This window comes from Leucoraja erinacea, chromosome 2 (assembly GCF_028641065.1).
Source record: "Leucoraja erinacea ecotype New England chromosome 2, Leri_hhj_1, whole genome shotgun sequence".
Lineage (NCBI taxonomy): Eukaryota > Metazoa > Chordata > Chondrichthyes > Rajiformes > Rajidae > Leucoraja > Leucoraja erinaceus.
In genome coordinates this window covers 458,710-519,657 of record NC_073378.1, presented here as the reverse complement: position 1 = coordinate 519,657, position 60,948 = coordinate 458,710, and the positions used below count along the sequence as shown (strand labels likewise).

The 60,948-nt window shown below is 43.7% G+C and overlaps 2 protein-coding genes across 2 annotated transcripts; one reads left to right on the top strand and one right to left on the bottom strand.

Moving 5' to 3' along the window:
* Window positions 1–1,728: 1,728 nt before the first annotated feature.
* LOC129706440 (proteasome subunit alpha type-2) lies at window positions 1,729–20,670 on the bottom strand. Its single transcript, XM_055650751.1, has 8 exons — window positions 20,518–20,670; window positions 15,602–15,678; window positions 14,418–14,550; window positions 11,679–11,801; window positions 8,731–8,812; window positions 7,541–7,614; window positions 3,849–3,906; window positions 1,729–3,735 (listed from the first exon to the last, which is right to left on the bottom strand). The coding sequence occupies exons 1-8, from the start codon at window positions 20,556–20,558 to the stop codon at window positions 3,619–3,621; spliced, it is 705 nt and encodes a 234-aa protein (XP_055506726.1). The 5' UTR covers window positions 20,559–20,670; the 3' UTR covers window positions 1,729–3,618.
* Window positions 20,671–20,751: 81 nt separating this feature from the next.
* Window positions 20,752–52,058, top strand: mrpl32 (mitochondrial ribosomal protein L32). The gene is made up of 3 exons (XM_055650761.1): window positions 20,752–20,909; window positions 48,557–48,744; window positions 51,333–52,058. The coding sequence occupies exons 1-3, from the start codon at window positions 20,804–20,806 to the stop codon at window positions 51,588–51,590; spliced, it is 552 nt and encodes a 183-aa protein (XP_055506736.1). The 5' UTR covers window positions 20,752–20,803; the 3' UTR covers window positions 51,591–52,058.
* Window positions 52,059–60,948: the final 8,890 nt, after the last annotated feature.

Genomic DNA, 60,948 nt, shown 5'->3' with positions numbered 1-60,948 from the left:
TCCTTGAAATATTTACAAAGTAATTATCTGCAATTCCTTACCTCTAACAATATTTTCTCAGAGAATTAACCATAGAGAAATGTTTGAAAGGTTCTGATGGAAATAGAATACTACAAATACAAATTCATACTTCCAAAAAAGAGTAGAGATTTACTAGAATGTTGCCTGGGTTTCAGCAACTAAGTTAGAGAAAGGTTGAACAAGTTAGGTCTTTATTCTTTGGAGCACAGACAGTTAAGAGGGGGGGGGGGGGGAACGGGACTTGATAGAGGTCTTTAAAATGATGAGAAGGATAGACAGAGTTGACGTGGATAAGCTTTTTCCATTGAGAGTAGGGAAGATTCAAACAAGAGGACATGATTTGAGAATTAAGGGACAGAAGTTTAGGGGTAACATGAGGGGGAACTTCTTTACTCAGAGAGTGGTAGCTGTGTGGAATGAGCTTCCAGTGGAAGAGGCAGGTTCGATTTTACCATTTAAAAATAAATTGGATAGGTATATGGATGGGAAAGGAATGGAGGGTTATGGCCTGAGTGCAGGTAGATGGGACTAGGGGAGAATAAGTGTTCGGCGTGGACCAGAAGGGCCGAGATGGCCTGTTTCCGTGCTGTAATTGTTATATGGTTAACATTTACTGCTGGCTCCAATCGCAAATCTGAGTTTGAATGATCTGTGCAACGCATTCATTGATGCTGGAATTCCACTGGAAATTGACAAACAAATCTCAGAGGTTTTTTAGGGAAATACACAGAGGAACGTATACCAAGTGAGTCATCATTACAGAAAAAATATGTTGACAGCAACTTCAACATTGTTGTGCAGAAAATTAGAGACGAAGTTGCATGCACCAAAATATGGATCTCAATAGACAAGATAACTGATGCTGTGAGGAGATCCGTTGCCAATGTGGTCATTGGTACACTGGAGGCAGGTCATCCATCAAAGGAGTATTTCTTGACATCGTATTGGAGAAATCAAAGAGCTGAACTATTGATCAGTTGTTTACATCTTCACTTGGTGTACTTTGTACTTAAAAGTTCCTGGCGATGTAGGTGAAGACATACAAGGAAAGTTTGAGAGGGTGATTTTAGCTAACAAAGATCTTGAAGAAATACAAAACATAGCTAAAGTTCTCAAAGGTAGTTGCAATGCACAAGATATCGACATAAATGTAGAGTTTGTAGCTTGTTTCAGGTATTCACCAGTGACCTCAGCTGGGATAGAAAGACGTTTTTCACAACTGTAGGATATTCTGTCTGACAGACGGCATAGTTTAACACCAGATAATTTGAAAAAAATGTAGGTAGTTATGTGCAACCAGGCAACTTTGGTCATTTAATGTAGTATACCTTTATAAGTATCATTATTAACCATATTTTGGTGGTGGAAATAAATGCCTTTCATGCCTTTTTTGTCAATAAATGTCTTTTTTGTGCCTTTTTTGTAATTTTACTATGCCTTTTTGCCTGCCTATTTCAGAGATTTTTCGCGCCTAAACATCCTGGCTCTAGTAATCATGTATAGTCTTTTCCTTGACTGGACAGCATGCAACAAAAGGTTATCAGGGCAATAAATTAAACAAAAGTTTGGGAAAATACTAAATCATGGATATTGAGGGGCTATCAACATTTTCTAACAAGATACATTTGGGAGATTAAGAGAGTATAAATACATTAATAAAATGAACAAAAATATTTCACATAAACAAGAATGTTTGCATCAACTAAATTTAGTTTGCTTAATTTTCAAACCTTTTAATGGAGAGTTGAGAAGACATGAGTGGTAGAAAATTTAAAGTTTGTATATCAGAATTTTCAAATGACTTCTCACAAAAGCTTACATGAAAACGCAAATAATGTTGGAGAAATTACTTTAAATACATTGCCATCACAAATTGCAGAAATAAGTTGATTTAAGACGTGCCATTATTGAGCATCAAATGCAAGGGCAGAGACGCAAGACTTGAACTTTAGAACAGATAAGATCAGCTGTACCTGAAGCTCTTTGCGTAGTTTTGTCCACTGCGTGATCGGATATGATTGCATGAGATAGGGTGCAGAGCCAGGTTTGGAGAATTTTTAATTCAGAGAAATTGGCTAGACTCTTGGTGTTTTCTTTGGAACTGAGGCCAAGGGAAAAATATAAAATGGAAATTATTTCCCTTAGCAGCAGGATCAATAACCATGGAACACACATTAGGTTGAGAATTTTTGTGCCCACCCATCACTTGGAGGCAGAAACACTGATGATATTTAAAGATAAAACCGGGATCTGAACATGAAGTGCAAAACGTATAAGCAGCAGATTTGCAAATTGGAAAGATGGATTAACCTAATAATTATTTTTGGCTTGCATGTGCCAAACAGCTATAAATTGCCTTGATTCTATGAAATAAGCTGTACAAAAATAATTGCAGAATAACATAACCCCTCTTCTTTATTGTAAAGTTAATTTCTGCAGTCATTACTGAAGTGATACAAATGAACCAAGAAGTTAAACCTTAAATGGTGGCCTAAAAAAACTCAATATAATATATAATTGGTCTGCTGGAATGGAGAGTGAAGAGTTGAGTTTTGACTATGGTTCTTTGAAATCTATATTATTCATGGATGGAGTTTAGCATCATATCAGCGCATAAAATTTACGTTTTTCTTAAAATGTCTTCCTGTTAACTACCCCTTTTGCTTTCGGCATGTTTATCTTAAACCGTTCACCTCGTGTTTCCACTCGTATGAAGTGGGCCTTGCTCATTGTAAATTTCACAAATTAAGTTATAGTATAGGAAAACTCGACATCCAGGATCAAAACAGTAGTCAATGTGATGTAAAGACACATCTCAAAGATGGTATTGTCAATCGTACAGTAGATCATTTATATTACATTGGAATGCTAGTTTGGATTAAATTGTACAGTGCATCAACCAACAAATAAAAATGATCTGTTTCAAGAATGCTACCAGCAAGCAACAGGTGATGCTGTATGCAATAATGACAACTGCACAGAAAATTCAGAAGTCAGGACAGAATTAGACCAAATATTATAATTCAGATGTCAATATATACTGAAGAGGAAATTTACATGGTCATTGTTCAACATGAATGCAAAATGATATAGGTGATTACTGACCATTCCCAAACACTCCCATGGATCAAAACAGTTAAAGCTATTTCAGTGCAAGAATATACTATGAAGTCAAGTGATTAATCCACAGACCCCTTTGATCTTGCACAACCATGTGGGTTCATTAACAATTTCTCATATTTAAAAAAACGTGCTACAAAAAATGGTGTTAATGAAACCCTACAAAAGATAAATCTAATACCAGAACGTGCCCGATTGAAAGCCGCGGCCTTCCTAAGAAAAATTCTGCATTGTGAAATTGTGGAAATATAGACAATAAAATGTATAAATTGTTTTGTTTATACACATAACAAAAAAAAATGAACAGACCATGGCAAATCTGCTTTCATTTCTAAAATGAGATCTATCAGTTGCCCATGCTACAGCTTTACACGGCACCGACTTTGACCATTGTCAAATCAGATGAATTGAATAAAAAGTTAAATTGTAATTAGTGGCTGACCAAATTTTTTCCAAATTAAAAAAAATTATTGTTTGTTAAACTATTGTGGCTAGATAGTCTTTGACTTCTGCTGGAGCGAGCCTGCGAAATCCTGCCTCATCGCAAATTCCAACTTCTATATTATCTTCCGTCATCTGGCCTTCAAAGCTCTCCTGTTCATGAAAGAAATATTTCAGGCTGTAAGTGCATTGTACTGCATGCTCAATAAAAATAATTTCAGTTAAAACTTTTATTAACATTGACAGTAAATGTCAAGATGTCTGACCTTTAGCGTTAAGATTGCTGTATGAATGGCATCTTCAAGTTCAAGATCTTCATTGTACCTACAGTCACAAAGTCCATTAAATTATTTTTCTCCTTGAAGAATATTATCCATTTAACAATTTGTAAAGTTTAGAAAAACTTATAATTGCTTAAAAAAAATTTGTTCCAAGCTCAAATCCACAATATATTGTGGACCATTTTAAGAAAAAACACATAAATAATCACCACCTAATATTGACATCTCAGAGACCAGAAATTTGTCAACCACCAGAGTTATAATATTTTATTAGCAAAGTTCCAAAAATGCATAATGACCTTTTCTGAAAAAAGCTGTAAATACGCAAGTGAAAGTGCATTGACATGGCAATGGGCATGGTTCAATTATAATAACTGGCATGGCAATGGGCGTGGTTCAATTATAATAACTCAGCTTTAAGGAAAATCCCAAAACATTTTATACACGTTAAAAATAAGAGGGAGACCAGGGAGATAGGACTGCTAAAGGCGGGAATTTATGCTTGTAGTCAGAGAATGTACGCAAGGTACTAAATAAAGCACTTTGCATCTGTACGCACCAAGGAGGACAGCAAGGTCAGTAAGTACAAATATGCTAAGGCAGTTTGTGATCGATGGGGAGGGGGTGTTGAGGCTCTTGAAGAACATTAAGTCTCCAGGGCCCCTTGGGATCTGTCCCAGGTTATTGAGAGAGGCAAGAGATGAGATTGCAGGAACCTTGATGAGGATCTTTGTTTCTTCTCTAGCCATAACACAAGATCCCGGATGACTGGAGAGTGGCCAATGTTATTTATTTGTTTTTGAAAGGAAGCAGAGAGAATCCAGGGAACTATATGCTTCGCCTCAGTGGCAGGGAAGCTAGTGGATAAAATTCTTTGAGTTAAGATGTAGTCCCATTTGGAAGAGAATGGGCTAATTAGGGATAGCCAGCACTGCTTTGTACGCAGCAGGTCGAGACCCTTCTTCAGACGTAAATATAGATGGGTTGATGAGTAAGTTTGCTGGCTACACCAAAATTGGAAGAGTTACAGACAGTGAGGAATGTTGTCAGAAGATACAGATAGATCAGCTGCAGAAATGAGTGGAGAAACGGCAAATGGAGTTTAACCTGAGCAAGTGCAATGTGTTGCACTTTAGGAGATTGAATGTAAAGAGATACAAAGGTAATGGCATGACCCTTAATAGCATTAATGTGCAGTGGGTCATCCTGGTCTCACTCTCTCATTTCATGGATCAAAGTTCATAGCTCAGTAAAGGTGGCAACACAAGTAGATAGGGCGGTAAAGAAGGCATATAGTAAGATTGCTTTCATTGCGAGATAGATAGATACAATAGTTGTGTTTAAGAGGCTTTAGGATAGGCACATGGAAATACAGGGAACATTAATCATGTATTGTCTTTCCACTGACTGGATAGCACGCAACAAAAGCTTTTCAGGGTACCTCAGTAACTTATTCGGCACAAACATTGTGGGCCGAAGGGTCCGTTCGTGTGCTGTACTATTCTGTGTTCAGTCTCCACATCCAGTGCATCACCCTTCATCATTTCCATCAACAACCATTCACAGAAAGGTTGTTTCATCAAACTCACTCAGCTCCTAACAGCCTTGGGCAAAGATGGACAAAAGAGCTGAACTCCAGATTTGAAGCAAGAATATATGCCCTTGACATCAAGTCTGACATTAAGGAGCTTTGACTAAACTGGAGTCAATAGGTATCAGGGGGAAAATGCTCTGCTGGCTGGAATCCTAGCACAAAGGAAGATTGTTGTGGTGATTGGTGGTCAATAATCTGCAGGAGTTCTTTGTGGCAGTATCCCAAGTCAAACTATCTTCAGCTGCTTCATCATTACCTTCTTTCAATCGTAAGGTCAACAAAGTGGAGATGCTTGCTAATTGTACAATGTTCAGCATCATTTGCAACTCCTTAGATAATGAACCAATCCACAAGTAAATGCTGCAAGACCGGAACAGTATCCAGGACTGGGATGTTTGGAGAAAGTACCATTCAAGCATGAGATGTGCCAAGCAATGGCGATATCCAGCAGCTGTCACCCCTTGCCAATCAACAGCATTACCATCATTCAACCCCCACTATCAATATCCAATGGGCCATTATTGACTGTAAACTGGACGAGCCATGTTTACTATGTGGCTCTGAGGTGATAAATCCCGCAGTGGGTAACTCATACCCTAACTCCCTAAAGCTTGTACATCATCTAAACAGCACAAGTGTAGACTGTGATGGAATACTCTCTCTCCACTTGCCTGAATAAGTACAGCTTCAACACTCAAGAAGCTTCTCACCACATAGTAGTTTGCTTGATACGCAACCCATCCGCAACCATTTACTTACTCCACCACTGATGGACCGTACTAGTAGATTATGCACCTACAAAATGCACTGCAACAACTTTAACAGGGTACTGATTTTAGATGATCAGCTATGATCATATTGAATGGTGGTGCTGGCTCGAAGGGCTGAAATTGTGGACAAGCTTTTCCCTTTGAGAATAGGGAAGATTCAAACAAGAGGACATGACTTCAGAATTAAGGGACAGAAGTTTAGGGGTAATATGAGGGGGAACGTCTTTACTCAGAGAGTGGTAGCGGTGTGGAATGAGCTTCCAGTGGAAGTGGTGGAGGCAGGTTCATTGGTATCATTTAAAAATAAATTGGATAGGCATATGGATGAGAAGGGAATGGAGGGTTATGGTATGAGTGCAGGCAGGTGGGACTAAGGGGAAAAAAAAATTTGTTCGACACGGACTTGTAGGGCCGAGATGGCCTGTTTCCGTGCTGTAATTGTTATATGGTTATATGAATAGCCTACATCTGCACCTATTTTTCCATGTTTCTAACTCACCAAGACTTCATAAACAGCACCTTCCAAACACACAACCTCCACCCTTGAAGTTGTCCTGCAAGCCATATACATATATTCTAAATGAATATATATATATATATATATATATATATTGGTACTTTTAAAACATCGGTACTTTCTCCCCAATAATATTGTTGGCATTGATACACATTAATGACGGCAAAGGTTCAAAGCAGTAGCCTACACCAATTAAATGCTGGCTCTGCTCATAGCCCCTGAGATTTTTTATTTTTTATTTTTTTTAAATCACCCCTCTTATCTGGTTCCATTTATCACCTGCAGAGTCCAGATTCCTGCATTTGCAGCCTTGGGTATCTCCACATTACATTTCAGCCACTGTCTTTAGCTCCATCCACCCACCACCTGGCTCCATTTGCTCCCCATGTTTCCTTTCCTTACAAATTTCTACATATCACCCACTAACCACATCTTCCAACTCCATGCTGTCCTCTCCCAATCTGGCTCCATCAACTCAACATCCATCCTCGTCACCACCTGCCAGCCCGCTTTAATTCTCCCTTCGTCTCACCTCTTTATGAGTACCGTCCCTCGCCACTCAGTGCTGATGAAGAGACCAGACCCGAAATGTTGACCATCCCGCTGCCTCTAGATACTGCATCTCACTGCTACTCCAACAGTTTGTAACATCTGCTGTCTCTTGTGCCTCCAGAAAAACTGTCAACTTGAATCTTGAGGTATTTTTCCAGTTTGCCTGGCCCCAATTTCTCCACCTCCCCACCCACTCTCATTTCACAATGTGGACATTCAAAATGAAATGAAATTGCTATTTTACCTCTTTTCAAGGAAGGTTTTTCCATTGACATAATTCTTTCCCATGGCTGTTGCCTTCCATGCAAAGTAAGCACCCTTTTGGGAAAATAGAAAGCAGAAACTTTAAAAAACAGAGAAAAACAGTTAATGTAACAAGTTGATAGCCTTTCATCAGAAGTGGCCACGTGATCAATCTGTTTTTCCTCTCTCCACAAACGCTGCTTGACCTATTAGTATTTTCAGCTTTGGCAAACTTTATATTTGCATTAACTACAACACTCTACATCTCAGTTCCATGATTGTTTACCTTTTCACTCTCCTTTTCTCACCAGCTACAATTAACTTGCCCTCACCACCCCTCTTCATTGGCAGGATCACCATTTTGGTCCTTTGGATTCTCTTGGTAATTAGACATGCTTTTCAGTATCACCAACTCTCCCCTTCTCATGTTTGATTTTTAACTTTATCACAGAATGTCCCAAAACATTCTTACTCTAATTGGAATTTTGAACAAATATTTACTTTAATAATGCTGGTATGAACTATTATGGACTATATAGACTACATATTTGTAGCTGAGATTTTATTTTAAGCTTTGCAAAAAAATCAAGCTCTTAGATTTGCTTTGACATTATTTAATTTGCAGAAATATGAACACCGTTTCTCTCTGTACAAATGCTGTCTGACCTGATGAACATTTCTAAGACACTTTTTAGTTTCAGGTTTCCAACATCTGCAGTTCTTTTGCAATGGATGATGCGTCTGGTTTCTCCCCGAGATAATGAGCCAATTATGAGTTTGGTACCGAAGTTTAAAAGGAAATGAGACTAAACTTGTTTTCATATGGTATTGTGGCAATTATGGATACCAAGCTTTCATTACATCAGCGTGGGATGAAACTGCAAGATAAAAGAGACCCTAGTCTAATGGCTTAACCATCCTCTATCATCTCACTTCTAGCAGAATGTTGAAGGTTTGTGCTAGTCTTATTCTGCACTAAAGATCCAAAATCAAAAGTCTGCAGTAGAATCTACACTATTCCAGAAAACCAATGTTTAAATGTTGAATTCTTACTAAATATACAATAATTTCTAGGGGAAGTTGTTGTAAAATACATTTGCTATTTATACAAATAATGCAGCTTTAATAAAGACTGGTTGTAATGGAAATTATAGTTTATTAAAAGCATCAGATTGAAAACAAAATACTTACAGATGGATCCGACTGAAACAAATATGGCCTTTTCTCATCCCAACCAGCAATTAATAGTGACACTCCAAATGGACGGACTCCACTAAAAGTAAACAAATGAGCATTAATGCTCAGGAGACAGGCCTTGCAATCAATACAAAGGAGGACATTTTGAGTACTTGGTGACAATTCACAGGTCAATCTCACCAATAAGCCAATATTCTCTCAATGTCTCAAAACATTAGAAATAAGGAATTGCAGATGCTAGCTTACAAAATCACTGGAGAGTGTTGGAGAACAAAGAGATCTTAGAGTGCAGTTGCACAATTCCATAGAAATGGTAAATCAGGTGGGCAGTGTGGTGAAGGTAACATCTGGCACACTTGCCTTCACTTTGATGAGTATTTGGCACAAAAATTGGGACATCATAATGCAGCTGTATGTTTTTGATCATCTAAGATAACTCGGTAGCAACATTTTCACTCAGTGTAGGCATATTTGGAATGAGCCACCAGAGAGGCAGATACAATTACAACTTTCAAAAGACATTTGGATATGAAGGGGTAAGAAGGCCATGGGCCAAATGCAAGTAAATAGAATGGCAACTTGGTCTGCATGGACAAGGTGGTTCAAATGGTCTATTTTTGTGCTGTGCAGCTCTTGACTCTATACAGTTTGAAGGAATGAGAAGCAATCTCATTGAAACATGAAAACTTCTTACATATAGCTTCAGTGTAGATGCAGAATTGATGTTGCCCTACTAGAATCAGGGGGCACAGCCTCAAAAAAGATTAGCGATACTGAAAAGTATTAAGTTGCAATTTTTTCCAATCAGAATTTTTTTTTAAACCGTATTTCCTGGCAATGAAGACGCTATTTTTCCACCCAAAAATAAAGCACGAAAATTTACCTGAGGCTTGGGGGCCGAAGGTTAGGTTGTTAGCCAAGAAAGATAGACTTGGTTATCCATCAGTACAGTAACATCAAGAATGACGTTGCTGTACTGAGGGATAGCCAAGTCTATCCCTCATTGCTGGCAGCTGATGGGAAGCTGTTGTAAAGTGGGAAGCGGCTGTAAACGGACTGACTGTGCTGGGGGGGGGGGGGGGGGGGGGGGGGGGGGGGGGGGAGAAGAAGAAGAGTTCCTTTCACAGTACGTGGGGAGTCTGGCCCGGGTCAGTACGGCCTGGGCAGCACAAATTGGCTGATGTTGCGGGGAGGGGCAGGAGCGTTGAGAAGGAGGGGGTCAGGGATCATGCCAGCAGCTCACACACTCATCACTGCCATGGAGCTCCAGGCATGGAGCCACCACATTGTGTCCGGGACCGGACAGCTGAACCAGCAGCCACCGCAGTGCCTTCTGCAGACCCGCCAGCCAAGGTGTCCTTCAGCACAGGCGCAACTGGTGGAGGTAGTGGTTGGCGGGTACTCCCTGGGCAGTCGACCTGGGCGCTACAGCCAGTCCCGGGGCAGGCGACCTGGGTGTTACAGCCAGTCCTGGGGCTCATAGGTGACCTGGGACCTGCAGCTAGTCCCAGGGACTCCAGTGATCTGGGAACTGTAGCCAGTTCCGTGGACGCAAGGGATCTGGGAACTGCAGACAGTCCCGGGGCACACAGGCGATGTTGCCGACCCCTGGACTAAACCAAACCCTTGATCCTGTCATGCAATCCTTTTTTCAAAATTTAGCAACTTAAATTGGGGTGCGTCTTCATTGCCGGGAAATACAGTAAATTATGTTCCCATGGCAGCCTTCGAGCCTCACTCGGTATATGCAGAAGAGTGGCACTAGGATAAAAGGTCATCCATTTTACTGAAAGATAGTACACCTTAAATGGGCTACTGCTGCTTTCATCTCATTGGCAACGGTCAGAGCACATTGAGTCCTTAGAAGGCTGCAGATTTTGAATGTATTTCTCCGAGCATCAAGCACAGATTCCATCAGGGAAGTTAGTAAACCCAGTGGGGACTCAGAGCCATCTTGGGGAACGGCTGCTAACCAGCAGCCGTCCGTTTAATTCACTTTTTTTTTTTGCAGTTTTAGTTAGTCCTGTGCCCTGTTTGTGGGAGAGATAATGTGGGGGGTAGGGGGTAATAATATTTCTAGGTCCCTACCTGGTCGGTGAGGCAACTTTTTCTCCGGGCTACCCCGTCGACCCGTCCTCGTGGCCTACCAGCGGGCGTGGAGCACCGTTTCCTGGCGGGGACCGCCCAGCACCTCGGCTTCGGTGGCGGCACAGTGCTGGAGCGCTATCGCGAAGCGGGCGATGCCTTGCCTGGGTTGCCGCGCTGGAGCTCCGGTGAGCTGTGATCAACACCTCCGGGCTGCCGGTCTGCGGAGCGGGCGGCGCCGACTTGAACATCGGGAGCCTGGGAGTTCCAAACCTGCACGGCCTTGTCGGCTTCGGAAGCCGCGGTCCCCAGTTAGGAAGCGGCCGTTCCAGCCGTCCCAGCCGCTGAAAGGACTCTCCCGACGCCGGGGCAACAGCACCCGGCCAGAACGGCCAGGAACATCGGGCCTCCGTAGAGGCAATAGCGGAGGCCTCAATAGGCCCGACTTTGGGAGAACTGGGGATGGGGACTGGACATTGTGCCTCCCCCCATAGTGGCATCCATTGTGGGGGGATGATTTTTTGTGTGTAATGTGAATATGTTAGTTTGTGTCCAAGATGGCTGTCGGAAGGGAGAGTGGACGCTGGCGCGCTTTAGCTGCCGCTGCTCTCTCTTCACATTGTGTTTTTGATTTTTTGTCTTTGGAGCGAATTATGTCTTTAATTTGTGTATTGGTGATGTCCTTATTATTTATTTTACTCCGACTATGTTTTTTCTCTCTTGTTAACTTTCTGTAAGGTGTCCTTGAGACTTAGAAAGGCGCCCGCAAATAAAATATATTATTATTATTATTCATGCTTCTAGTGACCAATTGTAATCTGCTTTGAGCATATGGATAGCCATAATCACTGACTTACCCAGACTGTGTGTATTCCTGCATAACAGAAGCCACCCTCTGTACTAACTGAGCCGTGGGGATGGGCTCTTGATATATCAGGTAGTACTGTTGTGCCAACTTACGAGCCCGGCGAATCAATACCCTGTAGGGAATGTAAACTCAGAGTTAGCAAATTAAAATAGCTTGTATGGATCTACAGCTGTTCCTCGCATATAATCCATTATCCTTAGATAATAATTAGGAAGTCCCAGTAAGGACATTGTACAAGCAATCATATTTCCTAACTTAGGCTTCTCTGAATCTTTATCTCAGGTAACTTAGTAAATTATTTTACTGTTCTAGGAAGCCATGTAAATATTATTATTATATGGTCTTCCATTAAAGCTATATTGCAAGAATCAAGGGATTATTGTCCAAAGAAGACACTGAAAAACTTGTTCATGCATATATTTTTAGTAGGTTAGATTATTGTAATGGCATCTTTACAGGTCTCAATAAAAAATCAATTAAACAACTACAGCTTATCCAAAATGCCGCTGCCAGAGTCTTGACCAACACCAAGAAAATGGACCACATTACACCCGTCCTAAATCTTTGCACTGGCTCCCTGTGTGTTAGAGGATAGATTTTAAAATTCTGTTACTGACCTACAAGGCACTGAATGATCTAGGTCTAAAATACATCTCTGACCTACTTGTTGTATATGAGACGCCTAGACTCCTCAGGTCTTCAGGGACAGGTTTACTCTGTGTTCCCAGGGTCAGAATTAAAAAGGCTGAAGCAGCATTCGGTTTTTATGCTCCACACCTGTGGAACAAGCTCCTTGAACACCTGAGGTGTGCACAGACTGTAAGCGTATTTAAATCAGGCCTAAAAACACTGTTGTTTTCTATAGATTGTCCATAACTCGACATGCAGGTAATCTTAACCGTCTAATTTTAACCCTTTTATGTGCTTTTTAAAGTCGTTTTATTGTTTCATTGACGTTGTTTTATTATTCATACATTTGTCGTATTGCTTGTCTTGCAATTTTTAATTATTGACTATTTTGGTTTTTCTTTCCTGTAAAGCACCTTGAATTGCTGTTTGCACGAATGGTGCTATACAAATAAACTTGCCTTGTCTTGCCTAAAGCTATGGATTGCTTATTTTCCATAAAAATATTAATTTATACAAAAAATATATAAATTTACATTTCCCAATTCTCAGTATAATGCACACCATTCCATTTACACATCAGCCTGCATCAACTGTCCTCCACACAGTCCAGGAGTAACCAGTCCAAGGGATTTTACTTCCGTTTCAGGACCTGTGTGCAACAGTTGCAAGACCTTAATCATGAAAAAGAGCAGGAATAGATCACTCTGCCCTTTGTGTTTTCTCCTTCATTTAATACAGACTGTGATCCTTATTACTGACCAACCATAACACGACCTAAGTAACTCAATGTTATCAAGAGTTCTTCCTGCAAGGATACGACAACTGAATCATCATTCCCAAGAACCTGGGACCCGAGAGAAGAATTTAACCAAAACTGATTGGGGAACGCCAACAGATGCTGTACACACTAGACATCTGCCAACACTGCTTCAGAGAAAAAAATCCAGTTATTGCCTTGATCCAGATATTTCTGTGCATATCCATTCAATAAATAGCCTCTATTTCAAATGTTGTGCAAATACCTCTCAGCAAATACTTTTAATAAAATAAAACATTTGTAGTCACATATTTAGTCCAGTCTTTTAACTACAACAATTCGGTGATTGAACCTGCAAATTCTACAGATATCAGTTATTTGCTCCAAAAACATAAATGTCTCAGGATAGCACTAGCTTGTACACTACATTTTAATGATATTGAAATGAGCTGTCTGCTTGCTACATCGTATCACCATGCAACTGCTGGTGACAGCACTTTTCTTTGGTCAGTGTAATGGAAATATCCAAAACCATGGAATCCAAAACTACTGTTCTAGAATCCATCAAGAGGACCAGAACATTCTTATTCTTTATCTCAGATAACTTAGTAAATTATTTTACTGTTCTAGGAAGCCATGTAAATATTATTATTATATGGTCTTCCATTAAAGCTATGGATTGCTTATTTTCCATAAAAATAAGCAATTTCTTGCAACTGCAAGAAATGCAACACCTGTCCCTTTACCTCCCCCCTCTACTCCATTCAAGGACCCAAGCAGTCGTTCCAGGTGCGACAAAGGTTCACCTGTATCTCCTCCAACCTCATCTACTGCATCTGCTGCTCTAGATGCCAGCTGATTTACTTCGGTGAGACAAAGCGGAGGTTGGGCGATCGTTTCTCCGAACACCTCCGCTCAGTCCGCAAGAACCTACCTGAACTCCCGGTGGCTCAGCACTTCAACTCCCCCTCCCATTCCCAATCCGACCTCTCTGTCCTGGGTCTCCTCCATTGCCAGAGTGAGCAACACCGGAAATTGGAGGAACAACACCTCATATTCCGCCTGGGTAGCCTGCGTCCGGGGGGCATGAACATTGAATTCTCCCAATTTTGCTAGCCCTTGCTGTCTCCTCCCCTTCCTTAACCCTCGAGCTGTCTCCTCCCATCCCTCCGCCGTCGGCTCCTCCTCCTCCCTTTTTCCTTCCTTCTCCCCCCATCAGTCTGAAGAAGGGTTTCGCCCCGAAACGGCACCTATTTCCTTCACTCCATAGATGCTGTTGCACCCGCTGAGTTTCTTCAGCATTTTTGTGTACATTCTTATTTACTGATATGTGTCACCTACCTGTAGTCAGGGCCCATGCCACTATACACCATTCCTATGTGCTTTGTGATCGGCTCCACTTTGTGCACACTCTGTTCATCATAAAGAATAGATTTCTGTTTCTTCTCTGTTGCCAAAACTACACCATTGGATGCTAAGAATTTGAAAAAAAATTGGAGAGAATTGTAGAAATAAATGCTAAGAAGTCTTAGACATACACACTTGATATGCCAATACTGTGAGCATGTCGGTAGATGGTTGCATTTCAATAGAACAAATCCATTTGCATTTAGCACCATTCATGCCCGCTGAACATCTCAGCAAATTAATTTTTAAATGCAAGCCAAGGCAAGGCAAGTTTATTTGTATAGCACCTTGAGGACCTACTCTAATGTTTTTTGGACAATAGTTTCAACACTATACAACTCAAACCAGTTGATGCAAAATTCTCACGGCATTGGATTTGAAAGAACAACTGCAACACAGGATAGTGCAACCAGAGAATCAGCCGTTTTAAAACTCAGCATCTAAAATGCTTCAACAGTGGAGTGACGTGGGTGTGCCTCAATTACAGGGTATCAGCTATAAAGATAGCATAGTGCCTGAATTAGGGGGTATGAGCTATAAGGAGATGTTTGACAACCTTGGATTGTTTTCTCTAGAGTGTCGGAGGCTGAGGGGAGATCTGATAGAACTATATAAAATTAGGAAAGATAGGGTAGAACTTCAGAATTATTTTCAAAAGGAGGAAATGGTAACCAGAGGATATGACTTTAAAATAAACGCTTCAAAGTTTAAAGATGTGCGGGCACATTTTTTCTTACACAGCGGGTGGGTACGTGCCTGGAACGCGCTGTCAGGGGGGGTGGTGGAGGCAGATACTAGTGATGTTTAAGAGGCATTTAGATAGGTACACGGTTGTGCCTATCCATGGGTGAATGGCTCCTAATGCTTCTCACTAATAGTCCCCACGTGGAGAATGGAGGATAAATGGGTCATGTGCAACTTTATGAGACCAGTTAAGCTTGGCATCATGTTCAACACTAACAATGTGGGCCAAAGAACCTGTTCCGGTGCTGTACATTAGTATGTTCTATCAGATTAATGCCCTGTTTCCCAGTTAAGAATAAAAAATAAGAAAACAAAATTCATTTACAGTTGGTGTAAACCTGAAGTTGTTAAAACGGTCATATTACTGCCCATACCTTTAATTCCAACCGCTGGAGCTCCTGCGGCTACAGCTGCCAAAGCATACTCAATCTGGACAAGTTTGCCTGAAGGACTACAAGATAAAGTATAAATTAGTATAGGTGAATCCAAAATTGATTTATTTCCCCAAGTTTCCTTGCAAATTTCCCTTTTCAAGTCCGATATAAACTATAATCCAGCACACTTGGGACTTGGGTGGTGCTGGACTGGCAAATATTCTGGACCTTTAGATGTTATCTCTATTAACACCCCACCAATTAAATTAATTTTTCTTCAGTGTTACACAGTATGATAAATATTCCAGAGAACTTGGTGTCCGGGGCAAAGTGAGCATGGGAAACATTGCCTGGTGGATCAGATGCTGAGCCATCACAAGATACAAGATACATTTATTTGTCACATGTGCCAGTTGGCACAGTGAAATGTGATCACCATAAAGCCATACAATAAAAATAAAGAACACAACACACGATAGAGTTCAACATAAAACATTCCCACACAGCAGAATCAAAGTTTCCCACTGTGAGGGATGTTTCCCCTGTAGGAAAGGCCGCTCCGATCCAGTGGTAGGCCGCGAGGATGGGGGTGAGGATGCGACTTGGATAAAGTCGCATCCTCGCCAGAAAGTTATTGCTCCCTTAGTGTCAGCAAAAAAGGAGCTGGTCATCAATTTTTGGAAACGGGGTTTAGTACACATCAGTGGTGCTGAAATGGTCAGCCTCAAGTTCCTTTTGTAAACATCACCAATTTAACCAACAAAGCACATCAATACCTCTAATTCCTCAGCATATCTCAAATTATTCTTAGCAAATGCCACAGCTTGGCGAGGCAATTGCTCTGCCCAAGACCACAAGAAATTGCAGAATTGTGACTGATGCCAATACACCATACATGCCAGCCTCCCACCCACCCCCCACACACTATCTACAGTTCGCTCTGCCTCAAAAAAAAGCTAAAAATCAAGGACCCCAGCCTGCAGTACATTCTTCTCCCTTTTCCTGTTGGGCAGAAGGTCAAAAAGCTTTCATATGCAAGCTATGTATTCCCACCATACTTCATTGTGACTTTTTATTTATTGTGCACTTTCACTATAATGCGTACTTTTCCCCCTTTGCACCAACTCTAGCACGCACGTATAGTATGATTCTACACTTGTGATATTTGTCTGGATGGTACACAAACCAACCTTTAACCACTATTTCAATAGGGAGGTTGCACGGCAGTCAAGGCCATGACCCGTGACCCGTACTGTTGCCACGCAATGCCTTCTGGAGAACAAGCGGTGAACGTCAGGTAAGCACTCACTATGGCTGCCAGTGCAGCGGGCCAGCTTACTATGGCTGCCAGTGCTTCTGTCCCAGCAACCGGACTCCACACTGACTGGTTCCACACTCGCAGACCACGGGCCATCTGTTCCCCTACGTGAGGGTCGAATCACCCCGTGTGTTGTGTGTGGCTCGGGGTCTGGGGGGGTGAATCACCCCATGTGTGGGTTGGGGGGTTGAATCACCCCATGTGGTGGTGGTGGATGTCGGGGTGAGTTGCCCCGTGTCGTGTGTGGGTCGGGGTTGGGGTCTGGTGCTGGTGCAGCGTGGTCATTGACTCTGGGTGGGCGGAGGGACCAAACTGTCCCCAATTCTGCTGCAGCTGATGGGGACATTGCCAGGTTTATGGTCCCGTTTGTCCACTGCCCAGAGCTGCACCCCACTCCGCCCGGCCCCATATGTGTGGGCGCTGCCAATCCCCAGCCTGTGACAGTGCGGCTGCACAGGGGGAGAGAGGGCGAAGGGCGGCCGTAGTTTAATAATAAACTAATAGCAATACATTCGTAGACCTGGAATTACCAAAGACATGTACATTTTCCTTCAGTAAATGACATTAGTGAATCAAAAATGTTCTTTCCTCTCTACTTTTAGACTGCTGTTATTGACACTAGCTTATTTTTACTTTTGAATGGTGCATTAATTGAATGCAAGGCCCATAATTATACACGTACACCTCTTAGATCAATGGTCCAGAACTTTAGCAACATACGCTAAATTTAACGTCACACACCCTACGCAAAAAAAAAACACGGGAATAGAGAAGGTGGATGCAAAATGCTGGAGTAACTCAGCGGGACAGGTAGCATCTTAATGGCCGCGGGACTTGCCATCGCCCGTTGGAGGCTTTAACATCGGGAGAAGAAATGGAACACAGGGGAGAGATAAGACTTTGCCTTTCATCACAATGAGAACAATGTCAGATATCCTGATCGTGTGGCGGCGCGACTCACCTGTTGCAGCGGCCCCTACAGCCTCTGTCTTTAAAAAAAATTTTTGTCTAGTTAAATGTAGTTGTTCGTGTTTTTAATAGTGTTTTTAACTGTGTATATGTAGGGGGCGGGGGAGGGGGAAACTTTAAAAAAAATCTCTTCCCTGCACTGGAGACCCGACCTTTTCCCTGTCGGGTCTCCGTTGTCGTTGAGGCCTAGCACCGTGGAGCAGCCTCAAACCGGAACGACCTGGGGGCTCCAGTCACGGAGCCTGCGGAATTACCATCGTGGGGCTGGCCGGCCTCGGAGCGTGGGGAGCGGTGGTGGCTCCCTGCTGCGGTCCGACTCTTGAGCTCGGAGGCTCCAGCAACGCAACTTCTGTGGACTGTCAGGATATCGGGAGCTCGCGGGTCCCGGTGAGAGACCGCTTTTCGGAGCTCCCGCAATGCAACTTCTCCAGCCCGTGTCGCGGGGTTGGAACGACCCTGGAGCGGGGCAGTACATCGCCCAGCGCGGCTTAATGGCCGCGGGACATTCCAGCGCCCGACGGGGGCTCCAACTTTGTGACATTTAGACCGGGAGCGGGGCTGTACATCGCCCGGCACGGCTTAAAATGGCCGTGGGACTTATCATCGCCTGCCTGGGGTTCGACATCAGGGGGAAAATGGAGAACAGGGGAGATAAAAGACTTTGCCTTCCATCACAGTGAGGAGGAGGTTCACTGTGATGGATGTTTCTGTTAATTGAATTGTGTGTATGTCTGTAGGAAATTGTCTTTGTATGGCTGTGGAACGGAGTTTCGTTTGAGCCTCACTGAAGTTCAAATGACATGTAATAAATATTGTATTGTAGAAGGGGATTCACTGTGATGGATGTTTGTATAAACTGTGTTGGCTGTGTGTCTTGGTTCTTTTCTTGTTGTATGACTGCAGAAACCAAATTTTGTTTGAACTTCTTTTGAGGTTCATATGACAATAAATTTGTATTGTATCTCTGGAGAGAAACATAGAAATTAGGTGCAGGAGTAGGCCATTCGGCCCTTCGAGCCTGCACCGCCATTCAATATGATCATGGCTGATCATCCAACTCAGTATCCCGTACCTGCCTTCTCTCCATACCCCCGGAAGGGCCACATCTAACTCCCTCTTAAATATAACTAATGAACTGGCCTCAACTACCCTCTGTGGCAGAGAGTTCCAGAGATTCACCACTCTCTGTGTGAAAAAAGTTCTTCTCATCTCGGTTTTAAAGGATTTCCCCCTTATCCTTAAGCTGTGACCCCTTGTCCTGGACTTCCCCAACATCGGGAACAATCTTCCTGCATCTAGCCAACCCCTTAAGAATTTTGTAAGTTTCTATAAGATCCCTTCTCAATCTCCTAAATTCTAAAGAGTATAAACCAAGTCTATCCAGTCTTTCTTCATAAGACAGTCCTGACATCCCAGGAATCAGTCTGGTGAACCTTCTCTGCACTCCCTCTATGGCAATAATGTCCTTCCTCAGATTTGGAGACCAAAACTGTACGCAATACTCCAGGTGTGGTCTCACCAAGACCCTGTACAACTGCAGTAGAACCTCCCTGCTCCTATACTCAAATCCTTTTGCAATGAAAGCTAACATACCATTCGCTTTCTTTACTGCCTGCTGCACCTGCATGCCTACCTTCAATGACTGGTGTACCATGACACCCAGGTCTCGCTGCATCTCCCCTTTCCCAATCTGCCACCATTTAGATAATAGTCTGCTTTCCCGTTTTTGCCACCAAAATGGATAACCTCACATTTATCCACATTATACTGCATCTGCCAAACATTTGCCCACTCACCCAGCCTATCCAAGTCACCTTGCAGTCTCCTAGCATCCTCCTCACAGCTAACGCTGCCCCCCAGCTTAGTGTCATCCGCAAACCTGGAGATATTGCCTTCAATTCCCTCATCCAGATCATTAATATATATTGTAAATAGCTGGGGTCCCAGCACTGAGCCTGGCGGTACCCCACTAGTCACTGCCTGCCATTCTGAAAAGGACCCGTTTACTCCTACTCTTTGCTTCCTGTCTGCCAGACAGTTTTCTATCCACATCAATACTGAACCCCCAATGCCGTGTGCTTTAAGTTTGTATACTAATCTCTTATGTGGGACCTTGTCGAAAGCTTTCTGGAAGTCCAGATACACCACATCCACTGGTTCTCCCTTATCCACGCTACTAGTTACATCCTTGAAAAATTCTATAAGATTCGTCAGATATGATTTCCCTTTCGTAAATCCATGCTGACTTTGTCAGGAGAGAAGGAATGAGTGACGTTTCGGGCCGAGATCCACCTGCAGACGGGAATAGAGAAAGTGAATCTGGACAATTTCAAAATGTTTCGCCAATGTATGACGAAACGCACACAAATCGGGGACTTGATTTTTCTTTGAAAGCTGTTTGAACCCCACCAGTGCCGTCTCCATAGGGAAAGCGAAACTAAGCCTGTCCCCCATTACAGAGTGTGGTTTAGACGGCAAGGCCCAGGGCGCCAGGAGCACCAGTGACGCTGCACTTTGCACCAGGTGAAGAAGCCGCAGTCTATCCAGACTGTAGATGTGAGCAGCAGCAGTGAGTGGTGCACAAACCCCGCGGTCACACGCGGTCTCCGTGCTACTGGGCGCCGCTTACCTGAAGGTGGTGAGCGAGAAGCTGTACCCGCGGTCCGCCATCTTCCCGCCGCTCGCTCGCTCGCTCGCGCTTCTGGAGCGATGGGGAACAACGGTCGCTCAGCTCTGGGGCTGCGTCACATCCTGTTCGCCTCCACCCCCCGCCCAATCACGGATGCGACCTAAACTACAACATCCGGCCGGGACTGCGCTCGTCCCATGCGGTAAAGGCGCGCGGGGGACGCTGGGATATGTAGTTCCCTGTGGGGGCAGCATCTGGCGCATGCGCGGTGTCCCGACTCCCTGCAATGGCGGCGATGATGCTGGTGATGCTGCGGCTGCGGCGGTTGTCGCGCTCCTGGGCCGCTGTGGAGACCGCGGTGTTGCAGGCCCTCGGCCTTCAGCGACCCATAGGTGAGAGCCGAGGCTGGGGCTGGGGCTGGGGCTGGGGTTGGGGCGATGCCGTGGTAGAGGGACGGGAGAAGTACGGGCTGATCAGTACTGGTGTCAGGGGTTATGGGGAGAAGGCAGGAGAATGAGGTTGAGGGAGAGATAGATCAGCCATGAGTGAATGCTGGAGTAGACTCGATGGGCCGAATGGCCGAATTCTTTCCTCTCACTTATGAAGTCGATTGGCTGCACCATCCTATGTTTTCCGACCCCATCTGCTTTGCCCTTGCCCTTGACATGGAGATGCAATAGACTGCTGATGCCGGTATGTAACTAAGTTCATGTTAGATACCGGTATCCTGTATCTGTGCACAAGCCCATCAAGTGCAATCATGGCTGATCTATCTTTCCCTCTCAACCCCATTCTCCTGCCTTCTCCCCATGACCCCTAACATCCGAACTGATCAATGCTGAGCAAAACGCAAGGTGTTGGAGGAACTCAGTGAGTCACGCAGCATCTGTGGAGGAAGATGTTTTCTGTTTATGCAGATAATGTTGCATTTCAAATGCCGAGTCATACCGGCGCAATGAACTGTAGATGCTGGTTTGCAAAAATGTACTGTAGTAACTCAGGGTCAGGCAACATCTCGGGAGGTCATGGATAGCTGTTGTTTCAGGACCCTTTTTTAGACTGCTGTAGCGCGGAAGATGACCTTTCCGCCTGACTCATCCATGCCGACTGGTTTTTATAGTGGTGACTTTCCCATTTGCCAAATAAGTTATGGGAAGGAACTGCAGATGCTGTTTTAAACTGAAAATAGACACAATATGTTGCAGTAACTCAGCGGGACAAGCAGCATCTCTGGATAGAAGGAATGGGTGACGTTTCAGGTCGAGACCCTTCTTCAGATGAAATGTCACCGATTCATTCTATCCAGAGATGCTGCCTGTCCCGTTGAGTTACTCCAGCATTTTGTGCTAAATAAGTTATATAGGAGCAGAATTAGGCCATTCGGCCCATAAAGTCTGTTCCACCATTCAATCATGGCTGATCCATCTTTGTCCCTCAATTCCATACTCCTGCCTTCTCCCCAGATCTCTTGACACCCATACCAATCAAGTATTTGTCAGGTTTGCTACCAGCCAAATATTTTTGTTTTCGCAGACCTTGCATTCCCATGACTTTGAGCTAACCCATTTTCCAAGAAAATAAAATACATTATCTTCATGAATAACCAAAAGATCTCTTTGAACTTGGTGAATACAAGAGATCACTGCTACAGTGTCGCAAGGAGGGCTTTCGGTGCAGGGAATAGTTACCATTGGAAGCTTAAACTGCCAAAGCAGATTGATCCGTCTGAATTGTCATTTATTCTTAATCCAAGAGGAAAAGTTGCTTCCTCATCTGACCAACATTCACATTGACTTTGCATTTATGTAATATATTCTTAAAGATGTGCCAAAGAAACTTACAATAGTCTGGGTACTTCGATAGTGACATTGCTTTGTAAACCAGGAACATGACAGCCAATTAATGCACTGTAAATTCCCTTAAAAAGAGTTGAGGGTAGGCAGTGTCCAGAACATTGGTGAAACCCTTCGTACTCTAGCTCAAACGCATGCTGACACAGATTCCTCGCATTCCATTCATTTATGTAAAATGGTTCATTATACACTACCAGTTAGTAATTCAAGTCAAAAGATCCAGAGCTGTTTAAAAAATCTATCTACGCCCTTCACAGAGTCATTAAGAATACGGAGAGGAAATTCCAGACTAAGCTGGAGTCTTGAGGCAATGGCATGGATACCCATAGATTGTGGCAGGGCTTATGCGCTACAACGGGCTGCCAAGTGAAGATTGGCTGTATCGGTGGCACCAATGGGTCCTTCCCCAATGAACACAATCCATTCTATGCCCGTTTTGAACTGAAGGTCGGTGGTAGAATGCCTCCTGCCCCGACAGTCTCGGGTACCAACTGTTACTTTGGCAGATGTAAGATCAGCTGCCTTTAACATTAAATTCTGAGGTCACCACCCCCTTCAAAAAGACCACTATCATCCCGGTGCCAAACATTATAAAGGTAGTGATTCTGAAGAAGGGTCTCGGCACGAAAAGTCACCAATTCCTTCTCTCCAGAGATGCTGCCTGTCCCGCTGAGTTATGTGTCTATGCCTTAATGATTATTGTCCAGTAGTTCTGGCATCCACCATCACGAAGTGCTTCGAGAGATTGTGGTGGAGCACATTAACATCAACCTCCCAGCCAGACTTGATCCATTGTAGATTGTTCAACTTCACAACAGATCCACAGCAGACACCATCTCCCTGGCTCTAAAGTAATCTCCGGAGCACCTAGACACCAAGGATTCCTACGCTGTACTCTTATTTATCAACCATAGCTCTCCTTCAACACCATAATCCCATCCAAACTCATCTTCAAATTCCTAGACCTGGTAATTGGCTCTGTATGCCACTTGACCCTCGACTTTCTGACCTACAGTCCTCAGTCAGTGAGGACAGGTAACAACACCTTGTACATTCTCAGCCCCCTACTGTACTGCCTAGACAGTCACGACTGCACAGCCAACTTCAGCTCTAATTCCATCTACAACTATGCAGGCAATGCAATGGCGAGACAGAGTACAGGAATGAGATAAGAACTTAGTCACATGTTGTGTAGGAAGGAACTGCAGATCCTGGTTTAAACCGAAGATAGGCACAAAAAGCTGGAGTAACTCAGAGGGACAGGCAGCATCTCTGGATAGGAGGAACGTGTGACGTTTCGGGTCGGGACATGAGTCAGGACAATAACCTCTTCAATGTCAGCAAGATGAAGGAGCTAGTTATTAACTTCAGGAAGTATGGTGAACTTCATACTCCAATGAGCATTCTTGGCATTAATATTACCAATGATCTGTCATGGACCAAACGTGTTGTTACGATAAACAAGAAGGCACACCGATGTTTCTATTTCCTGAGGAAATTAGGCATCTCTCCACAAACCTCTACAGATACACCAGAAAGTTGTAGATGTAGCCCAGTCCATCACACAGGTAAGACTTCCCACCTCTGCATCCATCTACTCTTCACACTGTCTTGGAAAAGCAGCCAAGATTTTGGTCAGAGATCAAGGTAAGAGATTTTTTAATCTCTTACCTCGACGAAGGTGTGATCTATTTCCGTATTATATCTCCGACCGCATTGCGGCCTAACATTGTGCTAGATGCCTTTGCTGGAGACTGACTTCGGGAGCTCCTACCACGGGAGCCTGCGGGATCTAAACATCGTGAGCTGGCGATCCCTTTGCCAGGGATCGACCTTTGAACTCCAACCGCTTGAGCCTGCTATCTTTAACATTGTGGGGCTCGCTGTCTCTGGTTAGAGACCCACTTTGCGAGCTTCAACTGCCCTGACGCGGGAGCTTCGATCGCCCCAACGTATGGTTTGACTGCCCAAACCGCGGGAGGAAAATGCGGAAGAAGATTAGACTTTATGGTCAGTGAGGAATGTGGAATGCGCTGTGGTGGATGTGTCTTGTTGCTTTTTTTAGTATGACTTACTTAGACTTAGTTCCTCCCACACTGTTGAGTGCATTGGGCAGCAAGCTGTATGGTAATACGAATATCACTTTACCTTAATTGGTACACGTGACAATAAAAGACCTTTGACGTTTGAGATGAGGAGGAATTTCTTTAGTCAGAGGGTGGTGAATCTGAAGAATTCATTGCCAGAGACAGCTGTGGAGGCCAGGTATTTTTTTGGGTATTTTCAAAGCAGAGATTGACAGATTCTTGATTAGTAGGGGTGTCAAAGGTTAAGGGAAGAAGGCAGGAGAATGGGGTTGAGAGAGAAAGATGGATCAGCCAGTATTGTATGGCAGTATAGATTTGGATGGCCTAATCCTATGTTTAACTACAGTCCTCTTGATTTGGGCTAGAATACCCTCCATTTGGACTTTTTTTATAACTACTAAGGCATTGCGAATTGTACAAAAAAAAAACTGAATCTGTTTTGTGCCAATGTCATTACAAGCACAAAAAAAGAAGCATGCATTTATTCATGCAATATTTGTAGTGGAGCTTTGATGGAATAGATTAGCACACCAGGTGTTCTTGCAGCATCTGTATTTTAACTTGCAACAAGCTGTGTTCCAGTCACCTGTTCCTGCTTCTTGCAAAGACTCTATCCCCTACTCCCAATTCCCCTGTCTCCGCCGCATCTGCGCCCAAGATGAGGTGTTCCATACTAGGACATTCGAGATGTCCTAATTCTTTAGGGAACGGGGGGTCCCCTCTCCCATCATAGATAAGGCCCTCACTCATGTCTCCTCGATACCCTACAGCTCCACCCTTGTTCCCCCTCCCCCTAGTCGCAATAGAGATAGAGATCAAAGATAGAGGGTATGGAGAGAAGGCAGGTACGGGATACTGAGTTGGATGATCAGCCATGATCATGTTGAATGGCGGTGCAGGCTCGAAGGGCCGAATGGCCTACTCCTGCGCCTAATTTCTATGTTTCTATGTCCTCCTAGTCCTTACCTTCCACCCCATAGGCCATCGCATACAATACATAATCCTCCGAATATTCAGCCACCTCCAACGGGATTCCACCACTAGCCACCTCCGCAACTCCCTGGTTAACTCATCCCTTCCCACCCAAACCACCCCCTCCCCAGATACCTTCCCCTGCAACCGCAGAAGATACAACACCTGTCGCTATTCCTCCTCCCTTGACTCTGTCCAGGGACCCCTACTGTCCTCTCAGGTTAAGCAGAGGTTCACTTGCACCTCCTCCAACCTCATCTACTGTATCTATTGTTCAAGATGTCGTCTCTTATGCATCGGCGAGACCAAACACAGACTGGGTGATCATTTCGCAGAATACCTTTGCTTAGTCCGCTGAACCTACCTGATCTCCATAACAATGATCAGTAATACACTAAAGTACTAACCAGTAATACTGCGTAGCCATGTTATAATAGTGCACAACTAAAATAGGTAGCGCAACCAAAGCATGGTTGCTGAGGCCGGATTATGGCCAATGTGGTGCAGTGATCAGGATCCTGGAACCAGCGTCTCCGATAGATCCCTTCAATTGGTGGACGGGTTTCTGTAGCCGCCTCCTTTTCTGGCGTTCGGGTGACCGAACCAGACCGTGATTGCAACCAGTACAAATTTGCAGATGATACAACCGTACTGGGCCGGATATCAAATAATGACAAGGCGGAGGACAAGAAGGAAATTGAGAACCTCGTAACATGGTGCCATGAGATTGTCATCGACTTCAGGAAGCAAAGCAGCACACATACCCTTGTATACATTGATGGTGCTTAAGTAGTGATGTAGTTTCAAGTTCTTAGGAATAAATATTACCAGCAATGTGTCCTGGACCAGCCACCTCGAAGAAATGTCCAAGAAAGCAATGGAAGGCATTTAAAGACTGCATGGATGAACTACAAAAATTGTTCATCCCAGTTTGGCAAAAGAATAAATCAGGGAAGGTAGTGCATCCGTGGATAACAAGGGAAATCAGGGATAGTATCAAAGCAAAAGATGAAGCGTACAAATTAGCCAGAAAAAGCAGCCTACCAGAGGACTGGGAGAAATCCAGAGCAGCAGAGGAGGACAAAGGGCTTAATTAGGAAAGGGAAAATAGATTATGATAGAAAACTGGCAGGGAACATAAAAACTGACTTGCAAAAGTTTTTATAGATATGTGAAGAGAAAGAGATTAGTTTAAAAAAAATGTAGGTCCCTTGCAGTCAGAAACAGGTGAATTGATCATGGGGAACAAGGATATGGCGGACCAATTGAATAACTACTTTGGTTCCGTCTTCACTAAGGAAGACATAAATACTCTGCCGGAAATAGCAGGGGACGGTGGGTCAAAGGAGTTGGAGGAACTGAGTGAAATCCAGGTTAGTAGGGAAGTGGTGTTGGGTAAATTGAATGGATTAAAGGCTGATAAATCCCCAGGGCCAGATAGGCTGCATCCCAGAGTACTTAAGAAAGTAGCTCCAGAAGTAGTGGATGCAGTAGTGATAATTTTTCAAAACGGGGAATTACAGACCAGTTAGTCTAACATCGGTAGTGGGGAAACAGCTAGAATCAGCTATTATAGATAGGATAGCAGCACATTTGGAAAGTGGTGAAATCCTTGGACAAAGTCAGCATGGATTTACGAAAGGTAAATCATGTCTGATGAATCTTATAGAATTTTTCGAGGATGTAACTAGTAGAGTGGATAGGGGAGAACCAGTGGATGTGTTGTATCTGGACTTTCAGAAGGATTTCGACAAGGTCCCACATAAGAGATTAGTATACAAACTTAAAGCATACGGTATTGGGGGTTCAGTATTGATGTGGATAGAGAACTAACTGGCAAACAGGAAGCAAAAAGTAGGAGTAAACGGGTTATTTTCACAATGGCAGGCAGTGACTAGTGGTGTACCGCAAGGCTCAGTGCTGCGACCTCAGCTATTTACAATATATATTAATGATTTGGACGAGGGAATTGAATGCAACATCTCCAAGTTTGCGGATGACACTAAGCTGGGGGGCAGTGTTAGCTGTGAGGAGGATGCTAGGAGGCTGCAAGGTGACTTGGATAGGCTGGGTGAGTGGGCAAATGTATGGCAGATGCAGTATAATGTGTATAAATGTGAGGTTATCCACTTTGGTGGCAAAAACAGGAAAGCAGACTATTATCTAAATGGTGGCCGATTAGGAAAAGGGGAGATGCAACGAGACCTGGGTGTCATGGTACACCAGTCATTGAGAGTAGACATGCAGGTGCAGCAGGCAGTGAAGAAAGCAAATGGTATGTTAGCATTCATAGCAAAAGGAATTGAGTATAGGACCAGGGAGGTTCTACTGCAGTTGTACAGGATCTTGGTGAGACCACACCTGGAGTATTGCGTACAGTTTTGGTCTCCAAATCTGAGGAAGGACATTACTGCCATAGAGGGAGTGCAGAGAAGGTTCACCAGACTGATTCCTGGGATGTCAGAACTTTAATATGAGGAAAGACTGGATAGACTTGGCTTGTACTCGCTAGAATTTAGGAGATTTCGGCTTATAGAAACTTTGCCTATTTCCTTCGCTCCATAATGAGGAAGGCCATAATATAACCATAGATAAAGTGCAGAGAAGGTTCACACAAACTGCTGTTCCTGGGATGTCACAAAAAGTTATTCATACTGAGGAAAGACTGGATAGATTAAAAGCACTAAAACAAGTGTGGCTGTACTCGCTAGAATTTAGGAGATTGAAAGGGGAATAAAATGAGTTTATAGGGAGGATTTAAAAATGGACATTTAAGGGGTTGGACAGATCTAGATGCAGGAAGATTGTTCCAGAGATGTTGGGGAAGTCCAGACAAGGCTCTACAGCTCTAGCTTCCGCTTAACCTTGGAAATCCAAGGAGCAGCTGACCAAGATGAGAAGAACATTTTTCAGCTCAGAGAGGTAAGGTGAGGCCATTCTGATTTAAAAACAAATAAAATTTTCTGAACCGACAGTGCAGGGTAGTTGAGGGAGGCCAAAATTGGCGTAATGTGCTCCCTCTTTCGAGTTTTAAAAGGGGCAGCATTTTTTGGACCAATGAGACGAGCCAACGAAGCTTGTGAGATTCCAGGGATCAGCGGGGTAATGCCGAGATGAAAGGCAGGTATGAATTACTGTTTCAAAATGCTGCCGCTCGAGAATGGGTCATTTCCTGCTTCCTTCGCATAAAGAGAGCTGGAAACACTTAAAACGCCTATTTGTTTATCTAATTTAAAATCACCGTCCCATCAGGTGTTGGCTTTACGAAAACTGCAAATGGACCCAAATAAAGAAGGTTCATGTAGCCATAGGGCCGAACAAAATCACTTCTGTCTTTTTTTCGTTAAGTCCCAGAAACAGGCTAGATGCAGGAAGATTGTTCCCGTTGTTGGGGAAGTCCAGGACAAGGGGTCACAGCTTAAGGATAAGGAGGAAATCCTTTAAGACCGAGATGAGAAGAACTGCTTTCACACAGAGTGTGGGAATCTTGGAACCCTCGATACAGAGGGTAGTTGGGGTTCATTGGTATATTTAAGAGGGAGTTAAATGTAGCCCTGTGGCTAAAGGGATCAGCTGAGGAGAGAAGGCCTGCTGGGATACTGAGTTGGATGATCAGCCATGATCATATTGAATGGCGGTGCAGGCTCGAAGGGCCGAATGGCCTACTTCTGCACCTATTTTCTATGTATCTATGTAAAGTACACCAATACTACTTCTGAAGAAGATCTAGGAAGTTGAGCATGTCCCCAACGGACTTTTCAAGACGTGCCGTAGAAATCATTTTATCAGGATGCTTCACAGGATGGGAACAGCTACATCGAAAACTGTAAGAAATTACGGATCCATCACGCAAACCAACCTCCCTTCCATTGACTCCATCTACCCTTCACACTGCCTTCTACGGCCACCAGTATTATCGAGGATCAGTCTCGCCCCAGTCACTCCCTCTTCTCCCCTCTCCCATCAGGCAAGAGATATAGAAGTTTGAAAATGCTTACCTCCAGATTCAGGGACAGTATTTTCTCAGTGGTTTCAGGCTACTAAACTGTCCTCACACCAACTAGAGAGCAGTCCTGGCCTCCCATCTAACCCATTGGAGATCAGACTATCTTTAATCAGACTTTACTGGACTTTATCTTGCACTAAATATTATACCCTTTATCCTGTATCTGTACACTTTGGATGATTGTAATCACGTATAATCTTTTCACTGACTGGATAACTCACAACAAAAAAGCTTTTTGCTGTACCTGGCTGCACATGACATTAATAAACTAAACCAAACTAATATACTCTCTGCTATATACCCTTCGAAGTTCAATAGAGCATTCATCGACAAACTGAATTTCAATCTTCAAAGAAAATAGAGGTGTTCATGAGCTTTTTTTTGTGATTGCACCAAGCTTCTGTGCTGAAGACAGATCTTTAGAGATATGCAAAATAAAATATCTAATGGCTTTCTTGACCTTAGGATGTCCGAAAGCACTTCAAAACTAATTATGGGATTAGCAAAAGTCAATTTGCATCTGTACATTCCCTGAAAGAGAGATACATGAATGACCCAATTATTTTTAAATAGGTTAAGAGATGTACATTGGATGAATGAATGAATGAATTCCTTTATTGTCATTCAGACCTTACGGTCTGAACGAAATTTTGTGCCTGCAGTCATACATACAATAATACAATAATAAACAACAATAAACACAAATTAACATCCACCACAGTGAGTCCTCCAGACACATCCTCACTGTGGCGGAGGCAAAAATCTTAGGGCTGCAGTCTCTTCCCTCTTCTCCCTCTGCGCTGAGGCGATTCCCCACCGGGCGATGGTACAAACAGTCCCGCAGCTCACCAAACCCCGCGAACGGGCCGGTTCAAACACTGCGGCCCGGGGTGGTCGAAGCCGCCGCACCTCCAGTCCAGCACATGCAGCCGCTGGCCCGCAGCTGAACCCAGGACTCTGGACACCACCGCCAGAACGTCGTCCCAGCCACCGGAGCACCATCCCAGCCCCCGGACCGGATCGCCCTCAGGCTGGGCCACTCCAGCGGGAGTGCCATTCCTCCCTCGGGCTGGGCCACTCCAGCGGGAGTGCCGTTCCTCCCTCGGGCTGGGCCACTCCAGCGGGAGTGCCGTTCCTTCCTCGGGCTGGGCCACTCCAGCGGGAGTGCCATTCCTCCCTTGGGGCTGGGCCACTCCAGCCCCTCACCAGGCCGCTTTCACGGGAGCACCGTTCCATCCCGGGCTGGGCCGGGAGCGAGCCCAGGACGAGTCCTGTCAGCTGCCTCATGAGTCCCGAGGTCGCCGGCTCCGCTAGGCCTCAGCGTAGACGGAGGCAGAGAAGGGGGATACGACAAAAAGGTCATATTCCCCCGAAGGGAGTGACAGCAGCGCCGTTTCACCCCCCCCTCCCCACATAAACACAGCCTAAAAACCAAAAACATAACTAGACAAAACGAAAAAAAAACAACACAAAAAAGTAAAAGACAAACGGACTGCAGGCGAGCCGCAGCCGTTCCCAGCGCCGCCACTTCCGGATCAGCTCTTTGTTGAATAGTGCAATTTTATCTCTACCGTACATTTGATGGATTAGTCTGCTTTGGTCTAATGTTACTTCTAAATAATTGAACCTTTCTTGACGCAACACTCTCTTAATGCAGTTCTGGACTTTATACCTGTGAAGACTGTGAAATTGAACATGAATTTACAGTCATGGAGGTGGATAATTTAGTTTAGTTTAGAGATGCAGCACGGAAACAGGCCCGTCGGTCTACTGAGTCCACGCCAACCAGCGACCCCTGCACGATAACACTATCCTACACACACTAGGGACCATTTAACAATTTCTACCGAAGCCAACAGCCTTTAAACCTGTACGTCTTCAGAGTGTGGGAGGTAACCAGTCAGTCTTTCAAGTACAGAGGCTCAAACACCTACATTTGGTTGCCATTGTATTTCCATTTTCAGATGTGGCTCAGTCAGTACTTGCCCCACCGATTCATAATAATGTGCAATTAAATATTACTTCAAAAATTTGAGCTCAAAAACAAAATGGTTTAACACTAGTGTAGAACTAAGTTTAGATGTTTAGTTTAGAGATACAGCGCGGAAACAGGCACTTGTGCCCACCAGGTCCGCGCCGACCAGCGATCCCTGCACATTAACACTATCCTACACACACTTGGGACAATTTTTACATTCACCAAGCCAATTAACCTACAAACCTGTATGTCTTGTGTGGGAGGAAACCCACATGGTTTTCACACAGAAAGTGGCGAATCTCTGGAACTCTCTGCCGCAGAAGGTAGTTGAGGCCAGTTCATTGGCTATATTTAAGAGGGAGTTAGATGTGGTCCTTGTGGCTAAAGGGATCAGGGGGTATGGAGAGAAGGAAGGAACAGGATACTGAGTTGGATGATCGGCCATGATCATATTGAATGGCGGTGCAGGCTCGAAGGGCCGAATGGCCTACTCCTGCACCTAATTTCTATGTTTCTATGGTCACAGGGAGAACGTACAAACTCCGTACAGACAGCTCCTGTACTCGGGATCGAACCCGGGTCTGCAGCGTTGCATTCGATGTAAGGCAGCAACTCTACCACAGCAACCCGAAACGTCATCCATTCCTTCTCTCCAGAGATGCTGCCTGTCCCGCTGAGTTACTCCTGCATTTTGTATCTATCTTCATTGTAAACCAATATCTGCAGTTCTTTCCAACACGGAATAACATATTGTCAGGTGCTTTCTGTCAGATGAGCAGGCTCGATCCTCTTGTTTCCTCAGTCAGCGTCACGGAAATAGATTATGATTCTTATCACATTGATGTTTTGAGAACGAACAATGCATGATTATCCATCGCATTTCTTGTCTTAAGCCAGTGGCCAAACCTCAAAAGCTCTTGCTTATTTATAAAGAGCTTTGGAACAAATTAAATCCATGAAAAGCTCCATGTAAATACTATTTAATCTCTACCACCTCAATTACCACTTTCAGCTAGTTTCTCTGAGCTATGTTAAATATTTTTAATTAAGAAATGGAAGGTATAGAGACGATGATGAAACTGCCTCTGGATATTTCTTAAATGGTTTACTCGATACAGGGTGTGGTTAGTTCTTTACATTTAAAAAACTTTAGCAATTTCTTACTGATTACTTTTCATACAATCCATTTGGAGGATATTGGAATCGCACAGACCCCACAGTTGATAGCTTCAAGACCTAGGACTACCTGATCATTCTTACACACTTGCTGGGCAGCGGTGTGGAATCACAGGTAGACACAATATTGAAGTAAAGATAGTAAAGATTAAAGAGACATCCGCTCGAGCTTGATCTATACAATGAGGGTGGGAGCGGAGGGCACGTAATCCCTCATCGTAACTCCTCATAAAATACAGATCAAACTTCGTACTGGTAAGTACTCGTTTAATCTCACTATTTTACTTCGGAGTCACGTGAGTGACTACGTGAAGACTTCAAAGATCTGTGATTTCAAACCGTGTAACAGCTATATCACTCACTGCCGAAGTTCATCGAGGGAGGAAGTGGTATCTAAAGACCAACGAATTTGTTAGTTTTTTGAAACAAAAATGTTTATTTAACAATAACAAAAAATAGCTCCCCTGGGCTTTAAATTATAAGTTTGCAGATTCTAAAATTTTGTCCGCAAACAAGTCCTTCTCCATCAGCGGTTTGTGGTAGAATTTCCGGAACGTTGATTCCCTTGACCATCCCGCTGTACTAAGGATGTGGTCTAGGGGAACCTCCATCCGTTCCGCCGCTGACGTGGACGCGGCCCTGATAGAATGGGATTTAAAACCATCCGTGTTAATCCCTGCGGCTTTTAAGACCTGTTTCAACCACCTAGATATTGTCTGGCTGGTAACCCGTCCAAAAGGCTTTTTGTGGCTGACCCATAAGGCTTTTTCACTCCCTCTAAGCGTTTGGGTTGTGTCTACGTAGTTGTATAGATGGGTCACTACACACAGCCTAGGTTCTGGAGGATAGGCCCGGAAGATTAACGGAGAGTTGGGCATACCTGGCCTGCTTTGTTTTACCAACCCCGGCATGGTAAATGTAATGGAGTCTGGGGTGGTTACCATGTTGTCCAGTCTTAGTTGATGCAGTGACTGAACCCTTTGCGCAGAGACGAGCGCCATGAGCATGAGGGTCTAGAGAGTGGACTGCTCTAGACTCAAGGGTCCCACCGGAGGCCAACCTCTAAGGTGTGACAAAACTACACTTATGTCCCATACATGGGTGTATCTGGGTGTAGGAGGTTTAGTATTATAAATCCCTTTGAGGAGTTTTATAACCAGAGGGTGGGACCCAATGCTGTGATGTCCTGTGGGCATAAGGTAAGCGGACAGGGCGCTCCGTGCTGCATTGATGGCACTGTAGCTCATCTTTTGGTCATGGTGCAAGTGGGCCAGGAATTCCAGCATGTCCGTGATCGAGGCCGTCTTGTATGATGTCCCTGCATCCAGGCAGTACTGCTCCCATTTCTTGATGTAGGTCAAGTACTGCTTCTTGGTAGAGACTCGCAGGGACGCCGACATGGTGGTGATTGTTCGTTCTGATAACCCCAATCCCTGGTAAGGCCTGTTCAGAACCTACAAACCAGGAGTTTCAATTTTTGATGGCATGGATGGCTTATGCCGGATACCGGGTGAGTCAATAGTTGTGGGTGGCTGTGAAAACCCATAGGTGACTCTACCACCATGTCGTGGAAAAACTGGGAACCATGGTTGGGTAGGCCAGTCGGGTACGACCAGAATACCTGAAGCCGAGTCTGCTTGTATTTTCTGGAGTACCCGGCTGATGAGGCAGAAAGGAGGGAAAGTATAGAAGAAGAAATTTCCCCAATCCAGCGTGAAGGCATCTACCGCTGCTGCCTCTGGGTCTGGTTCCCAAGCCACATACATGGGTAGCTGGTGATTTAATCTAGACGCAAACAAATCTATATCTGGCGTACCGTATTGCTTAACAATTCTAGCAAATATTTTTGGGTCTAACATCCATTCGATGTTGTCATTGAATTTTCGTGACCTGGTGTCCACAACTGTGTTCAGCTTGCCTGGTGAATAGGCAGCTGATAGCCAAATATGTCTCTCGACACACCATTGCCAGATTATAGTAGTCAATTTGTCGCATGATACTGATTTTATGCCACCCATGTGCTGGATGTAAGACACCACCGTCGTGTTATCAATCATTAACCTGACATGCACGTGCCGCATATCGGATGCATATGCTTTTAGCCCATAAAAGGCGGCCAGCATCTCCAAATAATTTATGCCTAGTGATTGTAGTAGCGATGCCTCTGAATTAGTCCATCTGCCACCTGTGCTGGATATAGAGTTAGTAGCTCCCCAGCCTAAAGCACTGGCATCCGTTGTAATGACTATGTTAGGATTGGTGACGGCGATAGGACTGTAACTGTGCCAAATGTTATCCACCCACCACTGAAGTTCTGATTTGGCTTCAGCGGGTAAGTCCATAGTTCGGTCATAATGCCCCCTACTTAGACGTAGTGCATGTGTCCTTGCTCTTTGTAAATTTTGATAATGCAAGGGGCCATATTGTGCAGCTGGAAATGCTGCTACCTTTTTGTCTCTTGGCAGAGTGACAGTCATACGGATAGTGTCGATAGTGAAGCCTAGATAGTCCATGTTAGTTGTTGGCTTCAATACTGATTTATCTGGGTGTAGAACAAATCCCAATGTTTCAAGGAGTTGTTTAGTAGCTAAGACTCCTGCGACAGCTAGTTCCCTTGTTCTCCCCAATATGAGAACATCATCCAGATAGGCCATGACTAAATGTTTTTGTTCTCTTAATTTTTTCATGGCCACTTTGAGAATTTTAGTAAATAATCTGGGAGCTGTCGTTAAACCATTGGGTAATGCTCTATACTGCCATAGTTGCCCCATCCAGATAAATTTCAGATATCTGAAATGATCCTTATGAATGGGTACTAAATAGTAAGCATCCTTAATATCTATGCTTGCCATGAAGTATCCCTTGGAGATCAGTTGTCTGGCAGTAACAAATGTCTCCATTTTGAAATGTTGATACTCAACAGACTGATTTAGTGATGTCGAATCAATGATAATGCGACATCCACCATCTTTTTTCGGTTCTGATAAATATATTCGATACAAATTCCAATGGCTCGTGTCTGGCCCTCTCAATGATGCCCTTGGCCACGAGCCTATCTAGTTCAGCTTGTCCTTCTACCTTCTCTAATTCTGTGGGAAGGAATACCCTTTGGGGTATGTGCTGAACCGGCGGTTGTATGCCTGGTTTAAATTCAATTTTGTATCCACTGATACTGTTGAGTATAAACTTGTTGTTAGTAAAGGAGCACCAAACATGTTTGAAGAACCTTAAACGTCCTCCTGTTAATACAACACCCTTTGTCTGTGTATGTCGACAGGAACCAGACCCACCTACCTCCATGTTCATTTCTGGGAGCGTTTGCGATGGGTTTGGCCCGAGGGTGTCCTTGTTGGTGCTGTGGTGGGGCGGCGTATCTTCCCACGGCTCCGCTCTGGGCTCCGCTCTAAAAAAGAGCTCTGGGGGTAGTGGGAAGCGGTCACCAGGCTTTCACCAGCTCGGTACCTGCTGGTGGATGCCGAGGCGTGCTGCCAACTGGGTGTCTTCACCCTGCTCGGTCCTGGCCCTGCCCTCATGAGGCCTACAGGCTTAGCCGCCTCTTCCAGCTCCTTGAGCCTTTTCCCCAAGTCAGCCCCGAATAGTAGCGCCTCCTTTTCTGGCGCCGGAGCTTTGCAAAGGCCCGCGTATTTGGGGTTAAGGGCAGGCCTGATGTTTTCACGCCTTAAGTTGTTGAGCTCATACTGCGTGTTGCACATCAGGGCCAGCATGTCCTGCTGAGGTGTAGAGAGCTCCACGTTCTCCGTGGACCGAGCAAAGGCGGTAATGGCTGCGGTGTGGAGCTTCAGGATACGCTGCATCTTCAGCTCTTGTGTCCTGATATGCTGTCCCAGCTGGCTCCATATCTGGCCGTTTACGGTCTTTACTCGAAGCGCCTCGCAGTTTTCCGGCGCTGTGTAAGTGTCGAGGGCCTCTTGGATAACTTTCTCCTGCAATGGCTTATTAGAGAGCCTGTTTATACTGGCCGCCATTCTTGGCGCTAGCATCCTTCCGGTCCTCGGGGGCGCCGCATACCTGCTGACTACACCCAGTAGCTCTTCTTCCTCCAGCTCGCCTGGCATGCTTACGTTGTCTTCCGCCTGCCCTTGTGATAGGCCAGCCCAGTCCTGGCCTCCCTTACTGACCTCAAACAAGGAGGGAACAGAAGGGTGTGGTGATGGTTTGGAGGAGGCCAAAGCCCGTCCTCCTTGGAGATGCCTTGCCTGCATCTCCTCCTCAAGCATCTGCTCGAGCAGCTGCCTTATGCAGCTTAAGCGGCTGTCTCCCCGTTTCGCCGGTGGAGAGTGTTCCCGTTCCTCCGACGAGTCGGAGGCCACCGGCCGGTCTGTTTTTCGGGTTGATTTTCTCCCTGTGCGGGCCGTCGAAATCGGCGGCCCAGGGAGCGGCTCGGCGTCGGGTGTGCGGGAGCGTTCAAACAGCTCCTCCGCCGCTGGTGGCTGCCGCCCAGATGTTGACCCCTCCTCGGGTGGAGTTGGGCAGGCAGTCCTCTTTGTTGGTCGCTTTCGGGTAGCCATAGCTTCTTCCTCCGTTAGCGACTCTATGTAATACAAAAGACTCACTTACCTGAGGTCTTGTCTTTCTCTTGCCGCTGGAGAGCCTGGCTCCAGCTGCTGCCGCTGTTGCGCTGCTGACGTAATGCCGCGCCTGCGCACTGGGTGGGTTCTTCACGTAGTCACTCACGTGACTCCGAAGTAAAATCATTAATCAAGCTATGGAAAGATCCATAAACACTAATTTTGTATAATAACATCAAAGCGATATGCACACTATGTAAAAAAGGCACAGAGTAATGGATATGCTGCCTGACCCGCTGAGTTACTCCAGCACTTTGTCCTTATAACCATATAACAATTATAGCACGGAAACAGGCCATCTCGGCCCTACAAGTCCGTACCGAACAAATTTTTTTCCCCTTAGTCCCACCTGCCTGCACTCATACCATAACCCTCCATTCCCTTCTCATCCATATGCCTACCCAATTTATTTTTAAATGATACCAATGAACCTGCCTCCACCACTTCCACTGGCAGCTCATTCCACACCGCTACCACTCTCTGAGTAAAGAAGTTCCCCCTCATGTTACCCCTAAACTTCTGTCCCTTAATTCTGAAGTCATGTCCTCTTGTTTGAATCTTCCCTATTCTCAAAGGGAAAAGCTTGTCCACATCAACTCTGTCTATCCCTCTCATCATTTTAAAGACCTCTATCAAGTCCCCCCTTAACCTTCTGCGCTCCAGAGAATAAAGACCTAACTTATTCAACCTATCTCTGTAACTTAGTTGTTGAAACCCAGGCAACATTCTAGTAAATCTCCTCTGTACTCTCTCTATTTTGTTGACATCCTTCCTATAATTGGGCGACCAAAATTGTACACCATACTCCAGATTTGGTCTCACCAATGCCTTGTACAATTTTAACATTACATCCCAGCTTCTATACTCAATGCTCTGATTTATAAAGGCTAGCATACCAAAAGCTTTCTTTACCACCCTATCTATATGAGATTCCACCTTCAAGGAACTATGCACGGTTATACCCAGATCCCTCTGTTCAACTGTCCAGAACAAGGGGTCACAGTTTAAGGATAAGGGGGAAATCTTTTAGAACCGAGATGAGAAAAACATTTTTTCACACAGAGAGTGGTGAATCTCTGGAATTCTCTGCCACAGAAGGTAGTTGAGGCCATTTCATTGGCTATATTTAAGAGGGAGTTAGATGTGGCCCTTGTGGCTAAAGGGATTAGGGGGTATGGCACAATGATTGCTTCCTTCCACCTCTCCGGTATTCACCCTTCTTCCCACTCCTTGTTATATAGTGCAAGTATCTTTTGGAGTCCCTCCTCACTTAGATGTTTTATCATTATGTAACAAATATCATCCTTCCCTGGGGCTGAGTTCTTACACTTGGCCAGAGCTCTCTTTAGCTCCCCCAAATTAAATGGAATATTGTACTTGTCCTCTGTGATACCTTTCCTTTGTAAGGCCTCACCATTTTCCTCTCTTGTTCTTTCCCTACCTCTTCTTCCTTCATCTGACAAGTTGCTGGGGCTGTGAACCCTACTAAAAGTGTTAACCATTAGTTCTGCTTTGTCTTTATTTGAGACTACAGTTTGATCTCCATTTGTTAGGATAGGATAGCTCCACTCCCTTTTATCACCTTCCATTTTTTTAATCATCCCCCATATCTCCCCTACCTGTGTTGTGCTTCCAATTGAATCACAATACTTCCTCCAATATGCTCTTTTTGTTTGTCTTATAGTCCTCCTTACAATTGCCTGAGCCTGTTTGTAATTAATCATGTGTTGGTAGTTATGAGTTCTTTTTAATAATCTGAATGCTCTGTTTCTATTCACCACCACCTCTTTACATTTATTGTCCCACCACGGCACAGCTTTCCTTTTTGATCTTCCTTTACTTTTAGGTATGGAAACTAATGCTGCTCTTTTGATACCTTCTGACAATTTATTCTCAAAGTTTTCATATATCTGTCTCTTCTTGTATCGGTTTTACATATCTATCACTTTCTTCCTTAAATTTCTCCCAATTAGCCTTTTCAAAAACCCATCGTCCACTTCTGTTTTCTTTACTCATAATTAAAGTAACATTTATTTTGCATAGCACAGGATGATGATCACTTCCTATGGTACCCTTTTCATATACTTCCCAGTTACATTTAGCAGCAATCCTATTAGAAACAAGTGTACGGTCCAACACAGACTCCTTCCCTGTCCTAACATCTACCCTGGTCTTCTTTCCATCATTTAGACATACTAGATTACCATCATTTAATAATTCCTCAATTACCTGCCCATTATTATCTGACTTTCCACTGCCCCATAATGTGTTATGTGCGTTAAAGTCCCCACACCAAATAACATTAGATTTGCTCTGGCCTTCTACTTCCTGTAACTTACTGACCTCTAATCGCTTACATGGATTATAGTAATTTATTACCACTATTTTCCTCCTCTCAGACCACACTTCTATTACCACATATTCCTGTTCCTGCCCAATTCCTAATACCCTGTATGGTATCCCTTTTTTAATTAAAGTGGCACAACCCCCTCCTCCCCCATTTCCCCTATCACATCTCACTGCAACATAATCATATAGAACAAAATCTAAACTTGGTTTCAACCAGGTTTCCTGGATACCATATAACCATATAACCATATAACAATTACCGTGGGGCTCCATCCCCTCTCACCTGCAGCTTCTTGCAAGGTGGAGTAGGATGTGGAGGAGAGGGAAGAAGCCGAGTGGACAGAACGATGTGAAGGGGCGAGCAGCGGAGTAGAGTGGGGAGCAGGCATAACTAATGCCGTCATCAAGAAGCAACAGTTGATGAGAAGGGGAGAGAGACTCACAGTGACTGATTGTGTCCTGTCGTTGGAGGCGGATCAAAAAAGCGCTGTCCTTGGGATACAACGCCAGTCATAACAACAGCTATGTCACTGCACTGTGTGGTGGGTGAAGATTGTGTCAGACAGATACATGGATAGCACAGGTTTGGAGAGACATGGGCCAAACACAGCCAGGTGGGATGAGTGTAGTTGGGACATGGTGGCTGGTGTGGGCAAGTTGAGACAAAGGGCCTGTTTCTGCACTGTATGACTATGACTCTCAGGGGTTGCTGGTGCACCTTGCGAGTGGGTGCTTGTGCCGGAAGCCAGGGCTGGAAATGGTGAGGAGACAGTGCGAGCCAGGGGTGGCAATAACTGGTCATAAAGAATGAGTAGAATTAGGCCATTCGCCCATTACGTCTACTCCGCCATTCAATCATGGCTGATCTATCTCCCTCCTAACTCCACTCTCCTGCCTTCTCCCCATATCCTCTGACACCTGTACTAATCAAGAATCTATCTATCTCTGCCTTACAAATATCCACTGACTTGGCCTCTACAGCCGTCTGTGCCAAAGAATTCCCCAGAATCACCACCCTCCGACTAAAGAAATGTCTCCCCATCTCCTTCCTGAAAGAACGTTCTTTAATTCTGAGGCTATAACCTCTAGTCCTAGTGGAATCATCTTCTCCACATCCACTCTATCCAAGCCTTTCGCTATTCTGTATGTTTCAATTAGGTCCCCCGTGGGGTGGGAGATTGCAACCTTCACGTGGTCCGCCCTGTTTCAAAGAATGCAATCAACCTGTAATGCACAAACAAATAAGATCAAATAGAACAAGTTGCCATACAACTTTAGGCTATGCACACCATACGCAAGAAGAATAAGGTCCCTCCCCCCCCTCCCCCCCCCCCCCCCCCCCCCCCCTCATTCTTCTAAACTCCAGCGAGTACAGCCCCAGTGCCGACAAACGCTCATCATAGGTTAACCTACTCATTCCTGGGATCATTCTTGTAAACCTCCTCTGGACCCTCTCCACAGCCAGCACATCCTTCCTCAGATATGGTGCCCAAAATTGCTCACAATATTCCAAATGCGGCCTTACCAGCGTCTTATAGAGCCTCAACATTACATCCCTGTTTTCGTATGCAAGCCCTCTTGAAAGAAATGCTAGCATGGAGTTTGCTTTCTTTGCTACCGATAGATAGGTAGTCCATTATATCCAAATTCCGTAGGGATTTATAAACTGATGTGTTAAAACGAGGCTTTACTGTATTAAAAATGAAAAAATCCTGTAGTAATGTGCTGCTATTTTACTAGGGATGAAAAATGTTAGCAATTACACAGCTACACAGCTGACACAGCTTTGGTACATTGAACATGCTCTGTAACCAATTAATTATTTTCCAGACAGAAATAGGACAACTGCAAATTTCTGCACAGTAAGCTCCAGCATTCAGCAAAGTGATAAGATTTATTTAGTGACTTTGGTTGAAGAAAAAATATTGATCAGGACACTGGAGATTTGCTGCACTTTGTGGCCAAAACCACTTGGGAGAAGAGTGAAAACCACATAGTAACCTTGACATCCAATTACTACATTATCAGGTTATCCAAGGAAAATAAGGAGGATGAGGGGTGATCATACAGAGGTGTATAGGATTATGATGAGAAGAGATAGGGTAGATGCACGCAGTCTCTTGCCCAGAGTAGGTGAATCGAAGACCAGAGGACATAGGTTTAAGGCGAAGGGGAAAAGATTTAATAGGAATCTGAGGGGTGACTTTTATCCAGAGTACATAGAAACATAGAAATTAGGTGCAGGAGTAGGCCATTCGGCCCTTCGAGCCTGCACCGCCATTCAATATGATCATGGCTGATCATCCAACTCAGTATCCCGTACCTGCCTTCTCTCCATACCCTCTGATCCCCTTAGCCACAAGGGCCACATCTAACTCCCTCTTAAATATAGCCAATGAACTGGCCTCAACTACCCTCTGTGGCAGAGAGTTCCAGAGATTCACCACTCTCTGTGTGAAAAAGTACGGAATCAAGAACCTGATGATATAGGTTTAAGGTGAAAGGGGAACCTGAGGGGCAACTTTATCTCACAGAGGAGAGTAGTTATCTGCAACGAGCTGCCAGAGAAAGTAGTTGAGGCAGGTACTGTTACAACATTTTATGACATTTAGACAGGTAGATGGATAGGAAAGGTTTAGAGGGATATGGGCCAAATGTGGGCAGGTGGGACTAGTGTAGATGGGGCATCTTGGTTGGCATGGGCAAGTTGTACTTGTTTTTATGCTGTATGCCTTTGTCTCTATGAAATTTCCATTGTGGTTTCTGTAGTTCCACTATTTAAAGAAAAAAATATTTTGGGGAGATATTTTCACTGTTACATTTAGGAGGGTAGTTTGTTGGGAGTGATGTATTTTGCGTTGTATTGCTCAGACATTTGCAGTGGATGTGCTTTTCCTGCATATTGTCACAAGAGGTCGTCAGTGAGCTATTTTAAGGCCAGGAGCGTCTCCAGCAGCAGCAACGAGTGCTGCAGCATTTGAGTTCCCAAAGGTCTCCTGTAGACTTTAATGCTGATGTTTGTTGCAGCCTGATTCTTGTGCAATCGTGGTTACGTTGCACCCTAAAGTTGATTCTCATTTTGCTGCATTATGTTGTTTAATTCAAAAACTTGTATAAACTTGGTATTTTTTCAGTCTTTAGCAGGATTTATAATTACAGTAGACAAAACTGCTGGAGAAACTCAGCGGGTGCGGCAGCATCTATGGAGAGGAGGAAATAGGCAACGTTTCGGGTCGAAATCCTTCTTCAGACTGATGTGAGGGTGGGGGGCGTGAAGAAGAAAGGAAGAGGAGGGGCCAGCCGGCTTAGGGAGGGCTGAGAAATGGAGGGGAAAGTAGGGACTATCTGAAATTAGAGAAATCAATGTTCATACCGCTGGGGTGCAGACTGCCCAAGTGAAATATGAGGTGCTGCTCCTCCAATTTACGGTGGTCCTCACTCTGGCCATGGCGGAGGCCCAGGACAGAAAAGTCGGATTCGGAATGGGAGGGGGAGTTGAAGTGCTGAGCCACCGGGAGATCAGGTTGGTTATTGTGAACCGAGCGGAGGTGTTGGGTGAAGCGATCGCCAAGCCTACGCTTGGTCTCACCGATGTAGAGCAGCTGACATCTAGAGCAGTGGATGCAACAGATGAGGTTGAAGGAGGTGCAGGTGAACCTCTGTCGCACCTGGAACGATTGCTTGGGTCCTTGAATGGAGTCAAGGGGAGGTAAAGCGACAAGTGTAGCATTTCTTGCGGTTGCAAGGGAAAGTGCAAGGGAAAGGGAAAGGAGAGGGGGTAGTTCGGGTGGGAAGGGATGAATTGACCAGGGAGTTACGGAGGGAGCGGTCTCTGCAGAAAGCAGTCAGGGGAGGAGATGGGAAGATGTGGCCAGTGGTGGGATCACGTTGGAGATGGCTAAAAAGTCAGAGGAATATTTGTTGTAGGTGACGGCTGGTAGGGTGGAAGGCGAGGACAAGGGGGACTCTGCCCTTGTTACGAGTGGGGGGATGGGGAGTGAGAGTAGAGTCACGGGGTATAGAAGAGACCCTGGTGAGAGCCTCATCTATAGTAGAAGAGGGGAACCCCCGTTATCTGAAGAATGAGGACATCTCCGATGCCCTGGTGTGGAACACCTCATCCTGGGAGCAGATGCGGCGTAGACGGAGGAATTGGGAATAGGGGATGGAGTCCTTACAGTCTCTGTTTCTGCTTTCAACAAGATGCTTTCTGGTTCCCCATTTCTTTAACGTACAGGATAGCCAAATGAAGTTTTCATACAATTGTTCATCTTGCAAATTGCCCTAAGTGTTTAGGTAGTGGATGCAAAAGTGGGGTAACATAGAACTAGTGTTTAAGAAGGAACTGCAGATGCTGGAAAATCGAAGGTAGACAAAAGTGCTGGAGAAACTCAGCGGGTGCAGCAGCATCTGTGGAGCAAAGGAAATAGGCAACGTTTCGGGCCGAAACCCGAAACGTTGCCTATTTCCTTCGCTCCATAGATGCTACTGCACCCGCTGAGTTTCTCCAGCACTTTTGTCTACCTAACATAGAACTAGTGTGAACAGGTTGGTTGGCATGGACTTGATTGGCTGAAGGGCCTGTTTTATGATGTATCTCTAAACTAAAATATAACAAAAATATACTCAAAAAACAAACATCAGAAACGGCAGGTATTGGAAATAAAAACAGAAAATTCTGGGAATTCTCAGCATATCTGGCAACAACTGTGAAGAGATCAGTTAAGCAAGGCAGCAGTGGCATAGCTGATAAAGCTGCTGTCTCATACACCAGAGACCTGGGTATGATGCAGACCTCGTGCTGTCTGTGCAGAGTTTGCATGTTCCCCGTGTGACAGCTCTGGTTTATTCTGGGTGCTCTAATTTCATCCCACATCCCAAAGACTTGTGGATTTGTAAGTAAATTGGCCTCTGTAACTTGCCCCTGGGCAGGGCGTGGATGTGAAATTGGGACAACGTAGAGCTAGTGAGAATGGCCCGATTGGCCTGTTTCCATGCTGCATCTTTCAATCAATCAATAATAGGTGATGAATGCCTACGGTTATGAACTGTGCTAAATAAACTATTTTGCAGGTCTTTCCTCCCTACTGTTAATCCGCTGTGGTGAATACCCATACTCATCAAATCTTTTTCCTCTCACCTTGAACCTACAGTAATCACTTATCCATATCCCGTTATGGAGTGATACTCTGATGAAAGGCCCTTTGGCCCAAATATAAAATTTAACTTGGAGTCAATGGTTAACAGAAGAATGGACTGACTGACTCAGGAAACTGGCAGCAGACAACATAAATGGGAGAAGGAAGAACAGACTCCCCCCCCCCCCCCCCCCCCCCCATTAGAGTGTAGATAGAGTCACTGTCAAACAGCACAGAAATAGGCCCTTCAGCCCAACTTGCTGTGTCAACCATGCCCCATCTACAATAGTCTCACCTGCCTGCATCTGGTCCATATCCCTTTTAAACTATTCCTATACATATACTTTTCAAAATTCCTATACATATACTTTTCAAAAGTGGGACGACAGATGGCGCAATGGGCTAAGTGTTCGGCTGGCGACCGGAAGGTAGCCGGTTCGAATCCCGCTTGGAGTGCATACTGTCGTTGAGTCCTTGGGGCAAGACACTTCACCCACCTTTGCCTGTGTGTAAATGTAATGTAATTATGTGAAGCACTTTGGGGTCAATGCAAGTTGACTAAAAATGTGCTATATAAATAAGATTATTATTATTAAAATGTCAGTTAAATATGATGACGAGAGATAATCACATTTTAAATTGATTGACATAGCATATTTTAAAAAAAGCCTTTATGTTTAATATTTTCACTTTATGGTTGGAGCTCCATTTACTTGGAAACCAACGAAGCTGAGGTAAACTGCTCATTCCCAGCTCACCACTTTATGAGGTAATGTTATTTTGAAAGAGGGGAGGATAACAAATTAATTGCTGAGGTGTTCTGCTTATGATGGTGTCATCATTAATGTTCAGAATTTCTCATTACACTGGGAACAATGAGTCACCAAGTCCATGGCCCTGGGGGGGGACGCGACAATAGCTTCTCTGTGCTGAGGTATCATCAAATTCCAAACAGGAGTGCCATTGAACATTTTTGCAGTTCCCTAACATTCTTTAAAGAAACCCACATCTTTTCTCAATATTTCTTGCATGCTTTTTTTTAACCTTTGAGCCAATAATCCAAGCCAGGGTCTGGATCCGCAGATTCTGGTAAACATTATTTATCACGTGTGAATGAATGAAGGACACGAGGCCCTCAGAAATAATGCCATGACTATCATAAATCTAAAAAGGCTTGCCTTCAGATTCAACGTGGTGATCACCTGTTCCCTCCATCATTGTACATCAGATTAATTGTAGTAGCTCTGAAACCACTGCAGCCGCGATCAGTTAACACAGAACAAGTCCGGATTACACCCTGTACTCATATCATGTATTGTCTTTCCGTTGACTGGTTAGCACGCAACAAAAGCTTTTCACTGTACCTCGGGACATGTGACACTAAAATAAACGATATGTTTAGGAAGAGACTGCAAGTGCTGGTTTACACCGAAGATAGACACAAAATGCGAAGTATATAAGCGGGTCAGGCAGCACCTCTAAAGAAAAGGAATAGGTGATGTTTTGAGTCGTTATCTCGCTGCCTGAACCGCTGAGTTACTACAGCATTTTGTGTCTATCTTCAAACTGTTTCTTATCAGACATCACATTTTTAACCAGGATAAAAACTGGTACAGGTAAATGGCCAGTGTTGAAATAAGCAACACATTTTCTTTTTCATCTACCTGCCTTCAGCAGCTTCCACTTTAACATGAAAATCTGCTCCTTCGAAGGCCTCAAAAACATGATAAAGCCAATATCATATCGGCAATCTTATGCCAATACCTTTTTTCCTGACCATTCCTCAAGGGCAAAGATAGATCCTTCTTACTGTAACAGCCTCCCTGGACAGTGCAATGGTAGGGCACAACTAAAGGGCTACTCCAGTATGTAGTGTACAGGTCCATATGTCTTTTAAATGTTGTTATTGTACCTGCCTCAGCTACCTCCTATGGCATTTCATTCCATCTACCCACCACCCTCTGATTAAAAGACGTTGCCCCTCAGGTTCCTATTAAATCTTAGATAGACACAAAAAGACTAGCCATGTTGCACAAGATTCAAAAGGGGATGGTGGGCATAACTGCAGATAGATACGTAACATACTCAACAGAAAGGAGAACAAGAAAGAGAAATTATATTCAAATAGAAACCCCATTCGCCAGGCCAGATATTTATAAGCTCATTCTTTGTTAGAAACTCAAGGGAATGGAATAAACTAGAGAACAATATAGTCAAATCACTACAGTTTTAAGGGGGCACTAACAGCACGTTAGCATGCACAACACATCCAAGTTGGCGATATGCAGAGTACTGCCCTGCCGAATACAGGTAGCATCTCTGGAGAGAAGGAATGGGTGATGCTTTGGGTTGAGACCCTTCTTCAGACTGGTTAAGGATCTATTAAATCTTTTCCACCTCACCTGAAACCTATATACCCTGGATCTTGATTCCCCCCCCTTGATAAAAGACTGTACATCCACCCTATCAATCGCCCTCATTATCTTAGACAGGTTATATAAGATCAACCCCTCGGCCTCCAGCGCTCCAAGGAATAAAATCCTAGCATGCCGAATGTCTTCCTGTAGCTCAGGTCCTGAGTGCTGGCAATGTCCTCATAAGTTTTCTCTGCACTCTGCACCAGTTTAATGACATTCTTTAGCAGGATGACCAAAACTGAACACAATACTCCAAATGCTTTAATTCTACATCCCATTTAGGCTTGTTAACTTTCAACAAAGTCATTCATAAGATCAAGGCACCTTTCAGCCAGCACTGATGAACGGTCACCAAACTATTGTTCACGGGCTCTGGCATGTGTCCCCACACCCCCCCCTTTCAACTTTAATTCCATCGACACCATTCACAATTAACAAACCTTTATCATCCTCTTTCTGCAACACCACCATTTGTTTTTTTTAGAGATACTGCTCGGAAACAGGTCCTTCGATCACCGAGTCCGTGTCGACCATCGATCCCTGCACATTAACACTATCCTACACACACTAGGGACAATTTACAATTTTACCGAAGCCAATCAAAGTACTTTGTCCTTTTCAGTGTTTGGAGTGTTCGAGGAAACTGGAGCACCCAGAGACTATTTGCACCAGAGTCTTTTTGGTAGCTACCCAATTTGGTCTTTATTGCAAGGGGATTGGATTTTAGTAATAATAAAGAATTGCGCAGGATGTTGGTGAAACCACAGCTGCAGTTTTGATCTCCTTATTTAAGATAGGATATTTTAGCATTTCAGGCATTCTGGAAGAGATTCGCTATGCTAATTCCTGGGATGCAAGGATTATCTTAATGGCTAAAATAATTAGATATGTATTTTTTAGTCTATATTTATGAACAACTACTCCAATCACTCATTAGTATTATAGACCAACACAGTTTCTACCACTCCCCAATTTCTGACCTGCTTAAGTGAATCAATCTCGTGGATGTTGAAACGTTAGCAATGAAGTGTGAGAACCACTTGTCTCTCAAGTCTTGCATTTTACTGAGTGTGTGACTTAAGAGTTTTGTGACTGTTGTTCTTAACTTGCATTCCTTTCCAGATTGATGGAATTTGTTATAGGAGGGATTTAAATCTCTGGTTCTCAGGTTTCCTGAGAAGAAACAATAAAGTAGTCTGAAATAAAAACAGAAAATTCTGGAAAAGGATAATAAGTTAGCATTTGTGGAAAGAGAAACAGATAGCTTTTCCAGTCCAGAACTCTTCATCAAAAGATAACTTTTATTTTCCTACATCAAATGCACCAGTGGCTCCAGACCATTTTGAGATGTCCTGCAATGACAAACAGTGTTATTAGGTTGTTCTGCAAGTCTTCCTACTATCTGACCCTGGTGTTGAACAAATAGCTTTTATTGTTCTTCAGTTGTTGACTTTTCCAATTTCTCCACTTTCAGCTCCTGCATTGGCATTACAAGCTCCAGCATGCTTCCCCCAATGTGACCCTGAGTCCTGTGAGAATGACCAGTCTGACAGCCCTAGCTTCTTAGACAACATCTTCCTGATGGCAGCACCCAAGAAACGCCGCACCATAGAGGTTAACCGCTCCAGGAGAAGGAATGTCAGAAAACTAGAAAAAGTTAAGGTACTTGTAATAAAGAATTGGGTAATAGTGCGATATTTGCAGCAACAGGCAAGAATGATTCTGGCAACTTTATCCCCTTTTCTTCCTCCTCTATCCCAAGCCCCACAGAAACCCTCCAACGTGCCTAATTATATTTGTTGTGAGTGATTTATTTTAGTGTTTGTGTTCAGAGAACAATAGAGCATGGAAGGAAGTTTTGCTTTTCAATCAGTCCAACTGCCCTGCTCTCTAAACACAGCCTTGTACATTTTTTCCTTTTCAAGTAAATATCCTTTCTCAAAGTTCCTATTGAAATGGGGTCAACAGTCCTTTTAGGCAATGAATTCCAGGAAATCATTGCATGAAGACCAGAACTGACCTTCGAGGTTAGGTCAGTTTTAGAGAATGGAAGGCGCATCTTATGTATGAGTCATTCTGTTTGATGATACAATATCGCATTTTAAAGTCAGCACTCGCTTCTTCCTGCATCATTCTTGGACGCTCACTGTCTCCACCGGCCCCAACTCTTGTTGTTTATTAGCTCCTGCTGTTCCCAATCGCTTGTCAGCATAACAAATATGTAGCTTGTGTAAAAATTAACTCTCCCTTTCTGCACGGACTGCTGTGTTTAATGGAGTGTCATGCTTATGAATTGAAACTGTACATGCTTTTCAGAACAAGGTAGCTTGTGAGTAACTTTCTGTCTGAATTAGGCATGAAAGTTAAATTCAAGCGTTGCCTAAGTATCATCAGCAAAATAATCACTCAAAGTGATCAGAGCTTCCTGGTGATGGACTGAATTTAATTATGGCAAACCCGAAAATGCCTTTAGTATTGATAGACACAAAATGCTGGAGTATCTCAGCGGGTCAGGCAGCATCCCTAGAGAAAATGGATGGGTGACGTTTAGGGTTGGGTTTCTTCTTCAGACTGATTGCGGGGGGTGGGGGCGTGGTCTGGGGCAAAAAAAAACAAAGCGAAAAGAGGTGAGACAAATCATGGCCGGCAACAGCTGAACTCAGGCGAAGGCATTCCCTGCTAGGCAAATTGTTGGCCAAAGGTAAGGCATGGTGGTAGAGCCGGAGAGCACCATCAAAGCGATTTACTGGAGTTGCTGCCTCAGTATCATCAGAGACCCACACCATCCTATGCCACACACTCATTTCACCCCTGCCATTGGGAAGAAGGTTCAGGAGCCTGAAAACTGTAATGTCCAGGTTCAGGTACAGCTTCTTCCCTACAACCATTAGGCTATTAAACACTACAACCTCAAATAAGCTCTCAACTTCAAGGACTATCATTGTCATTATTGGACTTTTATTGTTTTTTTGATGTATGTATGTGTATATGCACACACACTGAACTTTTTTTCCTCATTATATTGTTTACAGTGTACTATGTTTACATATTCTGTTGTGCTGTTGCAAGTACGAATTTCATTATTCTATTGGGAATAATGTGACAATAAAACACTCGACTCTCTCAACTGCTTTGTGAGTAGCTAGAATCACAGAGGGAGAGAAGTGAGAGGGGGGGTCTCAAAGAACTCCCTTCGGTGAGAGGAGGAAAACCTCAAACTATGCTTCAGGGTATGCTATTAGTGTAGCTTTGGTTGGGCTGGGTGGCAAGTGAAAAGCATCCTGTTGGAGTTGCTCATTTAGACAATAGGTGCAGGAGTAGGCCATTCGGCCCTTCGAGCCAGCACCACCATTCAATGTGATCATGGCTGATCATCCCCAATCAATACCCCATTCCTGTCTTCTCCCCATATCCCCTGACTCCGCTATTTTTAGGAGTCCTATCTAGCTCTCTCTTGAAAGCATCCAGAGAACCGGCCTCCACCGCCCTCTGAGGCAGAGAATTCCACAGACTCACAATTCTCTGTGAGAAAAAGTGTTTCCTCGTCTCTGTTCTAAATGGCTTACTCCTTATTCTTAAACTGTGGCCCCTGATTCTGGACTCCCCCAACATCGGGAACATGTTTCCTGCCTCTAGCGTGTCCAATCATAGAAACATAGAAACATAGAAATTAGGTGCAGGAGTAGGCCATTCAGCCCTTCGAGCCTGCACCGCCATTTAATATGATCATGGCTGATCATCCAACTCAGTATCCCGTACCTGCCTTCTCTCCATACCCTCTGATCCCCTTGGCCACAAGGGCCACATCTAACTCCCTCTTAAATATAGCCAATGAACTGGCCTCAACTACCCTCTGTGGCAGAGAGTTCCAGAGATTCACCACTCTCTGTGTGAAAAAAGTTCTCCATGTTTTAAAGGATTTCCCCCTTATCCTTAAGCTGTGACCCCTTGTCCTGGACTTCCCCAACATCGGGAACAATCTTCCTGCATCTAGCCTGTCCAACCCCTTAAGAATTTTGTAAGTTTCTATAAGATCCAATCCTTTAACAATCTTATATATGTTTCAATGAGATTGCCTCTCATCCTTCTAAACTCCAGAGTGTACAAGCCCAGTATCAGTTAACTAAATTATATTTCAGAAGTTCAGGTAAAATGTGAGCCAATGATGTAAGTTTACATTTTTAACAGATGCAGTCAATTGGTTCAGTTTTGTTTACATTTTGTTTTGTTTTTGGAATTTCTTATTTCAGAACAACATAGAAGTTTGCCAAATATGTGGCCACTTGAAATTGAAGCACATGCTGTGTGCCCACTGCTACCAGAAGGTTGTGCATGAAACTGCCGTTGTACGTGCACAGATTCAGGAGCAGGAAGGAAGGCCACTTAATGCCCCTGCAGTGGAGACGGTCGTGCTTTATCAGGGGGAGAAAGCAACAGAGGCCGACAAAGGGAAGAGGATCATTGAGAGGAACCGAAAGCGGCCATCGTGGTTTACAGTAGGTTCCTGATGTGGACAGTGCACATGTAATGAGTGCTGAGACATTGTGGTTAAAAATAAAATACAGGCCGTCAAAATGTGCCCCTGAAACTAGAAACACAAAATGATTGCTTGTTGACGCTGCAAGGTTTGTTTCAAGAACTTGGAGTGACCTAAAGATTTTTAAACGCACAAAGTGCTTGAGTAACTCCGTTGATCGGGCGACAACTCTGGAAAACATGGTTAGGCAATGTCTCTGGTAAGCACTCTTCATCAGACTGACTCTGAAGAAGGGTCCCAACCTGAAACGTCCTCCATGTTCTCCAGAGAGTCTGAAGAAGGGCCCTGACCAAAAACGTCATGTCCATGTTCTCCATAGATGCTGTCCCACCTTCAGAGTTATGCTTGAACATTGTGTCTTTTTTTGTAAACCAGCATCTGAAGTACCTCCTGTCTACTGATCTAAAAATATTTGTAATAAATTCTCTTCTATGCAAAATGTTGCTTGGGTTTTTATTTATAATATGATTTCATTTTTGAAGACTACAGAGGGAACTTTTAGTGATTTATGTCACGGCATTCCTTAATTTTAGATGGCATCTCTTTCGTGGGCACAGATATTAAATTCAGAAAGCATTTCAAAAGTCAAAAAAGCTACAAAAAAAGCCACATTTTTAATGTACCGTAGTGTTTTTCCAAATAGTTAGGAAAATAATTTTTCTCTGGTTAAAATTCAAATATCACTGGACATGAATTGGTGCATGTGACAATAAATGCGAACTTGATAACCATTTGCACACTATGTTTGTCCATCACCATTCCTTTCCCCTCTGCTTATCTCACCTGACACCCTGGCCTTTCTTGTATCCCCCTGCCAATCATCTGTTTTTATAATCATTAATGGAAGAAACTTTTATTTCTCCCTTTTGTTACCTCCCACTTTCTTGCGTCCCCTTATTTTAATTTTAAAACATCTTCCAATTAAAAACTTGTGGCACTCCTTGCTCTGTGATCTGTGCTTATTTTTGAAACATTTGGGTTAGGTATTGACTTAATAGATTCAGTCTGAAGTAGGGTTTCGACCCGGTACGTCATCCATTCCTTCCATCCAGAGTTGCTCCCTGTCCCACTGAGTTTTGCCAGTATTTTGTGTCTGGATTCAAAATGAAGCTATATTGCTTGTGCTGTTAATCCACTACCAATCTCGCCAAGTGCCCTTTTATCCCCTTGATCAAGAGTTTTTTGATCTGTTATATCGGACAGTTCTTCTCTGCTATTTAGCTGTGATTCTGCTTCATGAAACTTAAATGGAATGATCAGAATATGCTTCCCCAATTCTTATGAGGCTTCATTTTGTTTTGAAGATGTATTACGGAATGGGCTTGCTAATGTGGCCCATTCTTAATATGGTTGTTCTCTGAGTTTGAGAAGCACTTGGTGAATGTGAACTTTTTCTCTTGGAGAAAAGGAACCACTATTATTTTGTGTGCATTTCTGCAGTCGGTGAGCATTGATGCTGTGGGTGATTCATCTTCCAGTAATGTTGAGTTCAAAGTACAAGAAGGGAGTGAGTCGCTGACGAATGCTTGCTCTGCCTCCTGTTTTCAGTTCAGTGGAATGGCTGATATCAGGAGATTTCCCAGTCTATCCTCTGATATAGTCAAATCTCCATTTTTAGTGTTCATTGTTTTAAAGATTGTTTTCACGATAGTCAATGCATTTTTCAATACAGGGCAAAAAACAAGGGTGATGATGTGAAAAAAACGTGGCCTTTAAGCCTTATGGTTACAAAACTATTCTGCTTCAAACGCCATATTATTTGATATGAGGTACTAACTATTTCAGCACATGTCTGAAAGGTAATTTTACATAAAATTGCGCTTGAAAGATCTCCTGTTACCACAACCTTTTTTGGTGAGATGCAATGCATGCCTCAGATTATACATATTTAAGGTGTGCTTGTTTTCAATCGGCTGTAATCAAATATGTAAAAATAAGGTAACTAGTGTCATAGTCATATTTAGAGTCATACAGCGTGGAAATACACCCCTCGGCCCACTTGCCCAGGCCGACCAACATAGCCCATCTACATTAGCACCACCAGCCTGCATTTGGCCCATTTCCCTCTGAACCTATCCTATCCATGAACCTGTCTAAATGTCTCTTAAACATTGCAATAGTACCTACTTCAACTATCTCCTCCTGCAGCTCTGTCCATACATCCACCACCTTTTGTATGAAAACAAAGCCAGCCTTCAAGTTCCTATTAAAACTTCCCCCGCCCCCCCCCTTCACCTTAAACCTGTATCCTCTGGTTCTCGATTCCCCAACTCTGGGCCAAAGACACTGCGTTTACCCCATCTATTCCTCTCATGGAAATATAAAATCTTTTGTAAATAAAACTAATTTTTTAATTTGCACAGCAAAAGTAGTGATATTCATCTGGGTTTTTTGATAGGTAAAGTTCAATCGAGCCGGCCAATACTTCTTCTTGCGTAAGGCGTGCACAGCCTAAAGTTGGTCAACTTGTTCTATTTGATGTTTTGTTTGTGCACGTCGGATTGATTGCATTAGTCGAAACATAGTGGACCACGTGAAGGTTGTAATCTCCCACCCTGCCAGCCAATTAAAATGTCTATTATACTGTTCACAACCTCCCTTTGCTTGAAGAGAGCAGATGACCAGAATTTAGTGCAAGCCAATTCTCAGAGCTCGTGTTTTTCCCGGCCTTCACAGCCATGATTAGTTGGCAGCACCCTTGATTCCAAGGAGGAAGGTGGCGAGTTCAAGCCCTTTTCCAGAGATGCAGGGGAATTCAAAACGGACTGAGGTATAATAACTTGAATGGAAATTAAATCAAGGACCATAATTCCTCTCAGATAGATGTTACAAATTCCAAAACAGGGCAAACAAAAGTACTACCCTGTGGCCTGACCAATATATTTATTCTTCAACCAACACCTTAAACACTATCTGATTGTTCAATTAATTACAGAATGTTACCATGCACAAATGTCTACAATTCCTTTATTTTAGGTCAGGTCAGAGGGAGTTCCCCACCCCGCCCCGGGTACCATGTAATCCCGTGCTACCTGCTCCATGGTCGGATAGTTGGGGACTAAACCGTCTCCCCACCTGGTTTGCCAGGTGAGGAGGGGGCTGTGGACCCCCAGCAGGACCAAAAATAAGACCTGTCAAAGGGCAGATGAGCTTTTAGCGAGCCAACGGCCATCCACCCTTCAGAAGAAGTTGCGATCACTGTCATACATAGCATTGTAAGGAATGATGATAAAGCACACACACCAAAATCCTTTACTTCCAGCGGCAGAAGTCCACAGGAACTGGAGGACAGAGATGTGTGGTGCGTCCGTCACCATTCCCGTTGGAAACCAGCACCACTGTGTCGCTTATGTTTTCAACGATGATGAATGAATGAACGAATTTATTTCAGCAGTGACTAAATATTATAAAATCCTTTCACATAACTCAGTCATGAAATCAAGTTTTTTTTTCTTTGTGTAAGAAGGAACTGCAAATGCTGGTTTACACTGAAGATAGATGCAAAATGCTGGAATAACTCAGCGGGTTAGGCAGCACCTCTGGAGAAAAGGAATAGGTGACGATTTGGGTTGAGACTTCATCAGACCCTTTTTTTATTCTGCACATGAACTGGTCTCTGCTTAGTGTTTTTCCACATCAGCAATCTGCTAAGGAACGCAACCTGTAAAGATCAATAAGCTGTATTTCCATAGCAAACTCAAGCCTTTTCTCAAGATTACTGCTGAGTAGAAAATAACAAACAATGAGAAGTGAAAGGGTTGGGATAGAGCAAAGTGCATTTTCTCCATCATGTCTCTTGTTATTGCCAGTCATAATAAAATAATTATAATAGCTTATGAAATAGTGGCGGAAATTAAGTGCATCAAATCTCCATTACGATCAAAGGGTAAGCGAGGAAATTTAGAAATATCTGGTTAAATTATGAATCGTGCCACGGATAATTTTGTTCAATTTCTCCTTTGCTGAAGGTTTTTAGCACCCACCTCCACCAATACACACGCTCAATAATTTTTTCCACGTAAATGCCAGTAACAAGGCTATAGAAAATGTATCAATGTGCCACCTTTTCCAACAGTATTGAGCTTTGAGAGGTTAGGTTAAGCAACTATAAACATTGTGAAGAAAAATGCAGTGTTTGGCTACTCATGCATTTTTAGTCGGTTAATTCATCATACGTATTGATTGAAAAGTGAAAGGTTCTTTCTTGACTGGCTTAATTACAAGGACTAGCATGAAGTCAGGAAAGGATACATAACTATATCAATGGTGGGAATGTTGCAGATATAAAATTAATATGCATTTCAGTGAGAGATAGCCAGCAAGTATTTGTAAAAGACATGTTTTTGATGAACTGTGGTAGACTATCTTTGTTGGTAGTGTAATCAAGAACACTGCCGCCAAATAAAAACATGGGAAATGCTTCGATGGGGCATCTTGGTCGGCATGGATGTCTTGGACCAAGGGGCCTGCTTCAGTACTATATGACTCTTTATAAAGGATATACATTCAAGTGAATTACAAAGACATCAGCTATGTTGCAGAGTGGTTATTATTTGTGCAATATATTATTTGTGGGACATTTTACATCTGGAAGTTGATGGGAATTTGGTGTGATGCCTCCTCTGAAAATGTACCTCTGACAAAGCAGCATTTCTGTATTAATCTGAAATGACACCCTAAATGTTGTGCTATCGTCTAAGATGGCTAAAGACATCTCAATTTGTTTTGGGTGAAGCAGAATACCATTGATCCAATAAGAGAACAATACAGTATACTCGTACTACAGTAGCCCTTTAGTTGTGGCCTAACTGCACTGTCCAGACGGGCCGTTACAGTATAAAGGATCTATCGTTGCCCTGAGCAAGTGGTGACTTAGCTAAAATAAAAAGTATTGGCATGTAATTGTCAATACATTATGGCTTCATCATGTTTTTGAGGCATTTGAAGAAGTAGTCTTTCATGTAAAAGTGGAAGTTGCTAATGGCAAATTGATGAAAAGAACAATTATCACCGGGGAGCACCATTGCTTATTCCAACAATGGCCATTTGTCTGCACCAGTTTTTTTTATCCTGGTTTAAAATGTGATGACTGATATAGTTTAGTTTATTCCTGTAATGTGGATTAAGAAACATTAAAAGTATGGAACTAAAACAATCATACAGTAGGTATGTTACAAAACTTACCTTCAGCGGCGCTGCAATTCTGCCACTGGCCGTGTGCGAGTTTTTGGCGCCTGGGGTGGGGGGGGGGGGGGGGGGGGGGGAGGGGGGGGGGGGGGGGGGGGGGGGGGTTTTTAAAACGGGGATTTTTCCCGACCTGGTCTTGGATTATATTTGTTGGAGTGCAAGATGTTGCTAAAGAATCGTTCCTACGGCCGTTCTGTGTGTTTTTTTAAAAAAATTCACCCGACAAGTTAATCACTGGAATGATTTTTAAATCAGCTTCTGAAGCCGTCAATGCCGACAACGGGGACGGATTTTATGAAGGACCAGGTAAAATAAACTAGTTTATTTTTATGTATAAAAGTGTTTCTTAAGATGTATTTAATTCACATTTCAAGTTGCGAAACTGTGATTTAGTCCCCGAAGGAACCGGCAGAGTATTTGCTGCAGATATGGGGGTATAAATTCACTGCGACCTGAACGGTCCAAATGGTCCCGTTCCAGAAAATCCCACTCGCAAGCTGATTTAAATGGCCATTAATTTACAGGTATTAAACATTAAATTCCTTCCATTTGGCCTATAAACCCATGACAATGAGATTTAAAAATTATGTTATATTCTGAATTCTTGTGTGAATGTTATTTGGACACTTAGGCTATTTAAAAATGTTATTCTATTCTTAAGAAATGGATAGATGTTTAGATCTAGTAATTGAATTTTGTAATTTAGCTACAATTAGGTAACTAACTAATTATATGCTTTAATTTCAAGTCATCTAAGTAAGATTGTTTCATATTTGTTTCAGAATGCTTCAATCTATAATTGAAAATTTCTTTCAGTTCTCTGAAATATTAAGAATGTTATGGGCTTTTAAATGTTCTCGATCACAGCTTTTGTGTTAAGTCAATGAAAAAGCAATTGGGAACAAGATGCCAATTTCCGAGTATGAAAATGGCCATAACTTTTTTAATACTGAAGATATGAAAGTGAATTAGGTGTCAAATTAAACTTCTTTTTATGCTTTATCTGATGGGCTAAATTAAAGAGTTGATTTTTTTAATCTCAAAATGTTGTAACATTGCTACATACAGATAAATACAAGGTGTAATCCTGACTTGTTCTGTGTTCATTGATCTTGCCTAGTGACCAGAGCTATTACAATTAGTTTGAAGTCTGGCGAGGAAGGGAACATGGATATGCCAAGGTTTTCGCAGATGATTACTATTTGTTGAATCTGAAGGAAAGTACCTGTATTTTGGATTTATGATAGTAATGGCATTATTTCTGCAGGCCTCATTCGTTCATACATGATAAATAATGTTTGCCAGAAACTGTGGTCCCAGATCCTGGCTTGGATTATGGGTTTAGAAAGGAGAGAAAAACACAAGGAAAATTGAGAAATGTTGTGGGTTGCTTTAGAGAATGTCACAAAAATGCAAAAATGGTCAATGGCACTCGTGCTTGAAATTTAATGATACCTCAACCAGGAAATGGACAACATTGCCCAGATAAATCTTTAGAGCGGCACAGTGGTGCAGCATTAGAGCTGCTACCTTACAGCTCCAGAGACCCAGGTTCTATCCTTATTACGGGTACTGTCCATGTAGTGTTTGCACGTTCTCCCTGTGATCGCATGGCTTTTCTCCAGGTGCTCCAGTTTTCTCCCACATTCACAAGACTTGCAGGTTTGTAGGTTAATTGGCATTTGTAAATTGCCCTTAATGTATAGGACCTGGAATGGTCATTGTGGACTCAATGGGCTGAAGGGCCTGTTTCATCACTGTATTGCCACACTAACATTTGCTGTTAACTTCTCCCCTGGACTATGGGCATATTGACTCATTGTTCCCAGCAAAATGAGAAATTGTGAACATTTATTGTGATACTGCCATAACCAGAACAACTCCAACAATCGATTGTTATCTTGCATTAATAGTGTTACAGCTTTCAAAATAACACTAGGTTATAAAATAAGGAGCAGGGAATGAGCAGTTTCTCCAAATTTCATTGGTTTCCAATCAAATCAATGTTCCATTCATGAAGGGAAAATATCGAACATGAATGGTGTTTTTTTGAATATGCTATGTAAATCAATTTAAAACTTGATTGTCTCTCATCATAATATTTAAAAGGCGTTTGGACAGGTACATGGATAGGAAAGGTCTAGGAGAATATGCATCAAATGCGGGCAGGTGGGACTAGTAGATGGGGCATCCTCAGTCGACACAGGCAAGTAGTCAATAGTCAAGAATCATTCGTCAGATTTATTCATCACATGCACAATAAAGTGCAGTGAAATGAATTTACCAGCAGTGGTACAATAAAAAATAACACACAATACACAATAACAATTTGACACAAACATCCACCACAGCATTCATCACTGTGGTGGAAGGCACAAAGTACAGTCAGTCCTCCTCCATTTTCCTCCGTTGTTGGGACCACAAGCATCCACAGTCGCCGCTGCAGGTGGCCAGATGTACAGGCAAGGTAAGTCCCGTATCGGTGCTTCCCTACCGGAGACCGCGGCTTCAAGATGATGTAGGCCGCAGGCCGGCGGCTGAAGATCTACGTCCCTGCCACGCTGCGGTTGGAAACAGTACCGTCGGAACTCTTCTCCAGGGATCCCCGGCGAGGAACCCCGCTCAGAATGGTAAGTCCCCGCCGCTCCCGTGGTTAGAAGCACCGCAGTCCGCGGCTTCAAGCTGTTGTAGGCCACGGGCCGGCGGTCAGAGCTCTTCTCCTCCGGGGTCCCCAACGAGTGATCCCAAGCTCCGGATGCCGCGCAAGCTGGAAACTCCGCAGACCGCGGCTTCAGGCTGCCGCGGGCCAGCGATCGGAGCACTCCCTTCTGGCGGCCCCCAGCGAGGGCTCGCCCGCTCCGCGATGAAAAGTCCAAGCTCCGGGCCCGTCTCCGGGAAAGGCCGCACCAATCCATGGTGTTAGGCCGCGAGGAAGGCGACATGGAAAAAGTCGACTCTGCGTGGAGGTGGCGACCGAAAGCGGTTCCCCCCCTCACCACCCCCCACACAAGACACACCGAGAGACATTAAAACAAACATTTGGACATATTAAAAAAACACAAAGAGTAGAATTGACTAACGCGCTGCTGGCAGGGCAGCCGTCTTGCAGCGCCCACACCGAAGGGACAATTTACGTACTGTAGGATTCTGTTTTAATGCTCATTCTCAGCGGGTGGGAGTGCAGCTTTGTCAGAGGTACTACATTTCAGACATTAAAATCAAAGCTTAAGATTGAATGTGGGAGATCGCATCACACTTTTGAAAGTTTCCTTTGAAATCCTGGCCAATCAACAGGTAATATCAGTTTTAATGTATAAAAATGCAGTTGCTGGAAACCTGAATTAAAAAACAGAAAATGCTAGGATTGCTCGTCATCTCAGGCAGCATCTGTGGAGAGAGGAACCATGTTAACCATCTTGTGGTAACAACATTTAATCAGAACAAGGAATCAAGTTGCTGAGAAAGGGGAGGAATGAGAGAACAGACGGAGCATTTACTATGACAGATATTTCTCTCTCCACGGATAGAATCCACGATCTTGTTGGTTATTTTATTGCTGTGTCTGGTAGTTTACTCTACAAATTGGCTACTGTGTTTCCTGACCCTCAAAAATGCTTCCTCGGCTACCAAATCACTTGGGATGTCCAAAGGTCAAGAAAGGCATTGTATAAAAACAATTATCTCTATTACTATGAACACATGGCAAATAAATCAGACAACATATTTTTAACGATGAATATATTGTCTTGTAAGCAATATTGTCTGGATGAAATCACCAAAGTGGATCTATTCCATTATAATAGACAATAGGTGCAGGAGTAGGCCATTCAGCCCTTTGAGCTAGCACCGCCATTCAATGTGATCATGGCTGATCATCCCCAATCAGTACCCCGTTCCTGCCTTCTCCCCATATCCCCTGACTCCGCTATCTTTAAGAGCCCTATCTAGCTCTCTCTTGAAAGTGTCCAGAGAACTGGCCTCCACTGCCCCCTAAAGCAGAGAATTCCACAGACTCACCACTTTCTGGTGAAAATGTTTTTCCTCATCTCTGTTCTAAATGGCTTACCCCTTATTCTTAAATTGTGGCCCCTGGTTCTAGACTCCCCCAACATCGGGAATATGTTTCCTGCCTCTAGTGTGTC

Bases quoted from the DNA above. Each gene is read 5' to 3' on its own strand.
- mrpl32 (XM_055650761.1), top strand. From the start codon at position 20,804: ATGGCGGCGATGATGCTGGTGATGCTGCGGCTGCGGCGGTTGTCGCGC. The intron at 20,910-48,556 runs GTGAGAGCCGAG...CTCCACTTTCAG, and splicing joins CGGCCTTCAGCGACCCATAG to CTCCTGCATTGGCATTACAA. The intron at 48,745-51,332 runs GTACTTGTAATA...TTCTTATTTCAG, and splicing joins GAAAACTAGAAAAAGTTAAG to AACAACATAGAAGTTTGCCA.
- LOC129706440 (XM_055650751.1), bottom strand. From the start codon at position 20,558: ATGGCGGACCGCGGGTACAGCTTCTCGCTCACCACCTTCAG. The intron at 15,679-20,517 runs GTAAGCGGCGCC...TTTATCTTGTAG, and splicing joins TTCTCGCTCACCACCTTCAG to TCCTTCAGGCAAACTTGTCC. The intron at 7,615-8,730 runs GTAAGTATTTTG...TTTTCCCAAAAG, and splicing joins TGTTTCAGTCGGATCCATCT to GGTGCTTACTTTGCATGGAA.